General features: G+C 36.6%; 5 protein-coding genes and 1 long non-coding RNA gene across 7 annotated transcripts; 3 read left to right on the forward strand and 3 right to left on the reverse strand.

The window, feature by feature from the left end:
* Positions 1 to 5,314: 5,314 nt before the first annotated feature.
* On the forward strand, positions 5,315 to 7,774 carry LOC113342401 (F-box protein CPR1-like). Of its 2 annotated transcripts, XM_026586963.1 has the most exons (3): positions 5,315 to 6,645; positions 6,927 to 7,308; positions 7,446 to 7,774. In XM_026586963.1, exon 1 carries the CDS (start codon positions 5,425 to 5,427, stop codon positions 6,484 to 6,486), a length of 1,062 nt encoding a protein of 353 aa, XP_026442748.1. In that variant the 5' UTR covers positions 5,315 to 5,424; the 3' UTR covers positions 6,487 to 6,645; positions 6,927 to 7,308; positions 7,446 to 7,774. The 2 variants fall into 2 exon arrangements, with proteins under 2 accessions (XP_026442748.1, XP_026442747.1); XM_026586962.1 differs by lacking the exon at positions 6,927 to 7,308.
* Positions 7,775 to 10,627: 2,853 nt separating this feature from the next.
* Positions 10,628 to 11,958, reverse strand: LOC113342409. Its single transcript, XR_003356656.1, has 3 exons — positions 11,786 to 11,958; positions 11,615 to 11,697; positions 10,628 to 10,694 (listed from the first exon to the last, which is right to left on the reverse strand). It is a non-coding gene; the product is annotated as an uncharacterized LOC113342409 (long non-coding RNA).
* A 23,765-nt stretch (positions 11,959 to 35,723) lies between these two features.
* Positions 35,724 to 37,141, forward strand: LOC113342447 (F-box protein CPR1-like). The gene is made up of 2 exons (XM_026586998.1): positions 35,724 to 36,304; positions 36,440 to 37,141. Exons 1-2 carry the CDS (start codon positions 35,724 to 35,726, stop codon positions 36,864 to 36,866), a joined length of 1,008 nt encoding a protein of 335 aa, XP_026442783.1. The 3' UTR covers positions 36,867 to 37,141.
* Positions 37,142 to 38,094: 953 nt separating this feature from the next.
* On the reverse strand, positions 38,095 to 40,316 carry LOC113342392 (sec-independent protein translocase protein TATA, chloroplastic-like). The gene is made up of 2 exons (XM_026586954.1): positions 39,987 to 40,316; positions 38,095 to 38,480 (listed from the first exon to the last, which is right to left on the reverse strand). Exons 1-2 carry the CDS (start codon positions 40,284 to 40,286, stop codon positions 38,346 to 38,348), a joined length of 435 nt encoding a protein of 144 aa, XP_026442739.1. The 5' UTR covers positions 40,287 to 40,316; the 3' UTR covers positions 38,095 to 38,345.
* A 25,782-nt stretch (positions 40,317 to 66,098) lies between these two features.
* LOC113342470 (tryptophan synthase alpha chain-like) lies at positions 66,099 to 69,966 on the forward strand. Its single transcript, XM_026587016.1, has 8 exons — positions 66,099 to 66,447; positions 66,723 to 66,869; positions 66,959 to 67,024; positions 67,616 to 67,724; positions 68,078 to 68,154; positions 68,554 to 68,631; positions 68,802 to 68,879; positions 69,624 to 69,966. Exons 1-8 carry the CDS (start codon positions 66,262 to 66,264, stop codon positions 69,816 to 69,818), a joined length of 936 nt encoding a protein of 311 aa, XP_026442801.1. The 5' UTR covers positions 66,099 to 66,261; the 3' UTR covers positions 69,819 to 69,966.
* A 367-nt stretch (positions 69,967 to 70,333) lies between these two features.
* Positions 70,334 to 71,138, reverse strand: LOC113342482 (putative germin-like protein 2-1). Its single transcript, XM_026587026.1, has 2 exons — positions 71,021 to 71,138; positions 70,334 to 70,869 (listed from the first exon to the last, which is right to left on the reverse strand). Exons 1-2 carry the CDS (start codon positions 71,136 to 71,138, stop codon positions 70,334 to 70,336), a joined length of 654 nt encoding a protein of 217 aa, XP_026442811.1.
* Between the last annotated feature and the right edge of the window lie 951 nt (positions 71,139 to 72,089).

Below are 72,089 nucleotides of genomic sequence, written 5' to 3' on the forward strand. Positions count from 1 at the left end.
CACTTTCCAAGTGATAAATAAGTTCAAGTCTCCACATACCTTTTGTCGAAGAAGTTCCACAAGCTCCCCTTAGTAGTTCTTCGTCTTCAAGAGATGGACGTCGAGAGATATAAGCTCAACTACACTATCTATGTCCTAGTCCGGGACATCTATAAATAGGCTAGAAATCAAGACTTATAGTTTTGATCACTAACATTGACAAACATGCTTGAGATAGCAACGCATGCGAGTTCGACCGAGCAATGTTCTAACAGAGTCAAATCCCAGCCGTTCTAGTATCGGAAGTTGATGGAGAGAAGGTGGTGATGATTGTTGAATGAGATCCACATTATCAGGAGAAACTTCCTTTATCGGAGAAGGAATATAGTCGGGAATTAAGCAAATTTGATTCTTCAGTTAAGGAAATTCAAATTCAAAATCTGCACGAAGATCTGGGAGCGGGAAATGGGGAGGTATTAATGGAACGTGCGGTTAGTACTGAGATGGATAGGAGTTTGATTGTTGTACCCAAGTCAAATGATGCAGTTGACTCTAGTCAATGTAGATGGGTTTATATGGCTAAAGATAAATTAAGCCCATTACTGAGCAGGAACTTATCAAATCCTAATCCTTTGAATACGACCACTGGAGGCGATAAAATCAATACTGCTCTTGATATGCCAGAGATTGAAGATGTGCAAGATAAAAAATTAGAGGAGGGATAATTGATAGCAATGCATCCGGAGGTGGTTGAGATGAATATGCTCTCTGAAATTGATAACAAAATTGTTCTTAAGTTGGGGGATGTTCAACTCTCCCACACAGAGAGTATGAAGAAGGTGATGGAGGCTGCAGAGTTGATGATGATTCACTGTTGTAACTATGGAGGAGTTTGTGATTAAGAGAAGGAAGTGGTGAAATTGAATATTATGAAGCAAATTGTGAAGTATAAAGAGAGATTCAAAAAAGCTAGGGAGGCTAAATTGGCTTCTGAAGGAGATTTGAATTTAGCTATGGTGGAGTATACTGGAGGCAATCAATTGGTGGTGACTGAGAAAGCAGTAAATATATCTAATGGACTTTAAATTCATTTGTTGGAATATACGTGGGCTTAATTCTTATGAAAAATTTACCGCTCTTAAAGATTTAATTTCAAATCAAAGAAGCTCTATTTGTCTTATACAAGAAACAAAAATCATGAAGATGAACCAGTGGTTTGTCAGGCAGTTGTGGTATGATTCGGATTTTGATTGGGTGTATCATCCTTTTGTGGGTAGTAGTGGGGGATTACTCTCTATTTTGGATAAATCTAAATTCCAGAAAGATGATGAGAGAATTGGTTATAACACCATTACCACTGTTTTTACTCCTTTAGTTGATGGTTTTAAATGGGAAATATGTAATGGTTATTCTCCTTGTGGATATAATGAGAGGGCTCTGTTTTGGTATGACATGGTTGAAGTGAGAAATTGGTGGACTGGTCCTATTTGTTATGTAGGAGATTGGAATGTTGTTAGGTCAGTTGAAGAAAGAAATAGAGGAGAAGGTGATGCTAGGAACAACTCTTTCTTGAATGATTTTATTTATAATCATGAAATTGTAGATTTTCCTTTGATTGGGGGTTCTTATACATGGTCAGATATTCAACTAGTTCCTTTATTATGTAGGTTGGATAGATTTCTGTTTTCTGTGGATTTGGAGGAAAAATTTCATGAAGCTGTTCAAGTGTCCCTAACTAGAGTTACTTCTGACCATAAACCAATTATGATTGTGACTAAGCATATGGTGCAATGTAAACCATACTTCAAGTTTGAGAACAATTGGGTTTTTCACAAAGATTTTCTTAAGAAGATAGAAGAATGGTGGAATATGATGCAGTTTCAGGGGCAAGCTAGTTTTGTTTTCTTTAAGAAGCTCCAAACTGTGAAGCATTTTTTAAAGAATTAGAGTAGAGAGGAATTCAGTGGTGTTAAGAGAAAGAAAGTTGAACTTACTGAAAAAATTGACATTTTGGATTTGTTGGAGGGGGTGGCTCCTTTAACAGAAGCTCAATTTGAAGAGAAAGTGTATGCTTCTTTAAAATTTGAAGAATATAAAAGTTATGGAAGCTAGGAAGTGGTTCGATAGGGCTAAACAAAATCACTTTAAATGGGGAGATGATAATACTTCTTACTTTCATATAATTGCAAGTGGAAGGAGGAAGAAAAATACCATTGTGAAGATGGAAATTGGAGGAGATGATTGCTTTGATCTAGGAGAATAAAATTAGAATTGAGGAGTTATTATGAGGAATTGTTTACTGAACAAAATGACATTTCCTTTTCTCTTGATAATCTGCAGTTTCCAATAATTGATGAGGAAGAACGGAGCTGTATGGATAGGGAGTTTACTGAAGAGGAAGTTTTTAATTTCATCAAACATAGTGGAGCTAACAAATCTCCAGGCCCAGATGGGTTTTCCATGGAGTTTTACAAAGCTTGTTGGCATATTATTAAAGGTGATTTTCTGAAGATGGTGGATGAATTTTATAGATTTGGCTCATGGGATTGGAGACATAATTGTTCTTTCATGACATTAGTACCTGAGAAAGAAGATTCATGTACTGCAAGAGATTTCAGGCCTTTAAGTTTATTGGGAAGTGCTTACAAGATTTTATCCAAACTATTGGCTAACATACTGAAGACTGTTATGCCTAAATTGGTATCGGATTATCAAGGTGCTTTTGTTAAGGATAAACAAATATTAGATGGTGTGTTAGTGGCTAATGAATGCATTGACAGCAGATTGAAGGCCAAAATTCCTGGTATATTATGCAAAATAGACATGGAAAAGGCGTTTGATAATGTGAAATGGAAGTATTTATTGTGTATTTTGAAGAAGCATGGTTTTGGTGATAGGTGGATGTCTTGGATGAGGTGGTACATTTCTACTTCTAATATCTCAGTTCTTGTGAATGGCAGCTCCACTGATAAGTTCAAACCTACTAAGGGTTTGAGACAGGGAGATTCTCTCTCCCCTTTTCTGTTTTTATTGGTGGTTGAAGTTTTTTTTAAACTTATGAATGATTCTGTGTTGAGAATGGAATTGCAGTCTCTCATTTAATGTTTGCAGACGATACATTGATTTTTATCAATGCAGATGTGGTTGGAGTAAGGAAGTTGTTAATTATTCTAAATACTTTTGAGATGATTACGGGCATGAAGCTGAATTTGGAGAAAAGTAACATGTGCTGACAATGTTATTGAAGATTTGGCTTTAGAGTTGGGGTGCAAAATTGAGCATTTTCTTATTAAGTACTTAGGTTTGCCTCTTGGAGTCGTTCCTAGAAGTACTTCAGTTTGAGATGAAGTGATAAAAAGAATGGAGATGAAGCTTTCCCTATGGAAGAAGATGTTTCTATCTAAAGCAGGGAGGTTGGTTCTCATAAAAAGTTGTCTCTCTAGTCTTCCTATTTATTTTCTCTCTTTAATTCACATGCCTGCTGAAGTCGAGAAGAAGTTGACAAGACTTATGAGGAATTTTTTATGGAATTCTAGTGAAGACAAAAGAAAGATGTGTTGGGTTGCTTGGCCTAAGATCTGTATGCCAAAAAAGATGGGTGGTTTGGGGGTTAAGGATCTAAGGCTAACTAGCAAAGCTTTAAAGGCAAAATGGGTGTGGAGATATATAAAAGAAAAACATAGTTTGTGGAGGAGAATAGTGCAGCAGAAGTGCAAGAAAAAAAATGATATACTGATGCCTATAGACGACTCAAAGCCTTATGGCAGAGGTATGTGGAAAACTGTGTTGAATTCTACAACTTTTCTGCATGATCATGTGATTTTTCAGCTTAAAAATGGGAAGGGTATTAGGTTTTGGATAGATAAGTGGACAACTGATGGGCCTTTGATGATTAAATACCCTGCAATTTTTAAAGTTTGTTCTGATAAGACAGCTTCTATTGTGGATATGGTGGTGGAAGGAAGGCTTTCTTACAGGGCTAGAAGAAACTTATTGGTCCAAGAGCAGGTGGAATGGGATATGTTATGTAATGAATTAGGTCAAGTCCCAGATTTTGTTGAAGACGATGATACTATAACTATCTTTGGTTCTGATTTCTCAGTTAAAAGTTGTTATGAAGTGCTAATGCAAGGATGGAGGTGTTTGTGTTTTTGAGAAGTTCCCGTGGCAAAAAGGTATTCCTCCTAAGGTGAGTTTCATGCTATGGGCGAATTTTCACAATTTTCTTCCTACCTTGAGTATGTTAAAGCATAGAGGGATTGATATTCAAAGTGAAATATGTGGTTTGTGTAAGAAGGAAGTGGAGGCGCATAAGATTTGGAGTCATTTTATAAAGGAATTGAAAATGGAGTGGGTGCAATCTGCTACTGTGTTGCAACATTTTCAAACTTCGCATGGACTGGGTTTGAAGGGCATATGCAAGGAAGTGAGTAAGAAGCTGAAGTACGCAATCTTTTGAAACTTATAGAATGAAAGGAATAACATGACGTTTGGAGGAAGAAGCAGAATTGTGGATGAGATGTTTTTGTTGATTAAACAAACTCTCATACTTTGGTTTTTTGACAGAGATGTATTTAGAGAATTCAGTGTAACTCAAATACTGCTTCATTGGGAGACTATTCTGATTTGTAACATAGTCTCCTGACTTTGTACTTTTCTTTTTATTAATATAACCTTCTTTTTTCAAAAAAAAAATCAACCAAGAAAAAAAATGAATCATTTACGAACAGTAAGGGATTATGCATTGCATGTTGTGATGAGAATCTTTCTATTTGTATACGGTTTCATTTCATGTTTTACCTAAAAACAGTTTTTGAGAAGGGATTGGTACTGTCCCAGTTGCTATCGTCCACATTAAAGAGCAGCAGAAATTGCTTGTTCTTTGAAAAGAAGAGAGTGATCATCAGTAGGTTTCTTTGAAGATCCAGTTATATTCTATCGATTGAATCCGAACGTTGATTGATTGCGTGACTATTATCTTTATAGTTGTTATTTTATAAGAAGAAGAAAACACCATGTGTTTTGATTCTCCTGTCCTGGTTTGCAGCACTAGGGTTTTTGAGTTCTTTACCTTTTTTCTAAGCGAGAAGAATATGATCAAAGTTTTTGCAAGTGTGCCGGGAAAACATGTGGTACATGAGAATACTTTAATCTGAGTCAGGAAAATATACCGAGCTGGCCCTAGTTAGTGAGTCGACAATGATTTTGACGCTTTTCGGATCACATTTTGCTCACCCTTTAACAAAAATCTTTACGAGTGTAAAGAAGTCAAAGTCAACAAATAAAACAAAGACTTTAGCTTCAGATTTACGCGAGTCTTCTTCCTGACAAGAAAACCAGCTTTCAATCAATTTATGTTTTCATGTTTGAAACCCTCAAAATCGTTGAAATGAAACCCTAATTCTGTATAAGAATCATAATCTCTTTCTCATATTTTTTTTTACGATGGCAACCGGACTCCCAGAAGAGATGATGATCAATATACTCTTATGCTTACCGGTGAAATCTGTCTTAAGATTCAGGTGTGTATGCAAGACTTGGCGTGATTTATTCAAAAGTCCTGATTTCACTCGGATGCACCTTAATCGTTCTAAGGAAAACAATCAACTCAATTTCATGCTTAGTGATGGCAAAGAAATGTACTTCGTACATAACGATGAATCATCTTTGACAGAATCGTTTGATAAAGCTATACAGGTACATCACCCATTGAAATCTTCTGAAACAAGTGTTCAAATTTTGGCGTTTTGTGATGGTTTGTTTTGCTTAGATAAAGGATATTCGAAAACTTCGATTTGCCTTTGGAACCCATGTACCGGTGAATACAAGGAAATACCAGCACCACCACCACCAATCAAATTTCCGAATCATTTATTGGCTCAGACAACGGAGTTTAGGCAGATGAGAATCGGTGAACACAGAACCTCTTATGGATTTGGTTACGACTGCAACATCAAGGATTATAAGTTGGTGCGAATTGTGGACCTCATTAGCCATGGTTCCGAGGTCCAGGTCTATACATTAGGGTCGAATGCGTGGAGATCGATTGCCCATATTGCTTATAACATTGCATATCAAGAACCACATGGTATACTTGTTAATACAACTCTACATTGGAGTGCACGCAAATCTTCCACGCAGCTCCATTCAATTGTTTCTTTTCATATTGAAAGTGAGAGTTTCAAGGAAGTACCGTTACCACGAGCAGAAAATTTTGATGATAAGCACCAGATTAGTCTGTGTGTTTCTGGAAGATGTCTTTGCATACTTACTCATCATCATAAGGTTCGTACTGATGTATGGGTGATGAAGGAATACGGGGTGGGACATTCTTGGGCTAAGCTTGTCAGCATAACTCAACAGACGATTCTCGACTCATTTTACTTGATGCCTGTACTATTTATCAAGAATGATGTGGTTCTATTAGATCAAAATTACCATTCTGGTCTACTTTGTATGACCCAAAACATGAAGATGCTATCATTGATTTTGACCTGCAAATGCTAAGGATTACACCTTATGTTGGTTGCTTAGTGTCACTTAATTCAGGTATGTATGTGGGACAAGAAAAAAGAGAGGAAGTAATTGAACAAAAGCAGATGCTCAGGAGAATAAGCAAGAGGCAGCGTTTATGAGAAGCAAAGATATGGTCCATACGGAAAGGAGGTAAAGCATTTATAAATTCAAGTCACCTGCCATATTCAGTGTTTTGTATATCTAAGAACGAACTTCTGATTTTTTTCACAAACTTAATATGCAATGGAATGATGTTTTTGTGCTTTGCTGAGTATATACGACACCATGTTCTACTCGAAACTATGTCATGTATTATAATTGATTATATGCAGATAAGAATAAATGAACAATGACTTGTAAGTGAGGATTTATCTTAGCTGCCTTTGTTAGCAAGTAGAATGAATGAAGCGATATTTTGTTTTCTGAATCAGAAAATGCTTTTACAATGTGGGCGTCGGGAGTTAGGCTGTGTGTTAGTGCACTGCGTACATGGTTCCATTTTGAATGGTGGTGAAATTAATGCTTGACACTGCATCTGCAATTCGAGTTAGATTTACTAGCATTCATCATATGAGATGTTTCTTTTCCAGTTACTTTCCTCTGTATCAAATACTCCAATGAACCTTTAGTCTTCCTTTTTAAGTATTAAAGAATCTGATCAATTTTTGTTTTCACAAATCCTAACTGGAATGCAAACCCAAATCATCAAGCTTCTCCTGCACGTCATGCCATGAAAAAGTAGAAAATTGGAAAAGAGGTTACCTTATATTTGCACATCCTCTTGGCTGGCTTAAATTCTCCTATCGTCCTATGGTACATATTTTATACTGGCTGTTATCTTGGTGATGATGTGTTCTGGTGATCCTTTCTTAGGAGTTAGAAATTGGACTTGGACACGGTGATGATTTTAAAACTTGTAAACCTAATGAGATTGTCTTTCCATTCATCAGATAGATGCGAGGTTCAAGAAAGGTGGATGGTTGCCTTGTGGTATTCTGACGATTAATATATATATTTCAAGAAAGGTGGATGGTTGCCTTGTGGTATTCTGACGATTAATATCTATATTCAGGATGTTTATAACTTCGTTTTAGATAATTTGGCTGACAATGACGGAGCGAGGATTTTTCCATGAGGCGAAGCTAAAATAATTTAACACAAACATATACAATAATAGAAAGCTACTTAACTTGTACTAGTAATTTAGAAAATGTTACACGTTTATGTTCGAAATCGATAATCGATAATATTGAAAATTTCCTATCAATTTTTTTTTCCACAACCAAATAGTCTCTAAAGATTTATTTTTATTCATTTTGTTGCAAAGACTAGTTTTAATAATTGCTATCGTCTAAAACACTCCTCCGTGGCAAAAGAAATGTGTAGTACTTTGTGTACATCTTTTCCTTAACTTCAAAAATAGAAGTTCGATATTACGTTATTGATTAGCAAAGAAAATGAAAACAGGCAAGAACATGCGTATAGATTCTTACATTTCCATCCGAATCATCTCCATCCCATCCATCAATTTCCAGGTACATTTCCAACAATTTAATATTCTATTGTACCTAGAATAAGTTGGTTTACCATCCGGTACGCAACAATTTAATATTCTATTGTACCTAGAATAAGTTGGTTTAGTTAGTAGTACAATGTCAAGCAGTACTAAAACAAAAGCGAGATACCGAAAAGCGGAGGGGAACGAGTGAGGCCTTATTGGGATCACAAATCACAACCACCGACCACCGTTCAAAATCCAAATCCTTTAAGAGGATGAGGTACTTAAACTGTTAGCCAAGTCACGAATTAAGCATGTCATAGGAACTATAATTTTCAGACATCAATTAATCAATACAGAAATCAATTAATTATAAACCCTAGATCTTAAATATGAAAGAAAAACATATTTAACTCACAATGTGAAATCAAAATTCAATTGATTAACACTAAATTGATAACAACAATTAGAAAAAAAAATACCTTCAATACGATCGCTTTCATTATCTCGTCCGATGAAGATTTTAAAACCGCATGAATTATATGTTAATTTCTTGTTCTCTTAATCAATTTATTTCTCAACTCCTCACTGTGATACATATAGTTACCAAATTCTTAAAGCAGAGAAACTAAAAAAAGAACGTGTTTAATAACCATAACTCCAATACGTGTTTAGGTTAGAAAAGTGGTAACAAGATTTGAGCGATCAACTCTCCACGATAAATCATCGCTAAAATTTTGCTAACAAATTTGAAAAAAATATCTCTTTAATTTATTCACAACTATTTTAGGGGGTTGATATTAATTTTTCTTCCTAAACATAGAGAAATTAACTATACTTAATCAAGTTTTGCAAAAAATCAGGGGAGGCGGGAGTCACCCTATATTACTAAGGGTGCACACGGTACGGTTCGGCTCGGTTCTTGTCGAGACCGAGTACCTGTACCTTACACCCTTCGGTACCTAAAAAATGGACCGGTCCCGGTACCGAGTACCTCGGTTCCGGTTCCATTTCAGGGAAAAAAAAAACAGAAATCTACTGCCCTGTTTTTTACTTTTTTACCTGTTTTTTTACCTATTTTTCAATATCTCAAAGCAACAACTAATAAGTAGCAGTATTAATAGCAAACCAAACAAACAATGTCTTGAAAATCTTAAAAAAGAAGTAGCAGTAGTCACAGACACACACTAAGTCTTGAAAATGAGAAAATCTGATAAAAGAACAACTAGCAGTCTAGCAGTGCTGCAGTAGCCTTGAATATTGATCTTCTAATCCATGTCAGCAGCACTTGTGGTGTCATCATTGTTGATAGGACCAAGTAACGCTGCAAAAAAAATAATAATAGCAGTTAGTAACCATTAGACTATATCTATTACTGCCAAACACAAGTAATAATGTAATATATTACCTTCTTCAATTTCAACATCATCATCTGGTATGTAATCAGATAGAAGATCAAGTTGTATTGGCTTCCTTAGCCAGCTTTGTGTGCAAAGCAATGCCTCAACTGTCCTTGTGGATAAAGAGCTTCTACAAGGACTTAAGACTCGCTTTCCTGTGCTAAAAGCAGACTCAGAGGCAACAGAAGACACAGGAATGGCTAATATGTCCTTAGCCATATGTCCAAGTATCTTATACTTTGTACTGTTGGTCTTCCACCAACCCAATAAGTCAAACTCCTCCTCATCATCTTCTCCTTCACCTTGTTCATACTCGTCAATGAAATATTTATCCAACTCTGTTTTTCCCTCATCATCATTTGGGCTTTTCTTGAACCTCTTACTCCTTGACATCAACTCTTTCATACGACTTGGCCCTGTCACTGGTTTACTTACCACTGCTTTGGCTTGTCCCTGGATAGAACTACTTGACTCCTCATGAACTGAATAAACATCCTTATATTCTTCAAATAGAATCTTAAAATCCAACTTAACAAGCTTCATAACAGATTCAACCTTAGAAGAATTCTTCCCATACAAGAGATCAAGAGCAAATTGTAGTCCTTTTTCTTTCTCTCTAGGATCTAACAACATAGAAAAAAAGATTGTAGGGTTCATCTTTGCATAATCACCCCAATATTTGTTATACTTCTTAAACATTTTTCCAGCCATAGTAGCAATAAAAGGATCTTCATCTACATTATCTCTAAACTCAACTAGTTGCTCATATATGATAACTAATTGCAGAGCATGTGGAAGAAGAGGTGGCTTGTTTTTGAAGAAGAAATTTAACTATCTTCAATCCTTAAAGTGGACTAGTACATGAAATTTAACTATCTTAAATCCTTAAAGTGGACTAGTACATGAATAAGAAGAAGAAAACATGTAATCTAGTAAACAGTGGACAATCATTTATAGTGCTTCAATCATTTACTGTGAACTAGTACATGTGAACATTTAAAGTTTAGTAATTTGTGAAATCTGTTTAACATGTGTTTCTAGTACTTGTGTGACATGCAGTTAAGAAAGAACATAAAGTTCAGTAATCAGAAAGAGGCTATGTACAATGCGTTCCATAAAATTCTTTAGAAAATGATTCCCATTCTATAGAAGAAGATAAAAATATTCTACTATTATGAAATTGTAAAGTTAAGGATTTTTCTACCTTTTGCAATTGATGCAGTCCTGCGGCTCCTGCCTTTGATAATGTACCTTGATTTTACTTGTCAGGCAATTGCTCTCAATTGGTCTCAATCTTTGGCCTGTAGAGTGGGGTAATGTAGCTTATGATCAGCAAAATCTGGCAACTCATTGCTTATAAATTGCCACTCTTAACAATGACTGACCCAATCTTATACAGTCAATTAAAAACTCGTATAGGAACACTAAATTTGGTGGTTAAGCTCAAAATTATAAAAAGATGCATTGAAATTGTATGATAAAATGCCTGTTCTACTTCGATTTCCCAGAATTAAAATTAAAAGCTAATGAAACACAATTAGCCAGGAATTCAACAAACCCAAAATAGAGACACGGAAACAAAAAGCAAGAATACTTACAGAGGTAAGAGTGGGTATATATAAACACATAATCATTGCATGTATATTATGTGTTTATATATACTTGAGAAGATTTGATTTGATCAAAATGTTAAAGAAATTGACTAAAAATTTTGGCAACTCATTGCTTATAAATTCATGATAGTTCCAATTGAAAGATCAAAAAGCAAGATGTTTGAGGAAACTGGGCTACACAAGGTTCTGTGAACTGGTTATCTAATTACTTGTGAAAATCCATACAAATACCTCTGGAAGTGAACAATTTAGCTTTCTATTTCAAGTATGATTCATAATAATTGTTCAAAAACATTCATCAATAGCCTTTAAACTAACTCAATCAAAAGAATGGTAAACTAAATACTCAGAGTCAAATTCAACACCCATGTTAACATTTTATCAGCATTCACAAAACTAAAAAACAACTATTAGTCTATTACAGAAATTTTTAGGTAACCCTAGCTTTAGAATAGCATTTCCATCTTCACGGCTAAACTACTGCTCATGAATCAAAGATCTAAAAGCAAAAAAAATCATCCAAAAATGTGACAGAACACTAAAAGCCTAGATTTAGTTTCAGAAGTGTAAAAGAAACAACATCCATATGAAGAAGAAAAAGATCTTACGGTGATTGCAGTGAATCCTTTAAGCCGCTACTCGCTATGAAGGTTTGGTGGGAGATGAAGAAAATCCTTTAAGCCGCTACTCGCTAGAGAAAACAAAAATCCCTTAATCTCAATCACAGATTCACAGACATGCATACAAAAATTAAAATCAAAAAATTAAAAATTACTTACCACCGGAATTGTTCTTCTAATTTTCTTCACACCGGAATTAAAAACGAAGAGACAGACGAAGTAATACGGTTTGAACTTTTAATCGTTTGATTGAAGGTTAACAGAGAAGATGAAGATCAGAAGAAGGGGAGAATTTCTTCTCCTTCTCAGAGAGAAGTACTGAGAAGAGGCGAGAAAAAACTAAGGGAACTGAAACCCTAATCTAATAATGTGAGCTTATATACCCCCTATTAATCCAATGGCTGAGACAGATCCCTTATCCCCTAAATCTAACGGTCAGAATTATTCGGGACTTCGGTCCGGTACGAGACGGTTCATGTGTTGGACCGTGTACCTGTACCCCCAGAGCTCGGTTCCTATTTTTGGGACCGGTACTTGTACCTTGTACCTCGGTTCGGTCCAAAATCAGGTACGGTTCCATCGGTTCCGGTTCGGTCCGTCGGTCCGGCTCGGTTCCTGTGTACCCTTATATATTACACATAGCTCCGTCCCTGACAATGAGAATCTGGCAATTTTTGAAAGTGCAGTTTTGCTTCAGGAGGCCTTCGATGTAAAATTATTTATATGGGCTTGGGCCTTGATATACTACTCCAAGATTCACTGCCGGGGAAATTATTAAAAATCGCTACATAACTCGATAATGATATGTATTCTATTTTCTCGGGGGTATAATTGGTAAGAAAACTTAAATATAACATCGCGTCTTGGAGTTTTACAAATTTTATCTCGTTAGAAAGATTTTAAAGAGATCTGCATAGCGAGTACAAATAACAATATCAAATTTTTATTTTCCACGAAAAAATCGGAGGTGATCATCATTTTAGGCAAAAGTTTAGAAAACTGACTACATATTCGTTATGCAGCCTCCAAAAAAGATGCGTAACACAATATGCATACACCACAAAAGATCCATAACACGTTATGCAACCATATTTTTGTTCATGCATCTATTATTTTGGTTATGCGGCCACTAAAACGATGTATATGCCTGAGTCCAACAGAAAAAACTGACGCATAAAGAATTATAAAACCATTTTCTCGACTGCATAACAAGTTATACATCTATAGCAAGCTATGTAGCCATTAGTTTTGTTGATTTTAGTGCGTACAGAAAAAAAATTGATGCATAATGCATTATACAGCCATATTTTTGGATGCATATAAGGTTATGCATCCATTTTCTCGATGCATAAAAGATTATGCAACAATTTTAATTTCACATCTGATAAAAAAGATGGCGGATAATGTGTTATGATTTTCTCGACTGCATGACAGATTATGCAGTCATAACAACATCATCTTCTTCTTCTTCTCCGTTCTTCTTCATTTTCTTCTCCTTGAACTCCTCTTGGCCATAACAACATCATCTTCTAGTTACTTACCATCTTCCCTGTAACTCAAATCACAAATTCAAGACATACGTCCATACACCCACTAAGACCATTACCTTTCTTCAAATCTAGCCTTAATTTCTCATAAATCCTAGTTCTCCACATCATAATTACAGTATCAAACAAATAGGATTTATTCTCAATAACCTCAGGAAAACCAAATCGAAACACAACGAAATCATAATAACTTCACGCAAAAAAGATGGAATTAGACCTAGAAAACCATTAAATCAGCTCTACTCACTGGAAATTGAAATAAGATCACAAATTTAAAAACTAAAAGTGGAATCACTTTGAATCTTCTTCCAAAAATCTTATCAATTAACGGCAACAACATGATTATCCTCGATTAATTTCACCATGTTCTCTCGTAAAAAAAAGGTAATCATAAGAAAGAGAAGACGAAGGAAAAACGAAGTCGCAAAGAAAAAAAAAACGAGGAAGAAGAAGCGAAGAAATAATTTTATAAAATATGGGTATGGGGAAATTTTAACCCATAAAATGGGTCCGCGCGTGAAATTTTCCTCCCATGGGTTTCACGGTGAAAAAAATCCAAGAAATAGGTCTAGTAGTAGTTTTCACTTCACTGACATTCAAGGTCTCAGTCCAAGCCCGAGACGAATCTCTCAATGTTGAGAAACTTACCGAGACGGTTGAGATTTTGTCCAGATGAGGTAGTGCGTCAAAGGGAAGTACCAGAATCCCATAATTTTTAAAGACTTGATTTTCTTTGGTTGTGTGAGATTGATAATCGTAATATCATAGGGGAATTCAAGTTAGTCTAATATACCGTGTCATTATCAACTACTTGGGTTAATTGGTATAAAATTTGGAAACAAGGTGTTGATGATTTTCTAGCATACGAGAATTATAGAAAAAGTCGAGTAACTCAAGCTTGCCTTGCTTAACTTCACTAGAGCGCGACTCATGCTCGACTTTACAAAGTAAAACTAGGGTTTCAAGCCCGACCATAATTTAGGGCATAAGATTCCAAAATTTTTACTCACACAAGCTCCACGGTTGGCTCTTGGCTACGTCCAGTTCGGGATGCACTAGTTACTTCAACATGCTCTTTAATCCCGTTTAACATGAGACACCAATTTTAGGAGCACTCATAAGCCTCAGCCTCTGAGCATGTCCACAACTGACTCCATAAATCCGATCCTCATGAGCACGTCCACGGATGATTCCATGCCATCAAAACTACACGAATTCAAGCTATGTACACTCCCTAAAGCTCTCCCACTTATCTAATAAGACCCACAAAAGAGATTTCGACCTCTTTCCAAGATGTTAGGACATGCTAGGTCAAGATTTACCCCGATTAATGTGTTCCTGCATGTAGTTGCATCACTAACTCGTGCTCTTGTGTGACGTATATATTGACAGATTCATACGAAGACTAACAGTCATATGTGGGGTGGTAAATTTATGATTTTAGTCTGGTAATCTACAATAATTACCCAGCCGTGTTTTTACCGCTAAAGAGAACAGTCGGTCATGCAGGTTATAGGAATCAAGGGTAATGTGTACATCACTCCTGAAGAAAGTTTTATCTCATCGACCTATCCTTAGTTATCCATGAGATCATGGAAGAGGTGCTTATCGTATTCCTCACTCTTATCCTGCCGACTTAAGATCAGGTAATTGAGTATCCATAAATAGGTCATCAATCGACTCTATTAAACACTTATTTAAGAGCATTCGTTGTGAAAAAGAATTACTCTGGTGTTTTTTTTTCTCTGCTTCCCTCCCTGATGATACCAAGCATGTTTTCTCTTTTATGACTGAAGTCGTCTTCAAATGACTGTTGTCTTGGTTTAGGCAAGGTTTATTCATAACCAACCTTCTACAACTCATCATAAACCTTAAAAAATCATCTTCTTTACTTTGTCAGTTTTACATATAAACATAAGGATACCGAAATTTCACCGAGATAAAGATGCTAAGGGGTACCGGCACCGGTCGAGATGACTCCTACATAGAAATTCACCACATTGATCTAAAGTCCAAATATACCTGTGGGAAAATGAATTCCCTAGGAACCCTGATTTGCGCAACACTGAAACGCTAGAGTAGTTCGTATATGAATACTCATTGTAAATTACAATATCCTTTGACATGGTTATTTTTAATACAATAAAGAAAATTACATTGATGTTTTGTTTTCTTCTTCTTTCTAAAACTTCAAACTATTTTTTTTTAACTCAGCTGGATGATGGTTAACCTTTTTATTTGTTTATTTTTGAAAATCCAAGGAATACCAAATGCACCCAACTTTTTCTTTAGAAACCTGTATAGACAAAACTTAATATAATAACAAGTAGACCAACTGAATGATCCTTGACAATATGTATATAGAGTTTAAATCTCAACCTTTACTCAATCAGTATGGTATAGACACAAGGTCCATGAACCTGATTGTTAAGCAGAGTACTTGGACGATCTCAATAATCAATATCCAAGATCAATCTAGTCGTATCCAGATAATCCAATCGAAATTCTGCCAAGTGGTTAAACTTGTTATCTATCTTTCAAGATACGAATTCTATAAGAAACAAGTCTCATGATCGATCGCAACTAAGCGGACGTATCTACATAGATTGAATACATACAAACTTGTGCAAATCCAATTATAAAGATAAACAATATAATGCGGAAAAGAGAAACAACACAAGACACAAGAAATTTTGTTAACTAAGAAACCGAAATAGCATAAAAACCCATGGATCTCATCCAGATTTGAACACCACACTGTGTTAAGCCGCTATATACACTAGCATACTATCAGAATTTGGACTGGAATGTGGTTGATACCGAATCCACCGTCCAAGCGATTCAGTTACAGTCGCGCTCCTTACATCTCTTGAACCTCGCAAGGCTCTACGCATTTGATTCCCTTAGCTGACGTCCTTTACAACCTAAGAGTTGCTTCCGCCGAAGTGAAGACTTTTGATACCAATCTGTCTCTAATAGAGAAACCTATTTGATTTCTGTTTGGATCAAAGATCAAGGTGTGGAAATCTGTTTGCAATAGACAAACCTAGCAAACCTCACAAATCCGGAACTTACGACTCCTGAATAGCAGCCTAGATTCTTAACCACCTCTCAAAAACAATCTTCAAAAGATCAATTAAGATCAGTTTTCGATCTTGAGGAATCACAAAGTCTGAGACAAATATAACTTTGCGATTTATATCTATCTTTCCTGAAAGAGATAACGAGAACCTCAATAACAGAAAAGTAAGATCAAGATTCACAAACTATGAAGGTAAAAATAGTCGTACCTGGCTTCAGAATCCCCAAAACGATGTTTTTTAGTCGTAGACCTAATTATGTTTCTCAGAGGAAACCTAGGTCAACAAAGGACGACTCTAGAATCAACCAGGACACAAAGTTTCAGGGATTAATTTTTCCAGTTGAAAGAGCATCTCTATTTATAGTTTTTCCAAGACCAGGGGTTTCTTAGAATTCAAGCTAAGATAACTTGAGAACAGGAAAACTCTATTATTGAATAATATAATAGAATAATATACACTTGGGTCCGGTTACATAACCGTGCATAATGACCATTCGGTTTGGTAAGTTAGCCAAAGAACTAAAAGCAATCCGATATTCATTTAAACACTCAAGAGTTTAATCATGATGCACACACACAAGTAGATCAATTAAGTGTTAGAAGTGTTTAAAAGAGTTATAGTAAAGCTAAACATATTATGAAAATAAGTTTTTAAGCATATACTAAAATATAAACTGGGAAAGTTGGTACAACGGTTTTCCAACCGTATGGATTTTTCACGAGTCGGGGTGCTATTATTCGTGAACCGGGTTCATCAACTGCAAGCTTATTAATCCAACTTTAAAAATTCAATTCAGCAAGGTTTTCCAACCGGGTTCGTGAACTGTTCCCGACTGAATTTACGGTTTGCGAACTGGTTCGCTAACCTTCCTGTATTTCTGAAACTCAGATATCTATGGTTTGCAAACTGCTTCCAACCTACCCTGAGTAGAAATATCAATAAGTTCAATATTTCTCTCTTATGATATTTGAAACATTCCCAAATGATAAAACACGGGCAATTTTAATTGATCCAAAAATTAATTCATAAAACTAATATTGTAAAGGACCTTTCAACATCTTTGCTTCGAACATATTTCGAGATTCTTCACAAGACAAGCTTGACTCGAAATTTCTTGTTTTTAATTTACTAAAAGTCATACGACATAATCTCATAAGAAAGAATAGTAAAATAATGAGTAAAATAGAATGGTTCAGTCTTCAATACCTGATACAAATGTTTTCCAAATGTCTTCGTCGATCTTCAATCTTCAAAGGTGATGTATGATACTCAACTACAAATTCTAACCTAGTCCGAGACTTGACTTAGTAGACTAGAAATCAATATATAGTTTTGATCACCTAACATTGAAAACAAGATTGAGATACCAAAACTTGTGGGTACAACCGATCAACGCTCTAACAATCTCCCCATTTCTCAATTTTAGTGACAAAACTATTCAATACATATGGATACAAAAATAAATAAACTTTTCAGATCAATCCACTATGCTTGATTTCCTTGGTTTTTCAACACACGTCTTGAAATCTTCGTAATTCAAGTTCTTCTAATGTTCTGTATATGTTCGTTTAGCACTTTGTTGTTAAAGATCCGTAGCGATAACAACTTATGAGAACACTCAAAAAGAGCTTTGATAGAATGAGTTAATCACTTTACTCATTGGTTGTTATACAAAAACATAGTATTGTTACCTTCCTCAAAATTCAAGTGCACCACAATTTTGAAGCAATACTACGGGTGAAATATTCTCCCCTTAGTCAATACATACTACTTTTACAAGATAGAATGAGATAATCACTTTACTCATTGGTTGTTATACAAAAACATAATATTGTTACCTTCCTCAAAATTCAAGTGCACCATAATTTTGAAGCAATACTACGGATGATATGTTCTCCCCTTAGTCAATACATACTACTTTTGCAAAATAGGTAAAACCTATAGATGATAGTTTACTCCTCCTTACATGATGCTCCGTAAAGCCATCTGTAGTGTAGTAAGATACTACTTAATAATTCTCCCCTTTTTGTCAACAAAACTGGCAAAGGCGAAAAATCAATATAATAACGAATTAAGCAAAAGAGTTTCAAGACTAGAAAACACATACCAACCTTTAGTTTAGACGATTTCAACCAAGAAATCTCAGTTTGTGTCAAGGAGACATAAGGCACAAGCATCTCCTACAATTCCATATCCACACTCCCCACAAAGATATTACCATTAAGAACAAGTTCAAAAGAACACTCCCCCCATTAAATGTCATTCTCAGAAGAACAACACGAGCGACCTTACTCTAGCTAGTCACAAGGGAAGGATTTTGTGACGCCCCAATCTAATCTTCTGCTTAGCTAATAGGATTATAACCAAATAAAAGCATCAAACATATATTACAGATCTTGAGAAACTCAGTTACATAAGCTAAATCCAAAGACAAACCGATACACTCTTAAATTGTATAAATGAAGAACTCTCTTGTGATATGAATATATTAATGTGTTGTTTTACAGAGTAAATAAAGAAGAAAGATATATAAAAGATTCATAAACGTTCTTAATCTGCTAAATCTTCGAACTACGAAACGAATATCTTCATGCGCGCCATCTCTTCTGAAAACTGAAAACTGAAGTGGGAACGAGTGAGCACATCATCCCAAAGGGATGCTCAATGGAAACATATAACTCTCATGTAATCACCAACATGCATCACAGTTCTACTAAAGTAAATACTGTAAACATATTCACACACAACATAGAGCAGAAGATTGCTTCAACTCACCTCCCCAGATATTACGTCCATAGTGGCAACATCCGTGAAAGATCCACCACCGGATGGATCTACGAGAAACGAGTTTAACAACCTAAACATATGTTATCCCAACCTCGTCTCACTCAATGGAGAAGATGATGCTAGGAATAACTCCAGTCTCAAATGATAACATGAATCCAGGTACCATAAGATATTATCGTGGAATGCGTACACCTCATAAATCCCAATGCCACCATCTAAGTCTAGAATATAATATGGTTTTGATTACTATGATCTGACCCCGCACAACAGGTTCAAAAAAGGCCCAATCATTATTCGTAGGCCGAAGTCTCTAAATAATGACCATATCCAGTCATGAACCTTGAATTTCATCCTAAGTCAAGGTCATAGTAACCCAGTCATACTACTAAGACTTCACAAAAAAGTATAATATGTACATGAGTGACTTCCCCAAATAAAATAATATATATAATAATCAACCGGGGTAAAGCCGGACTACTAGGTAATAATCAACCGGGGTAAAGCCGGACTACTATCTTAAGACAATAAAATGTAATAATAAGCAACCGGGGTAAAGCCAGACTACTAGGTAATATTCGAACAACGTAGCATTGCCGTACTAAAACTTAGCCAAGAGCTATGGGGAATCACAGATACTCTTCACAGGGAAACCACACATTGCATATTATACAACATACCCATTGAATTACAAACAATATGCTTACATAAATTAAAGACTCATCATGCTCGCAGATAAAGTAAACTTAATGATTACAAGAAGGTTACATATTTCCCACCTGATTTGATGACAGGCCATGCCTACCTCGAGATCCACGATCCACTGGTTCATCTGTTGAATCGATCGTTGTTAATATAGACTAATTGTTAATTACACAAGCATTCTAAGAAATTAGCCAAAAGGCTCATACAAGGCTCATAACACATTTCCATACAATTCTCTAGTTATAGGCTAAGTGAACTATCTAATGGTTCTAAGCCCATTTATGATTCTACACATATTCATTATGTATCTTTATCATACAAAGGTTTACTAATCCAATTAGGCTGAATCTATAGTCCATTTGATAAGTCTAATGAGTATCTACAACCTTGTAGAAGGAACCAAAGGTCAATTCGGACCACAAGTGGTCCAACTCAACAAAATAAGGAAACCTAAGCCTAATCCCAAGTCCACTAATTCGACATTAAACAAGGCCTGACCCAACTGGGTCAACTGACAGTCACTAACGGTCCAAGAAGTCAACTAACAGTCAACGTCTAGGGTTAAGTCAAGTCCATAGTCTAAGATCAAGTCAAAGGGTCAAACCCTAGTCAAGGTCAAATGGTCAACGCTTTGTTCACACGAGTCAACTCAACGAGTTGAATCCGATTTAGACTGAGTTAACTCAGTCAGAAATATTAAGTCAGCTAAACAGATTGAGTCAGCTAGACTGACTGGGATGACAAACAGGTTTAAAAATCAAGATACAAGAGTTCTTACAATTATCACTACTAAAATCAATTCCAACAGTACGACTCTAACAACAACTTTTAACTAAAAAGCACACTAACCCTAACTGAAATCTAATCCCCCTTAACTCAGACTGACACTACATCTCCAACCCAACAACACAACACAACAATACTCTGTTACAACTTTAACATACTACAAGTCCATATCTTCTCACTGAATTTCTATCTTCTCATTCACCCCACCAACTGCAGCCAAATCATGAGTTATTTCAAAATAGTTCAACTCAATACCACCAGTTCTATAAATTACAACTCTAGCTAGCTACAATACTTAAACCAACAATCCACATAGCACCAGCAATTCTAAATCATCAATTTAGCTATAGTTGCATCTCATCTCAACCATTACGTCCACTCCTAAGAACTGCAATATCAATATAATCATTCCATCACTTCCACAGCTAAACTCAACTCAACAATTTCATTATCAACACAACAACAACTTCAATTCCAATTCCGGACAGCTACCATTTCACATCCACCAGACTACTAAGCAAGTTATGCAAGCAATTCCAAACTACTATAACCACCAACACCACTAGTCCAACATCCTTCAATTCCTCATTCCTTAACAGCTCCACAACCTCAGTTAAAACCACCACCATCACCAAAACTCCTTCATTGATTCTTTCTTACAAATACCTAATATTCATCTAAGATACCACCAGAAACTCAACTCCACCATCATTATAATACTTGTAGATCAAACCTACACAGCACAACCATTTCAGTACCATTATAATCATCACCTCCACATGTATCTCATTCACAATTCAATCTCTGCAGTTCATTAACCAAATGAACACTCCATAGCAGTAACTATCTTCACTAGCCTAATCACTCACAACCAACTTCATTCAAAGCTTATGTCAAAAACATAATCATCTCAGCCTGAACAACACCCAGCCATCCTCAATCACAACAGGATTAAACTCTAATATTTCTCAAACTCCTCATAGATTCAATTGTATCACTATTCTTTTCTTAATCTAACCACCAACATCATATAATTATTCCCCTTGTTAACTAACATGAAACCTAATTTCACATAAACCCTTCACCTGATTCCAATTCTTCCATCACAGACCCAAAACCCATTAATCAAACCCAATTTACAATTCTTCCTCATTTGTAATTCTCATCTCAGAAAAACCTAATCTTCATCTTCAATTCACTGAAATCCTAACCCGAAATTAAATTCCTAAAGAAATAAGATTAAACTCTAAGAAATCTTTCCTACCCTAATTAACAACAAACCCAGGAAATATAACACCAAAACAATCTCAATTTCATAAAGGAAATCAATCAAAACCGGAACCTTAAATACAATCTTCGAATTACCTTTCTCTGTGACTTATGAGTACAATAATCAATTCAATATCGACATCCTCAAATATGCCTTGATCTCCACTCAATCTTCACGATCTCATAATTTAATTTCATCTCTCAAAACTTCCAGAATCGCCAGAGAGAAAACGAAGAATAATAGAAGAAGAAGAAGAAGAAGAAGAAGAAAGAGAGAAGAAGAAATAAAAAAAATAACAGAAATGGTTTCTCTTCGACACGTGGGGTGGTGATAAGTCCATCAGAAATGATTAAGACACCCAGGTAAAATATAAGGGCAGCCGAGCGGTTTTGATGAGAAATGACAATTTTTCCCTTCATGCATATCTGAAGATATCCTCTTTGTCCAGTATCCGAATGACATGTTCGAGTAGTCCATTCCGCGAAACTTTTTGAGATTTATTCGATGCTACTAATTTCGTATCTAGGTCATTATTAGATTAATTTCTATCAGTTAAGGTTTATCTCTAATTAATCGAGTAATTAGCGGCTTAATCGTCTCTTGACTATCGTTGGACCAGTCAAATAGCGTTGACGAGCTTGAGGGTCCTTACATTCACCCCACCTTATACATTTTCGTCCTCGAAAATCGAACTGCTCTTCTGGTCTTCAAAAACTCCCCACCTTATAGAAAAACTATCTCTTAACTAAATGCAAGTACTGCTCATACTTACAAACGCGCGAAAACTCAACTCATTTTTAAATGAGTCCAAAACAACAAGAAATGAAACACTAGCCTATTTGGTTTTCTACAACTAAAATCTATAACTTGTAGCTCTAAGTTCAATAAACTAATTTTCTATTTCATAATATGATTGTCTCTAAGCTCACTATGGTGAATTTGATTCTAACAGATAAGTATGTCTAAGTTCTCCACGCTAAAAATTATACCTTAATTTAATAATTTCTTAACTTGGTGTAGAATTCTAGCTATATGTAAAAATATATGGTGAATTTGAACTAACGGTTTTAAATATATGTAAAGCTACTCAATAAGTTTCTAGAAGAATTCAACATCTAACAAATTACTAACCTCACTATTTCTCTAATGTTGGATTCCACTACATGTACATAATTCCAAACTAATGGTTGTCTAACTTCAATGAGCTTCTGAACCATAATAATAAAATTGGTTTGACCTACAATTTTTACTTCATAGCATACACACACCACAAAGAAAACGTGCAATCAATCAATAAAATATTTTAGTTGTTGATGGATTTTAGTGATTAAGATTTATCTCACAACCTATCTCAGTTCTAAACTAAACTAATACACTAACTGACACTAGCTATTACATATTGTTCCCATATAAGATCTAATAGTGAGCTCTGATACCAACTTGTGACGCCCCAATCTAATCTCCTGCTTAGCTAATAGGATTGTAACCAAATAAAAGCATCAAACCTATATTACCGATCTTAATAAACTAAGTTACATAAGCTAAATCCAAAGACAAACCGATACACTCTTAAATTGTATAAATGAAGAACTCTCTTGTGATATGAATATATTAATGTGTTGTTTTACATAGTAAATAGAGAAGAAAGATATATAAAAGATTCATAAACGTTCTTAATCTGCTAAATCTTCGAACTACGAAACGAATACCTTCATGCACGCCATCTCTTCTGAAAACCGAAAACTGAAGTGGGAACGAGTGAGCACATCATCCCAAAGGGGTGCTCAATAGAAACATATAACTCTCATGTAATCACCAACATGCATCACAGTTCTACTAAAGTAAATACTGTAAACATATTGACAGACAACATATAACAAAAGATTGCTTCAACTCACCTCCCCAGATATTACGTCCATAGTGGCAATATCCGTGAAAGATCCACCACCGGATGGATCTACGAGAAACGAGTTTAACAACCTAAACATATATTATCCCAACCTCGTCTCACTCAATGGAGAAGATGATGCTAGGAATAACTCCAGTCTCAAATGATAGCATGAATCCAGGTACCGTAAGATATTATCGTGGAATGCGTACACCTCATAAATCCCAATGCCACCATCTAAATCTAGAATATGATATGATTTTGATTACTATGATCTGACCCCGCACAACAGGTTCACAAAAGGCCCAATCATTATTCGTAGGTCGAATTCTCCAAATAATGACCATATCCAGCCATGAACCTAGAATTTCTTCTTAAGTCAAGGTCATAGTAACCCAGTCATACTATTAAGACTGCACAAACAAGTATAATATGTACATGAGTGACTTCCCCAAATAAAATAGTATATATAATAATCAACCGGGATAAAGCCGTACTACTAGGCAATAATCAACCGGGGTAAAGCCGGACTACTATCTTAAGACAATAAAATGTAATAATAATCAACCGGGGTAAAGCCGGACTACTAGGTAATATTCGAACAACATAGCATTGCCCTACTAAAACTTAGCCAAGAGCTATGGGGAATCACAAACACTCTTCGCGGGGAACCACACATCGCATATTACACAACATACCCATTGAATTACAAACAATATGCTTACAGAAATTAAAGACTCATCATGCTCGCAGATAAAGTAAACTTAATGATTACAAGAAGGTTACAGAGTTCCCACCTGATTTGATGACAGGCCATGCCTACCTCGAGATCCACGATCCACCGGTTCATCCGTCGAATCGATCTTTGTTACTATAGACTAACTGTTAATTACACAAGCATTTTAAGAAATTAGCCAAAAGGCTCATAACTCATTTCCATACAATTCTCATTCTCTTGTTATAGGCTAAGTGAACTATCTAATGGTTCTAAGCCCATTTATGATTCTACACATTTTCATTATCTATCTTTATCATACAAAGGTTTACTAATCCAATTAGGCTGAATCTATAGTCCATTTGATAAGTCTAATGAGTATAGGAACCAAAGGTCAATTAGTACCACAAGTGGTCCAACTCAACAAAATAAGGAAACCTAGGCCTAAGCCCAAGTCCACTAATTCGGCATTCAATAAGGCCTGGTCCAACTGGGTCAACTGACAGTCACTAACGGTCCAAGAAGTCAACCAACAGTCAACGTCTAGGGTAAAGTCAAGTCCATAGTCAAAGATCAAGTCAAAGGGTCAAACCCTGGTCAAGGTCAAATAGTCAACGCTTTGGTCACACGAGTCAACTCAACGAGTTGAATCCGTTTTTGACTGAGTTAACTCAGTCAGAAATACTAAGTCAGCTAAACAGATTGAGTCAGCTAGGCTGACTGGGATGATAAACGGGTTTGAAAATCAAGATACAAGAGTTCTTACAATTATCACTACTAAAATCAATTCCAACAGTACGACTCTAACAACAACTTCTAACTGAAAAGCACACTAACCGTAACTGAAATCTAATCCCCCTCAACTCAGACCGACACTACATCTCCAACCCAACAACACAGCACAAAAATAATCTGTTACAACTTTAACGTCCTACAAGTCCATATCTTCTCACTGAATTTCTACCTTCTCATTCACCCCACCAACTGCAGCCAAATCATGAGCTATTTCAAAATAGTTCAACTCAATACTACCAGTTCTATAAATTACAACTCTAGCTACAATAGTTACACCAACAATCGACATAGCACCAGCAACTCTAAATCGGCAATTTAGCTATAGATGCATCTCATCTCAACCAGTACGTCCACTCCTAAGAACTGCAATATCAATATAATCCTTACATCACTTCCACATCTAAACTCAACTCAACAATTTTATTATCAACACAGCAACAACTTCAATTCCAATTCCGGACAGCTACCATTTCACATCCACCAGACAACTAAGCAAGTTATGCAAGCAATTCCAGACTACTATAACCCAACACCACTAGTCCAACATTCTTCAATTACCCATTCCTTAACAGCTCCACAACCTCAGTTAAAACCATCACCAAAACTCCTTCATTGATTCTTTCTTACAAATACCTAACATTCATCTAAGATACCACCAGAAACTCAACTCCACCATCATTACAATACTTGTAATTCAAACCTACACAGCACAACCATTTCAGTACCACTATAATCATCACCTCCACATGTATCTCATTCACAATTCAATCTCTGCAGTTCATTAACCAAATGAACACTCCATAGCAGTAAATATCTTCACTAGCCTAATCACTCACAACCAACTTCATTCAAAGCTTCTGTCAAAAACATAATCATCTCAGCCTGAACAACACCCAACCATCCTCAATCACAACAGGATTAAACTCTAATCTTTCTCAAACTCCTCATAGATTCAATTGTATCACTGTTCTTTTCTTAATCTAACCACCAACATCATATAATTCTTCCCCTTGTTAACTAACAGGAAACCTAACTTCACATAAACCCTTCACCTGATTCTAATTCTTTCATCACAGACCCAAAACCCATTAATCAAACCCAATTTGCAATTCTTTTTCATCTGTAATTCTCATCTCAGAAAAACCTAATCTCCATCTTCGATTCACTGAAACCCTAACCCGAAATTAAATTCCTAAAGAAATCATAATAAACTCTAAGCAATCTTTCCTACCCTAATTAACAACAAACCCAGGAAATATAACACCAAAACAATCTCAATTTCATAAAGGAAATCAATCAAAACCGAAACCTTAAATACAATCTTCGAATTACCTTTCTCTGTGAATTCCGAGTACAATAATCAATTCAACATCGACATCCTCAAATATGCCTTGATCTCCACTCAATCTTCAAGATCTCATAATTTAATTTCATCTCTCAAAACTTCCAGAATCGCCAGAGAGAAAACGAAGAAGAATAGAAGAAGAAGAAGAAGAAGAAGAAGAAGAATAAGAAGAAGAAGAAGAAGAAGAAGAAGAAGAAAAAGAAATAAAAAGAATAAGAGAAATGATTTTTTCTTCGACACGTGGGGTGGTGATAAGGCCAACAGAAATGATTAAGACACCCAGGTAATAGATAAGGACAGCCAAGCGGTTTTGATGGAAAATGATAATTTTGCCCTTCGTACATATCTGAAGATATCTTCTTTCTCCGGTATCCGAATGACACTTTCGAGTAGTCCATTCCGCGTAACTTTTTTGAGATCTATTCGATGCTACTAATTTCGTATCTAGGTCGTTGTTAGATTAATTTCTATAAGTTAAGGTTCATCTCTAATTAATCGAGTCATCCTAATTCAAGGTCATAGTAACCCAGTCATACTACTAAGACTGCACAAACAAGTATAATATGTACATGAGTGACTTCCCCAAATAAAATAATATATATAATAATCAACCGGGGTAAAGCCGGACTACTAGGTAATAATCAACCGGGGTAAAGCCGGACTACTATCTTAAGACAATAAAATGTAATAATAAGCAACCGGGGTAAAGCCAGACTACTAGGTAATATTCGAACAACGTAGCATTGCCGTACTAAAACTTAGCCAAGAGCTATGGGGAATCACAGATACTCTTCACAGGGAAACCACACATCGCATATTATACAACATACCCATTGAATTACAAAAATATGCTTACATAAATTAAAGACTCATCATGCTCGCAGATAAAGTAAACTTAATGATTACAAGAAGGTTACATAGTTCCCACCTGATTTGATGACAGGCCATGCCTACCTCGAGATCCACGATCCACTGGTTCATCTGTTGAATCGATCATTGTTAATATAGACTAATTGTTAATTACACAAGCATTCTAAGAAATTAGCCAAAAGGCTCATACAAGGCTCATAACACATTTCCATACAATTCTCTAGTTATAGGCTAAGTGAACTATCTAATGGTTCTAAGCCCATTTATGATTCTACACATATTCATTATGTATCTTTATCATACAAAGATTTACTAATCCAATTAGGCTGAATCTATAGTCCATTTGATAAGTCTAATGAGTATCTACAACCTTGTAGAAGGAACCAAAGGTCAATTCGGACCACAAGTGGTCCAACTCAACAAAATAAGGAAACCTAAGCCTAATCCCAAGTCCACTAATTCGACATTAAACAAGGCCTGACCCAACTGGGTCAACTGACAGTCACTAACGGTCCAAGAAGTCAACTAACAGTCAACGTCTAGGGTTAAGTCAAGTCCATAGTCAAAGATCAAGTCAAAGGGTCAAACCCTAGTCAAGGTCAAATGGTCAACGCTTTGTTCACACGAGTCAACTCAACGAGTTGAATCCGCTTTAGACTGAGTTAACTCAGTCAGAAATACTAAGTCAGCTAAACAGATTGAGTCACCTAGACTGACTGGGATGACAAACAGGTTTAAAAATCAAGATACAAGAGTTCTTACAATTATCACTACTAAAATCAATTCCAACAGTACGACTCTAACAACAACTTTTAACTAAAAAGCACACTAACCTTAACTGAAATCTAATCCCCCTTAACTCAGACTGACACTACATCTCCAACCCAACAACACAACACAACAATACTCTGTTACAACTTTAACATACTACAAGTCCATATCTTCTCACTGAATTTCTACCTTCTCATTCACCCCACCAACTGCAGCCAAATCATGAGTTATTTCAAAATAGTTCAACTCAATACCACCAGTTCTATAAATTACAACTCTAGCTAGCTACAATACTTAAACCAACAATCCACATAGCACCAGCAATTCTAAATCATCAATTTAGCTATAGTTGCATCTCATCTCAACCATTACGTCCACTCCTAAGAACTGCAATATCAATATAATCATTCCATCACTTCCACATCTAAACTCAACTCAACAATTTCATTATCAACACAACAACAACTTCAATTCCAATTCCGGACAGCTACCATTTCACATCCACCAGACTACTAAGCAAGTTATGCAAGCAATTCCAAACTACTATAACCACCAACACCACTAGTCCAACATCCTTCAATTCCTCATTCCTTAACAGCTCCACAACCTCAGTTAAAACCACCACCATCACCAAAACTCCTTCATTGATTCTTTCTTACAAATACCTAATATTCATCTAAGATACCACCAGAAACTCAACTCCACCATCATTATAATACTTGTAGATCAAACCTACACAGCACAACCATTTCAGTACCATTATAATCATCACCTCCACATGTATCTCATTCACAATTCAATCTCTGCAGTTCATTAACCAAATGAACACTCCATAGCAGTAACTATCTTCACTAGCCTAATCACTCACAACCAACTTCATTCAAAGCTTCTGTCAAAAACATAATCATCTCAGCCTGAACAACACCCAGCCATCCTCAATCACAACAGGATTAAACTCTAATATTTCTCAAACTCCTCATAGATTCAATTGTATCACTATTCTTTTCTTAATCTAACCACCAACATCTTATAATTATTCCCCTTGTTAACTAACATGAAACCTAATTTCACATAAACCCTTCACCTGATTCCAATTCTTCCATCACATACCCAAAACCCATTAATCAAACCCAATTTACAATTCTTCCTCATTTGTAATTCTCATCTCAGAAAAACCTAATCTTCATCTTCAATTCACTGAAATCCTAACCCGAAATTAAATTCCTAAAGAAATCAGATTAAACTCTAAGAAATCTTTCCTACCCTAATTAACAACAAACCCAGGAAATATAACACCAAAAGAATCTCAATTTCATAAAGGAAATCAATCAAAACCGAAACCTTAAATACAATCTTCGAATTACCTTTCTCTGTGACTTCTGAGTACAATAATCAATTCAATATCGACATCCTCAAATATGCCTTGATCTCCACTCAATCTTCACGATCTCATAATTTGATTTCATCTCTCAAAACTTCCAGAATCGCAAGAGAGAAAACGAAGAAGAATAGAAGAAGAAGAAGAAGAAGAAGAAGAAGAAATAAAAAGAATAAGAGAAATGATTTTTTCTTCGACACGTGGGGTGGTGATAAGGCCAACAGAAATGATTAAGACACCCAGGTAATAGATAAGGACAGCCAAGCGGTTTTGACGGGAAATGATAATTTTGCCCTTCGTACATATCTGAAGATATCTTCTTTGTCCGGTATCCGAATGACACTTTCGAGTAGTCCATTCCGCGTAACTTTTTTGAGATCTATTCGATGCTACTAATTTCGTATTTAGGTCGTTGTTAGATTAATTTCTATAAGTTAAGGTTCATCTCTAATTAATCGAGTCATTGGCGGCTTAATCGTCTCTTGACTATCGCTGGACCAGTCAAATAGCATTGACGAGCTTGAGGGTCCTTACAGATTTTCTTGGACTTTAAACTTATTCGTCAATTACGAACAAAATAAATTTGTATCCAAATTTTTGTCTCTTCTCGCCAGTTACGAACAAAGAAGTTAAAAATAACGATCTTAATGTTAGAGGCACTAAGATACAAGATTTTCGTGAGAAAATCATCAACAATAACTATTCTCTATGCCAGTTTTGAATAACAGAACACTTAGTGCGGTATGACTTAACATAAGAATTATAACTTCTCTAACCATGTATGAACGTAGACATTAAATTTGACCACTTATTCCCTGGAGGTGACGCAATCAAGGAAGTAAGTCGATCCCTAGAGAACATCTTACGGAATCTTGTAGCAGTTTATTCAAAAAAAAATGCAATCGTGGAGTGATCAAAACTGAAATTCTCAAAATAGTTTACTCCTCTTTTGCAATAGTGAAAGCGCTTAACCTATGAGAAAATATGAGATATATATTCTAATCAGCAAAGAATGATAACAAACGAAAAAATCTCACCAAAGAATGAAGATTAGGTTAAAATTTAATTAATAAACTTTAAACATGAAAGATGATGATATTTGCAATAACTAATGTAACACATAAAAACTACTCCAAAAACTAGTGTTCCTCCTTAAATAATAAGAAGAAAAAAAATCCTACAAGGAGTGAACTAGTGAAAAGAAAAACATGTAGATATAAAATCCTTCACCAGATATCTTAAAGAAGCAAGATCTTTTGAAGTCTTCACTAGGTATGATTTCAGAAGATCAATATTCTTCTTAGCTGCAACAAGCTGATCAAACACCACTTCAAAATCTCTCATCAGGTTCTCGACCAAGCCAACAGACATTTGAACAGGTTTTGAATCTCCATGTTCGTGAGCAGCATCTTTTCGGCTATCTTTTTCACATTCCTTAACACAATTCTTAATGCTAGAAGCATCCATGTCTTCTGAAGATCAAGAGACAAAAATTGTACAACTATACTTTGAAAATTTCAAGGTATAGATATAAATGACGGGATTCTAAATTGTGTACCGCAAGTGCACGACTATATATTGGATAATATGTAAATACGGGTCTTCCATTGTGTATATTATTCTATTGTACTTTCAAGACCTAAATTGTTTGCTTGATTCCAAGTTATCTTAGCTTGAACTCTAAGCAACCCTCAATCTTGAAAATCTATAAATAGAGATACTATTTCAACTGGGACATCCAATCCTTGATACTTCGTGTCCTAGTTGATCTAGAGTCGTCCTCTATGAGCCTAGGTTTCCTCTGAGAAACATGCATAATTGGTTTTATGACTAAAAGACTTCGCTAGCTTTGGGGATTCGCGAATCCAGGTCCGACTATCTTTTACCTTGATAGTTCGTGTATCCTGATCTTATTTTTCTGTTATCGAGGTTTTCGTAATCTCTTTCAGTCAAGATAGATTGAAATCGCAAAGTTCTCTTCGTCTCAGACTTTGTGATTCATCAAGATAGATATATGATAATTGATCTTAAGTGATCTTTTGAAATTGTTCTTGAGAGGTGGTTAAGAATCTAGGATGTTCTTCAGTAGTAGTAAGTTCCAGATTTGTGAGGTTTGCTAGATTGTTTATTGCAAATGTAAATCAAACAGGCTCATCTATTAGAGTAAGATTGGTATTAAAAGTTTTCAATATGGATGAAGCAACTCTTAGGATGTAAAGGACGTCAGCTAAGCGAATCAAGTGCATAGAGCCTTACGAGGTTCAAGAGACGTAAGGAGCGCAGTTATAACTGAATCGCTTGGAGGGTTAATTTCGTATCATCTACATTCCAGTATGAAGTAGGCTAGTGTATGTAGTTGGTTAATAAAGCTCGGTGCTCAAATCTGGACGAGGTCCGAGTTTTTTTTTTGCAGTTTCCTCGTAAACAAAATTCTTGTGCGTGTGTGCTTTTTATTTTTCCGCATCTTTTGATTGTTAAAAGTACTACACACGTTCATACTCCTTTCAAAACGAAAAAGCTGGTGGTGTAATTGGTACCCCTGCGTTTTCACGTTGGACAACCATCTGTCCAAGAAACAGTTTTCATTCCGTCTAAAACTGGTGCATAACCGACCATCTTCTATTTCCTTTGTCTTGATCGAGCCACACCTGTCTTTAGGTAATACGAACACTTTATTTGGGTTATAACTTGCTTTATAACCGCTTATTTATTGTCGCTTTACCATGGCTTTCGTGTAGCAATGGTAACCAGTTGATAATCGTCACTTTTGCCAATACAAGGCTATATATCATTGCGCTCCACCGCACCAATACGGCGCCATTATTTCTCTTCGCTGCACTATAACTTTGAGTCGTGCCTTCTTGGATGCTTAACCTACAACACCTGATGCCAAAACGCTTTCCAACTGATACCAACAATGCGCCATGCATTATTTGCTCGATATGGGATATGCTTCACTAATCCGAGTAATGGGCCATAGTGGCGCATTATTATACATCACTGTTACTATAATAAAGAAGAGAGGGAATTTTCGTACGACCCATAATTTGGCGAAGATACGTCAAATTACAAAGCTACCCTTAACTTAAAATCCAGATCCCAGATTTTATTCCCGTAAATTCGAAGAAAATAAATGGAAACGAGAAAATCCGTTCCACTTTTCTATTTTATTCCCACGATCAATTTCTTTTCCCTTTCTCCTCCTCCTATTGCCTTTCTCCCGCCGAGAATCTTAATTGAGGAGAATCAATTTAATTAAACACTCCACATCGAATTTATTTGAGACAGAGAAATTGCTACATTAATTTACGATAGGTCCATCCTGAATTGGAGATTTTTTTTTTCATGTGCACTGTCCAACCTTTGGCCGAGCGTAGGACTAATGCCTAGGCCAACTCTTGGCCAATTTCATATTCTCGCACCAATCTTGAGCTCGGCTAACTCTATTTCTCGAACATGCCTAACTGCAACATAGCATGTCACATTCGTCATTTTGCACTGTCTTACCTTTGGCTATGAAACTTAATTTTATCAACCCTTGCGCTTCATGTCCGGGCCACTGACTTTCAATGTAGCGCCATGATGACGCTTCACTGCCTAGGCCGGTCAGCTACCTGGCATGGGCCATTCCCTACATGAACCTGCCTACCAACCATTATGTAGCTGGTATAACACACAAAAGTGATTCACACAAGCGTTGAAGCACCCAAAGCAGATTGTTATTCAGCACCACCATTTGTCATCTTGAAGAAAAGATGATAAACTTTAGTTTGAAACCCTTGAAAGGTAAATCAGCTGATGGATCCCTAACCGTAGATCCAACACCAGGTACAAGACCCCGATTCTCTGTCATCTGAAAGTGTACCACAAGTGAGTTGGAGGGAGTTTAATGTATTTTGAATCTTGGGGATTTAGAGGGAGTGTAAAAGAGTATTGGGAGTTTGAGAGAGTTTGGTATGTTGAGTGTAGGGAGTTTGAGAGACTCTCCCAAAATCTCTACTTTTTTGAGAGATTTGGAGTGAGGCAAAAATACACTATAAACTCCCTAGAACTCCCCAAAAAAAACAAACTCCCTATCATTCTAATTTTTACCACTAACAGGGAGTTTAAGAGTTTCTTTCAAACTCCCCACGACTAACGGGGTTTTTTAGGGAGTTGGGGAGACTCTTCTAAACTCTCCCACGACTGGGGATTTTAAGAGACTCCCTCTAACTCCCTCACGACTAACGGGAAAAAACACAACTACATCCAACTCCCCCAACTCCCTTGAGGACTAACACCCTGGTAGCAGCTATGGCAGCCAACTAGCCAGAGAAGATAATCATCACTGCAATTCCATGGTCACGAGTAAAGACTATCTCAAGATTCAGGTGTGTATGCAAAACCCTAGCTCCTCAAAACCCTTAACTTTATTAGACTACACTTCGCTGTATCATCTCCAAATATTAGAATTTAGGCATTTTATGACAATTTGCTCTTCCTAGAAGTGAGCTCGTTTCAGTTTCCCGTGTATTTAGTCAAGAATGCAAGGAAATAGTCCAATCAATGAGATGAGAATTATCAGTATCATGAAACCTCATATATATGGATTCCTTCACGAGTTCGATATCAATGGTAACAAGTTAGTTAGAATTGTGGACCATCATTGCATATGGCTCTGAAGTTAACATTGATACAAAAACAAGTCAATTTTAGAGATCGATTCAGCATTGCCCTTAACACAGTTTTTTTTTTTTTACTGTAAACAACTCGGTATGCTCGTCAATGGAGCTCTACATTGGACTGCATGAGGTTGAAGATTATCCATCAACTCCATTTAATTGTTTCATTTCTGGGTACTGGAGATGAGATGTTCAAAGTAATGCTGGAACCAGAACATTTCCTTTTAAGTTCGGGGGTCTTAGGGGGTTGCCTGTGCAGAATTGCTTGGTTTTACGAGGTTAGAGATGTAGGGTGATGAGGGATTATGGAGTAAGGGAATCTTGGACCAACAAACATGGTCCTCCATATCCTCAGGGCGCCTGATACATTTGTTCCTTAACGGTCTGATTCGTTTGAATCCGAAAGTACTACTAGTTTGACCCAAAAGCTGAAGATGGTATAATGGAAGCTCCGAGTAGGGTTGAATGTAGAACCATATGTAAGGTATCCTTGTTTCACTAAACTTGGGTACTTAATACAGATGTAGAACTAACAGAGGCATCTAAAGAACAAAAGAAGAAAAGCACTAAAGACGTTTCTAAATACTAAAGTTGTTGACTGGAGGTAAATTTTAGATTCTGCATTTAATGATATATGATTCTGCATTTTTATGGTATATGATTTTGCATTATGGCATGCATCAATTCTGCATAATTACCTTACTAGGCAGAAGACACCTATTGGTTTCCCTTGAAATAATATGGCATGGAATTAATTGATGTTTCTATACCATTCTTAACCAATATAGCGTCATATTTTGATGACTATGTAATTTCTATCCAAGTGTATGTCTAAATTCATCTGTACAGGCAATCAGTGTGAGTTATATGCGTCCAGTTGTGTGGTTTGTTTGAAGCTACTTGTTCCTGTTTTTCGTTAAATCCTGCAGTTAACTTCGTTAGTAGTTGGTTATGAATTGAAAGAATCTAAGATTAAATCCCGAGCAGAACAATTATAAATACATGCCTTTAGAGTACCTGAAGACAAAATTTCGGCGAGAAGTCACTGAATTTCAAAGATCAAAATTTCCGACTCCACCGGGTAGACAATTAGTGTTATTTCAGCTTTAAAGAAAATAATGTTAGAGATTTACACGTTGAGAAGCCATCTACATTAGCCATAATAACTAGTGGACCCTAAGGATGGTTAAGCCGGACTAAACCCATCATTTTAGTTGGTGCATGGAGAACATATTCGCTGCGTCTAGGTTATGATATTTAGGACAGTTTCCATATACCAAAGCCATGCATCTGGTGCCACCCATACAAGTAATGAGGGAAAGATAGACATCAATTTATTTGCCAGTTTGTGCATTTATGAAATAGGTCTAGAGCATTCCCTGGATTCAAGGAATAGAAACCTTATATTCTCTACATTTCTTACCGGTTCTTATCTTTTTTCATGCCAAACCCTACTACAACTCTTTCTGTTTCTTATTCTAGAAAAAGTTGTAGCAGCCATGTCAAGCTTACCAGTAGACATCATGACCAACATTCTCTCAAGGTTAGAAGTGAAGTGCATCTTAAGGTACAGGTGTGTTTGCAAACCATGGGATAAGTTGCTCAGAACCCCTCAATTTGTTAAAATGCACCTTAGTCGTGCCATTGAAAATGAGGATGTCAGTTTCATTGTAAGATCAAATGCTGAACATATGTACTCTACGGATTATCAGAAAAAGTCTTTATTTACATTTTCAGATGATGATGTTGTAGAAATTGACTTTCCCTTTAAATCTATAAGTCATTTTCGTTATGCAGTTGTTGAGGATTCTTGTGATGGCTTGCTTTTCTTAGAGATTTGTTCTGGTGATTCTCTTTTCAATGGGCTTTGGAACCCATCGACTAGGGAATACAAGACACTGCCGATGGAGACAGTGGAGTTCTCATGTCCTTTATCATCTGAGATACCAATCCTCCATTCAATCACATATGGATTTGTTTATGATTCCAACATTGAGGATTATAAGGTGGTCAAAGTCATGGACCTTGGTCCTCATGGTTCTGAAATTAGTGTCTATACTCTGACATCAAATTCATGGAGGTGGGTTCAACACATGCCTTATGGGTTTTTTGTTGGACGACGACCTGGTGTGTTTGTTAATGGAGCTCTGCATTGGATAGCAACTCATGTTAATGAGTTACGGAGATCTGAATCTATTCTGTCTTTTAATATCAGGGATGAGGGAATCCAAGAAGTGTTAAAACCACAAGACGTAAATGTATCCAATGTCACATTGGGTTTGTTGGGGGAATACCTTTGCTTAGTTTCCCAACATCCTATGGCTCGTAGTGATGTATGGGTGCTGAAAGATCACGGGGTGACTAATTCTTGGACGAAACTTTTCAGCGTAAACCAACAGACAGCTATTGATGGATGCGGTATTTTGAATCCAATATTTGCTTTTAAGAGCGGTGAGATTCTTATCGAGAATATGAATGATTTTAATCTGTTTGTTTATGACCCAGAGCATGGAAGTGTCATAATTCCAAAGGTTCGTGGTACTCCAATGTGCTCATATTATACAACAATCAATGTGAGGAGCCTAGTTTCACTTGATTCAGGTACTTATGTGGGTCAAGAAGAACCAGGAGAAACAACATGACAGAAGAACGTTTTTCTGGATATGTTATAATTTTTTCTTTAAGGAGTATCTCATACCATATGGTGCTTACATTAGTTCTTGTTCTCTCTCAGGATTTTTTTTGTTGGTCTAGATTCTAATAGGATGCATTTTTGCAAAATTTTATCTGTCATTTTCATATTTCGGTCCAATCTTAATTTGAGAGCTGTTTTATTTGCTTTAGAAATAGTCTGCTGTGTTCCTTTCTGTGTGCGACTGTGCGTGCACTTTTTCATGTTCTGAATTAGGTACTTTAATAACTGGGTATATGATAACAATGCAGATTCATTAAGTTTTAATTGATGGGGATTTTTTCTTTCGCCTATTAGGTGTTGGATACTTGGATATGCTTTACAAGTTGAAACAGGCTGTTGTAATTCAAACCTATCTCATCTACCACATACTTATATAGATATTTATTTGTTTTTAGCGGCTAGTATGTGAATGGTGGCCGTACAGTTAATCCTTGCAGCAACTCTTTGTTATAATTTGACGAGCAAGATCCAACTTTAATGACACTTTGAGAATTCTGTTATGTTTGCAACATTGACAACACTTTTCTTCTGTTCATTGCTGCTATTGGTCTCACTATTTAACATGTAAGTTTTCAAATTTGGCTCAAATTTCTTCTGTTCATTTGAGTAAATGTAGTTAGTTTGTTGAATCGTGCACTATGATTCCCTGATAGGGAAACTCGTAATCAGGTATCGTACTTGATTTGCCTTTTGAGTCTATATCTGAAGATTATTAGCCCTACACAGCGGTCATATTGGTTCGTTGGGCCTTCCCTACCTGTGTCCAGAGAGGGAAACGATTGGAGAACCAGAAAGAAAAATTGCAAGCATCAGGTTGTAATCAGAAGTCTAGAATTCGTAAAGTAATTGTTGATCAGTGGCAAATGGGTCATGGGTTAGATGTCTATAATAAAAGATGTTATCTGCAGCTTTAATCAAATGACATAGGATAGTGAAAGGAAAAATTTGTCTTAATCGCTAAAAAACAAAAAAAAAAACTCTTAAATCTCTAAAAAGATTTCCAACTGGAACATGATTCCCAAGAAACAGAAATGTGGAACTATATAAGCAAATTCAGAATCAGAACTCATATTCAATAACAATTCATCCACACTTACTGGGTGAAAACTAAGGCAGCACTTTAGTTCGGGTTTCTTAGTTATTCATGGTCTGTAAATGTAGATGAGATTACACAGTGGAGAAAAATAAGGTAAACAGTGGAATTTCAACCTTCCATTACAAACTTATTAATATAAATTTTTTGATGTTTCGGGTGCCTAGTAGTTGAAGATAAACAAACGTGGAAGTGTAATTAAATAGTAATACATTGCTGATCTACTAAAACAAGAGTATACTACCGCTACTTCTAGTAACTTCTATAGAACAACAAAAAATCATCATGTATCGAAGAATACAGTAGGCGTCAGGAATGAAGAGTCCACTCTGATTAGTTCTCCATCGTGCTTGTGACCTTGACACCACTTTGTTCCTGCTCATCGCCCACTGATGCTGCTTTCTCCTCGATCGTCTGCATAACTGCCTCAGGTTCCTTTTTTAACTCTGTCTCAAACTCTTTTGCAGCCTAAAACAACAGTCGACATTCAAAAATATTAATAGACCAAATATCTTGCAGGTCAAATGGCCTGAGCTGTCAGCCTGTCACAAAATATTTCTATGATTTTTTATTACCAGTAGAAAGAGTACAGGAGCTATAACATGGATAAACATGTACAATTTCAATTTGGCGCAGGAAGAGGAATAAAACAAACAAGTTTCCTATGCATCTTGATTGGGCTTAAAAGACAACTTCGCCAGAACCTATACGGTAGAGTCAATTCTGGTATCTGACTCAAAATTATGAGATACGATGATCATACAAGATTCAAGAACCACAAACAAACATTTTTTGGAGGACCCAGTTGGTTAATGAATGCAGAACACTGAGGGAAACTACCATATCCAAGTAGAGCTGTGTACAGAAGCAACGCCTACTAAATAGTTGCCTACAAGATAACCAACCACATAACCCAACTCACAGAAGGTTGGGCCGATTACTGTATAAGAAAACATGTCTAGGAAAGAAGCCGGATATCCTAAATGCTCTTCATAGTAAAACTCAGATGACTTATTCAGGAACTGTTGTCAAACCAATAATACATCCCCCCTATGTGCTTCAAAAATCAACCACTTGTGGCACAGGCATTGTTCACGGAAAAGGCATAAGAAGTCACAAAAACTACAATAGGAGAATGTAACTATAACTCTAACAGTATAGTAGCACTTTTATAGCAGCAATACAGTATTCTTGTTTTAAATCATTCTTGAAGTAACTAACAAGCCAACCATCTTTTGAATGGGGTGTAACTGATGAGTGAAATGCATTCCCAGTAGAGTTCTAAGGATTCCACGGTACAATTTTGGTAGGAAAGCAAACGCTATGGCAGTGCTTGGGCCATGAAAATTTTAAGCAACAATGATGTAAAAAATGCCTTCAAATTGTGAGTCATGTTGGAATCTCGATAGTAATTTAAATTACACTATTAAATAGAAGGTTAGAAGGCAGTGAAATCTCACACTAATCAACAGCAACGTAACTTTTGCAGCTATCTGACCTTCTTACTACTGTATTAATATATTAAATTTGAAATCCAAGCATTCCTCATAAAGTTTTGGGGGACATCATATCCTAGTAATTTTCACGAATCTATTTGAGTTTGGCCATTTTCATGGTATATCCTGCCAAATAAATAACAATTACTATAGATATCAAGTAGACATTAATAACAGAATCTATCAATTCTACAAAAACATAAATGTGAGATACAAAACCATGGCCTTCACAATGCTGAAATGACTAACATCTGAGTTACAGCAAAAGTTAGTTGCCTAAAAGTGAACAGCCACACACTCCAACCTAAAGTCAAAGATAGTCAAAGGTCGAGAAACAGTATCTAGAACTTCCGCTGCTCAATTATCATGCAATACTACCAAAATCAAAATTTTCATTCATTCAACAGAACCAATCAAAACCCCTATACTGAATATATTGAAACTTAAAAATTCATAAAAATGGATGAAATTAACTAACCTGTTGAAAGCTCTTAAAAGTTTGTCCAAAACTCCTACCAATCTCAGGCAATTTCTTAGGCCCAAAGAGTAAAGTAGCAACACCAGCGATAACAACAATTTCTGGTACACCAAGACCAAACATAGATTTACAATTGAATCCTTTGCTACTTCTGTTTAGAATCAAGCAATAATTCTTCTTATTCATGAAATTACTTCTTCCACCATTATTGAAAACCAGTGATTTAGAAGATGATAGTATTGAAGAAGACGATGAAGTGACTGGAATTGATTTAAGTGAGAGAGTGGTTGAGATCTCCATTGCTGCTCAGCTTCTCTCTCAGAATTCTGAATGCAGGGATGAAGTGATGAGTTTTTCTTCCTATTTTATTATTATACTCAACCACTCCCTTATTTGTTGTGGATATTGTACATAGACCCCTATAGTGTTGACTTAAATCGAACATTGACCGTCAAGGGTAAACGATTTTTATACTTCCTTCATCATTTTTTTGTTTTGTAAGTGTAATTTCGTCTTTTGATATTCTACAATTCACAAGGATGGTGCTAATTTTGTTTTCGAAATTATCAGCCAGGGCTTGACTAACATGCGCCCATGTGTGCGGTCGGGCAGGTATGCAATTAAGTGGTCACGTGTTCGTTATAGAAGCGAACCGTCAACTCCTCTATCCGTGCAAAACGTGCGCGGAAACGAAACATTTTGTGGTTTTTTTTGTTTTTACTCATGTCAACAAAAAAAAATAGAATAAAAAAGCGAAATTGTACAGGGACTAGGCTATATTAGCCTAGTTTAATTGGGGGTTATAACTTCCAATTGGGGGCCATGGAATTTTGTTTGTCCCCCAAAATTTTCAGGGGTGTAAATATCGCAATATGAATATACTATTTTACCCTTCACTAATTGAAAATCAGTTTTATTAATTAACTATCCTAATTAAGGCCCCTAATCTATATACCCTAATTAAATCAAAGAGAAAATCAGTTTCTCTTTTATCTTCATCTTCCTCTCCTCCCTTTCTCTTCTCCACCTCCACCATTAACGACTCCACCTCCACCGAGGAAAATTCTTCGAACCGATTCATCGCATAATCGTCGATGATAAAACTTTAATCGACGATTAACTTCTTCTACAAATATGCCTAAAACAAAGCAAACCGCTCGCAAAGCACTTCAAATTCATAATCTTGTAGATACGGTGAATGCAAAGGTGTACGTGCGAAGAGCTCCTGAAGCAAGCAAATCGAAACCCAAAAAGGGAATGGCTCCAATTAGAGGGCACGTGAACTTAAACCCACCTCCTATTCGATGTTTTGGTTGTTTTTTGATTGTGTAATCGAGATTGGTAACTGAAAAATAGAAGTTACAGAGTGAGAGTCGTTGGCATCGAAGAAATAATACCCTAACGACTCTTACATTGCATGCTTTTTCTATGAAAAATCGTTAACATGTTAGTGTAAATATGACGACCCTTGTTCTGCTACTTCGACCTTTTGTGCCCTAGAATAGAGTCGTCGCCATATTAGGTTGAAGATGACGACTGTAGTTTGACGACCCCAAATTAGTGCGTAACGACTCTGGGTTGAACTTGAACTGCCTTCTGTTGGAGAAAACGATAGAGTCGTTGATAGATGCATTTATGTGTCTATATTAGTCTCAATTCTCTGTAATGTTAGTACTCGATTTTGCGCTTATTTTGGTGTTTTATGTCTTTGTAGGTGTTTTTTGAGAAATAAGATTTTGCGGCGAAATTGGCTCGAAAAATAGGTTTTGCTCTTTTGGGAGAAAACTACTAAAGGCACCCCTCATTTGGATAAGGGGCACCTCATTGCTAAGGGGCACCTCACTACTAAAGGGAGTCCAGCGCTGGATAGGGGCCATCCTCATCTTTATCGTTCAAAAGGGAAAATTGGCGGGAAAAATGGACGCTCGTCTGCGAACTTCCCTGGATCGAGTTTGGTGAGGTTTTAACGGTATTATCTTGCTATATTGGACTATATTGGCCTGTTAGAGCTAAACAAGCTTGGTAATGGGCTCGGATTAGAGAAAACAAAAGAGCTGTGTCCATGATCTTCTCGGCTCAGGTAAAAGAAAAAAAAGCGAACCTCCCTGGATTGAATTTGTTAGAGTTTTGGGCAGATCCGATTACTGCTTTGGATTGGTAACGACGTGTCAAGACTAAACAGAGATGGTAATAACTTCGGGTTCGATTAAAAAGGAAGTATTTTCGAGTGTTTGTGAAACAGGGAAGAGAATATCTCGAGTCTCTGTTTTGTTCTTCGGTTGTATATTTGGAAGTTCCGGTGAAAGAAATGGAGGATATCTTCTCTGATTCGATTCCTTCGTATCTTGGGACAGTTTTGAACAACTCACAGTGACCATAGAAGTGTATAAGAGATAAAACAGGAAATATTCCCGGACTTGGAAGAGAAGAAAAGGCAAAGATATTCTCGGGATTTTATGTCCCTGTTGTGTATATAAAGGAGGTCTGAGTCTCAGAAATGGGAGTCGAGACTTTTGGGGCAATCTTGAGGGTGAAGGTCGAAGCCACAGAACCGGAGCAGAGAAGTGCAGTCGAGGAAGAAGAAGACAAACCGTCGCCTTTTCTTTCAAAACTGTAACAATTTTCCAACAATTACTGTTTTGTCCGTAACAGTCAGCTCTGTAACAGCGGGTTCTGTAACAATTATATCTTTTACAAACTCGGTTTTTCTTCAATAAAACACATATTCAGCCATGCATTATTATTTTGAGCGTGTTTTTGATATGAGGAGCTAAACCCCAGCACTGGGACGACGGAGGAAACCCTATTTCACAATCACTTGGTAACTATAATTGATTCTTTATGACTTTTGCACTTGTTTTAATCGATTTATGATTTTTATTGATTAGTTGTGATTTTGTTTGATGTCGCATGCTGGGTCTTAGGTACTTTTGATGCGTCATGCTTGTGATTTACATCTAATGCTTTATAAAATCTACTTTAGGCAATTGATTAGAAAAGAGTCAACAAAAGAGCTATAATTGTTATGAATCATTATATGAACCAATTGAATGTGAAGTATGGTGGAATCCGAAGTCCTACTATCTCTCGATAGTGTGACAATCTTGTGAATATATTTTCATTATTTTTAGTGTTTTATATTGTTAAGTCTGAAACCAAATCTTATTAAGTCCGAGTTGAACGAATCTTTACTACCACTTTACAACAACATTAAAAAATCACATCAATATTTTGCGCCGCCGACGCGGACTTGTATTTAGATTTGTTTTAGGTTTCTTTTTATTTTTATTATTTTTTGTTCTTTTTTACGCGTTTTGGTATTTTTCGATTCTTTTCAGATTTGGAGCGAAGCTACAAGGGAAGAAAAAGTGTTATAAAAGGAAAGCATCGCCAAAGAAGGAAAGAAAAGAGGAATCCGAAAGGAATGCAGAAGAAGATTTTGTATATAGTTATTTTGTTTTATTTTTAGAAACTGTAAATAGGGTGTTATTTTTGTAATTTTTCTTTTCCTTTTTGGACATTTTTATTTTTGGACTTTTTGGACATTCTTGGACATTATTTTTAAACCCTAAGGAAGGGTCAAAATTAAATATCAACTGTTTGCAGGGAAGGACGACATTTACGATACTGTCTCGGCCCCTCGGGTTCGTACACTGACATCGTAGTCGGTGGCCTGAGTCGACTTCAACGGTTCATCGCCCGTCTAGTACGGCAGGTAAGACTCTATCCACCTAAGAATCCCCTGTCAGTGGGTTTTATTTTGTGTGACAACTCACACCCCTGCAATAGAATGTTGAACTGGTATTACAACAACCAATACAACGAATATCAGACTGAGTTTCAAAATGGACGTTACTACTTTGACCATAGTGTGAATAATGGTTGGGAACATCAGCCTTTTGAAGGTTATGGTCCATACCATGGTGAGCCCAATTACTATCCACACGCCAACCGGTCATACAAGCAAAATTCCTCTATACTAGAGTCAACACGTAAGTTAGCTGAGTCGACACCTAAGTTAGCAGAAATGAATAACTTAGTTATGGACGAAAGTAATGCAATGAGTGAACTTTCTTTCCTAGATTCAATCAGGAAGTCATGTGAGTCGGCTCAAAATATTTTGTTAGAGGCCCAGAACATAACTGCTCTCAATTTCCAATATAGTGTTTCCAATAGTACATTTGAAAATGAAGATAATTATTCACATAATCAAGATGACGAGGATAAAATTGGTAACACTACTTGTTTAGATGAGGTTCAACCATTTTCATGTTATTATAATGATGATTATGATGAGGATAGTGTTGATGAAGAATTTGAAATAAGTAGGCATAATGATCAGGAATTTGTTACTCCAATTGAGCTTAATGATGATTATGTTTCTAGTTCAAATCCAAATAATTTTAATAATTATTCACCTATTCAAAAGGACGAGGATTTGACTAGAGATACCCCCATTTTAGACGATGTAGTATTTCCTTTTGATTACGAAGCTAATAATGGTTTAGAGGAACGAGTTTTTTCTGAGAATATTGTTTTAGAGTCTAGCGATTTATAAACATTAGTCTTAGACAAAGAAAGTGAACTCGTAGAGATGAGTGAGGATGACCATACTTAGAAGAATCAATTGACCATTTTCAGGAATCTAATGACCTTGAAATTAGGGAAGTTGTGACTAGTCTTTCTAGAGACACTGAAAACTCTAAGTTTGGGGGTGATTATCATTCTCCATGTGCTTTAACTATTAGAAAGGTCCCTCACTTGGGACTTGACATATGTGCCTCAACCATTTTACAAGATTATCTTCATACACGTTTTCCTGAACCTAGTGATGTCCATAAGGAAGTTCAGTTGTTAGAAACCCATCCTCTGGTTGATGTGGTTTACCTAGGCTATGATATCCAGATTGACTTTGTTTTCCCACCAAATATTTTTCGACCAATTGTGGGAACGTATAAGTTTCATATGTGTCAATTATTAAGTTTTGAGACTAAACCTAATTACTTTAGGAGATTAGGGTCGACACATTTGTTTAAGGAAGACCACCACTCTCATTGTGGTCAGATGTGTGAGTCAAAACTGATTGACTTCAAGGATCCACAATTATTCAGGTTATTATTATGTGCTTCTAAGTTTTTACTTGAGTTTTTCCAGACTCTAATACCTGAACCGGACCTTAGCTTTGAGGAATTCCAGCGCATGAAAATATTTTATCTAGACCCTTTCATAGAGCCTGAACCTGAACCACAACTAGATGTAGTTGTCTTAAACAGGAAACTAGACAAGGGTGCGCTTTATTTGTTAATTTTCTTGGCATGTTACAAATTCCTTTTGCTTGTGATAGCTCTATTTGGTTTTGATGACCCACGGATATTTCGGCTATTACTTTATGATACGAGGTGATTAATCCTTTCTTATGTCTGGCTGAAAACGTTAAACCTAGCACTTCTTGGGAGGTATACCAAGAAAAGGCGGGAAAAAGAACCGGGTTAACAATATAAGAACCAGGTTACTTTATGATATTTCGTCCATCCTCATCTTCAACATTTCAAAAAATAAAAAAGGCGGGAAAAAGAAACAGGTTGCATCCCAGACCTTGGGTTTGATTTCTAGGGTGTTTTAGAGAGATTCAATCGCTGGAATTTGTTGGGCTGAACGTGATTGAGCATAACAGGCTTGGTATGTGCGCTGGAATCGATCAAATTGGGCTGGATAATCCGAAAAAAGGAAACAGAGGTTGAGTTGTATACGGAAACTGTGTGGAATTATTTTAGGAATTTCAGGGAGACTAAAGGCGTGATATTGTTTCCTAAGGTGAGATTCTATCTAAGGAAGAGTTTCGGATGATTTGGAAGTCTTAGAAACGCATAAGGAGGTTCAGTTGTTAGAAACCCATCCTCTGGTTGATGTGGTTTACCCAGGCTATGATATCCAGATTGACTTTGTTTTTCCACCAAATATCTTTCAACCGATTGTGGGAATGTGTAAGTTTCAGATGTGTCAGTTATTAAGTTTTGAGACTAAACCTAATTACTTTAGGAGATTAGGGTCGACACATTTATTTAAGGAAGACCACCACTCTTATTGTGGTCAGCTGTGTGAGTCAAAACTGATTGACTTTAAGGATCCACAATTATTCAGGTTATTATTATGTGCTTCTAAGTTTTTACTTGAGTTTTTCCAGACTCTAATACCTGAACCGGAGCTTAGCTTTGAGGAATTCCAGCGTATGAAAATATTTTATCTAGACCCTTTCATAGAGCCTGAACCTGAACCACAACTAGATGTAGTTGTCTTAAACAGGAAACTAGACAAGGGTGCGCTTTATTTGTTAATTTTCTTGGCATGTTGCAGATTCCTTTTACTTGTGATAGCTCTATTTGGTTTTGATGACCCATAGATATTTCGGCTATTACTTTATGATACGAGGTGATTAATCCTTTCTTATGTCTGGCTGAAGACGTTAAACTTAGCACTTCTTGGGAGGTAACCAATCTCATGCAACACGGTAATATCTTTCCTTATCTCTTTTGCTTCAAATGGTAATAATTTCTCCTTGTTCATGCTTTTAATTTTATCTTTTGAACATTGAGGACAATGTTAGATTTAAGTTTGGGGGTATGGGAGAAACTTTTTAGTTGCATTAATAAACTCCATAGCCTAGAAATTTATGCATTTTAAGGATCGCACTAACTAATCTAAGTGGATGGAAGCATTTTGGTTGTAGGAGTTGAGGAATCAATCTGATTAGATGGAAACATCTAAAGAGTCTATTCATAAAAGCACAAAGCTCAGGTGTTAGAAATAACATGGTAGTTTCGCCATATCTCGTTGAGTCCTTTTCACTTCTGTTTTTATTTTTCTTTTTAAATATGTTTCTCTAAGTGATAGGTGGGGCCCACGATTCAAGTTGTTACCAATGCTAGGGTGAATTAGAGTGATTGAGTTACAAAGAAAAAAAAAAAAGACCAGACCAATTAGACCAAACGGAACAGAAAAAAAAAATGAATGAAACGAAAAAGCTAAAAAAAAAAAAATTGAAAAAAAAAGAGATGAAAAAAAAAAGAAAAAGAAATTGAGACCAGACCATTTGACCAAAAGGAATAAATTCAATAAAGTCGACCACTGGTACCCTTGTATATGCCAGTTGTGTTGACCTAGAGTTAGGTTATCGACCACTGGTTCCCTTGTATATGCCAGTGTGTTGATATTAGTCAGACTAGTACCTCAATCCATTAGGATAGGTTCATTTTGGCGGAGGCCTTCAGACAGATATGGGAAACGCCGCTCACTTAGTAAACATCAAAACCATCTATGTGTTTCTCTATATCCATCTTCTTGATCTATCCATGTGATTAGTTTTGACTCAGGATATTGATGTCCATAGTGCGACTATCTGAGTAGAGCTCTGTCACTTTATATGAATTTTAGTATGCTTGAGTGCAAACTCGTGTACAACAATTGGAATTTCGCATCAGGGTACTTCCTCCTGTAGTCAATAAGTATGCCAACCAAGGAGATTCTTTAGTGCTTTCCAAGGTTCTGCGTAGATAGCTAGGATCTGGAGTATAAAGGTTTTGTGGGTATACCTCTGGTAAGCCCTCCCTAGACTATAACTCGGCCACTAGGGCCACCTAGGGGTTTAAAGGCTTATTGCATACGCTAAATGCAATCGACGATGCCTGCGACAGTGAGTTAGGATTTTTTATTTTAGATTTGCTCGGTACTAGCAAATAATAAGTTTGGGGTATTTGATAGATGCATTTATGTGTCTATATTAGTCTCAATTCTCTGTAATGTTAGTACTCGATTTTGCGCTTATTTTGGTGTTTTATGTCTTTGTAGGTGTTTTTTGAGAAATAAGATTTTGCGGCGAAATTGGATCGAAAAGTGGGTTTTGCTCTTTTGGGAGAAAACTACTAAAGGCACCCCTCATTTGGATAAGGGGCACCTCACTGCTAAGGGGCACCTCACTGCTAAGGGGCACCTCACTACTAAAGGGAGTCCAGGGCTGGATAGGGGCCATCCTCATCTTTATCGTTCAAAAGGGAAAGTTGGCGGGAAAAATGGATGCTCGTCTGCGAACTTCCCTGGATCGAGTTTGGTGAGGTTTTAACAGGATTATCTTGCTAGATTGGACTATATTGGCCTGTTAGAGCTAAACAAGCTTGGTAATGGGCTCGGATTAGAGAAAACAAAAGAGCTGTGTCCATGATCTTCTCGGCTCAGGTAAAAGAAAAAAAAGCGAACCTCCCTGGATTGAATTTGTTAGAGTTTTGGGCAGATCCGATTACTGCTTTGGATTGGTAACGACGTGTCAAGACTAAACAGAGATGGTAATAACTTCGGGTTCGATTAAAAAGGAAGTATTTTCGAGTGTTTGTGAAACAGGGAAGAGAATATCTCGAGTCTCTGTTTTGTTCTTCGGTTGTATATTTGGAAGTTCCGGTGAAAGAAATGGAGGATATCTTCTCTGATTCGATTCCTTCGTATCTTGGGACAGTTTTGAACAACTCACAGTGACCATAGAAGTGTATAAGAGATAAAACAGGAAATATTCCCGGACTTGGAAGAGAAGAAAAGGCAAAGATATTCTCGGGATTTTATGTCCCTGTTGTGTATATAAAGGAGGTCTGAGTCTCAGAAATGGGAGTCGAGACTTTTGGGGCAAGCTTGAGGGTGAAGGTCGAAGCCACAGAACCGGAGCAGAGAAGTGCAGTCGAGTTGGAGTCGAGGAAGAAGAAGACAAACCGTCACCTTTTCTTTCAAAACTAATAATTTTCCAACAATTACTGTTTTGTCCGTAACAGTCAGCTCTGTAACAGCGGGTTCTGTAACAATTATATCTGTTACAAATTCGATTTTTCTTCAATAAAACACATATTCAGCCATGCATTATTATTTTGAGCGTGTTTTTGATATGAGGAGCTAAACCCCAGCACTGGGACGACGGAGGAAACCCTATTTGACAATCACTTGGTAACTTTAATTGATTCTTTATGACTTTTGCACTTGTTTTAATCGATTTATGATTTTCTTGATTAGTTGTGATTTTGTTTGATGTCGCATGCTGGGTCTTAGGTACTTTTGATGCGTCATGCTTGTGATTTACATCTAATGCTTTATAAAATCTACTTTAGGAAATTTATTAGAAAAGAGTCAACAAAAGAGCTATAATTGTTATGAATCATTATATGAACCAATTGAATGTGAAGTATGGTTGAATCCGAAGTCCTAGCATCTCTCGATAGTGTGACAATCTTGTGAATATATTTTCATTATTTTTAGTGTTTTATATTGTTAAGTCTGAAACCAAATCTTATTAAGTCCGAGTTGAACGAACTTTTATTTACCACTTGAAAAACTACATCAGTCGTCAGTAGTATATAATCCCTAGACTAGAGTTGTTAGTAATCTATAATCCCTAGAGTCGTCATCTCTTTTAAAGGGTCGGCAGTTACTTGTTTGAGAAACATCATGACTCCATTCACTAATGAAGAGAGTTGTGCCATTACAAGAGCTTGGAAAACAGTCACTAACCACTTTGAAAGTCTAGACAAAGACATTGATGAAACATCGGATGCTTGGTGGAACCGCGTATTCATCGTTTTTGTGGCGTTGGACGGAAATTGCAACTCAAGGTCTTTGAAACAAGTCAAGGAACGCTTCTAGAAGATACAATTTGAGTGTGATGTTTTGAAAAGAGAACTTAAGGCTGTTAGGGAAGCCTTTCCGGATATGCTGAGTGTTGTAAGAGTAAGTATTTGAACAAGAGGTAAAACTTATAAAAACATTTGATCGATACTAACTAAGTATATTTTCATTTTCAGTTGGGGAAGGCGTATCGCTATTATGAGGAGCTTCGTGGGGAAAGTTTGAGCTCCACGATTGCTACTTTATCTTGGAAGGCACTAGATATAACTACGCCATATATGATTAAGTGTATAAGTCCACCTTTATTATCTATTGTATTTCTTTTCCTTCAATGCAACGCTATGCGAGATGTATGCCTTTTACGATTCAATGAAATGATTCTATGAAATCAAAAATTATGAGAATCTAGTGCAAGGGTCGTTATTTTATATAACTAATCAAACTAACGACTCTAAAAGAAATTAGTAATTGATAGCTAGGATCGTCATTTCATATGACTACATGTATGACGACCCTAAGTGTTACTTTTTACAGAGAGTTTTGGTTTTAGAGTCGTCAATGTGTAAACAAAACAACAAAATGACTCTAAGTGACCTAGTTAAAAAGGGTCGTCAATGTTTAGCACACTATCCTAACGATTTTTCATAACCTGGAAAAGTTGCAGGTTTGAGTCGTTATTGGTAGTGTCAATATACTGACGACCTCAGAGAGTCGTTTGGGTATACACCCCCCGACTATGACGACCCTTTCTCTGAGTTGTTCCATAGTGTGGATGATTCGACCACTTGGAGCACCATTCCGACAATTTGAAGAGTATAAGAGGTTTACCTGATTGTTTTGGCCTTGGGGTTCCTCATTTTGAGTGTTTGTTCCTTCATCTTGATCAATGGGATCTTCATTCCAACCATTGTTCATGCCTTCCTCTATCAACATCTCCTAATCAAACATCCAACCCATATCATTAGTTGAGACAATCTTACCATCAACACAATCATTGTTGTTATTTGAAGCTTCACCAATCTCATTCCCTCCACTTGAATCACCCATTTGTAAAAACCCTAGGTTTTCCTCTCAAAACTCCTCCTCTTCTTCTCAACACATAAAACACATTTTCCATAATTTTTTTCCTAAAATCAGATTTTAATCTAAATACACTTGCCACACTAATCAAACTAATTAATTTCTAATACTAATCATGGGAAGTTTTGCCATTTAGAAAATATTTTTTTAAGGGGTGACCCAAATTAGGATTGGGTGACCTTTTTTGTCCCGTAGTGCATGGCCCCCAATTGGAAGTTATGGCCCCCAATTAAGCTAGGTATATTAGCGCTAAGCCAAAAGGCTGCACGCCAATAAGACCTATTTGAAACGAAAATAAACCTCTCCATGCCATTCAACAGAATGAATAAAACCTGGCCTACCCTCATAAAACTCATAATTTTCCTCAGCCAACAAACATGCTTGTTTGGCCGAGGCATCAGCTGAAAAATTAGCCTCTCTGTAGCTATGAACATAACTAATATTGTTGTAAAAACTCTTCGCCATTCTCCACTTCTGCATTAGCTGCCACGGCAACTCCCCTTTCTGGAGAGATAAGATGCAACTCATCGAATCCGATCTGACGCATAGATTTCTGACATTCCACCTTTGAGCAACAACTGCGCCATAGATAACCGCACATACTTCAGCATAGTAATTGGTCTGCCAGCCCAGTCCAACGCATAAAACTCCCAAAACTGCCGAGTTAGAATCACGAAAAACTACACCAGAACCAGCTTGGCCCGGGTTGCCAAGTGATGCACTATCACAACAGATCATAAGCTCACCTAGATTAGGCGGCGTCCAAGTAACTTCAATTGGAACAGAGTGCTTGCAAGATCTATGCTTCACTCTAAAGAAATTCAAAATTCGCAAATCATCTAAGGTGTTATACATGTGGCCCTTCATTCTAATTGAGTTATCACGAATTACCTGATGAACCCGTCCCTTAAATTCAAGCCATCGAACTCACATGTTCTCATAATAAGCCTTATTGCGCAACTTCCATAATTCCGTAACTATTGCAAGATTTGCAACAAGCCACAGATCCTTTATCATCCTAATACGCCCTTTTGCAACCTTGTAAGAGGCCACAAGATCTTCATTCGGTTTCAGTTTAAAAATATTAGCCGCCCAATTCCAAATCTTCTTAGCAATTTTGGAATGCCAAGTAATATGGATGACATCTTCGCAATCCTCCCTGCACAAGCGGCACATAGAAGGCATCTCCCTACCTGTCTTCTTCATGATGTTATCATCAATAGCACAACATTGTTTATTAAATAACTTCCAGTACTGAACACTTAAGGTAGGATGCACAACACTTCTTGAGAGAGCTGCAGTTGGCGAAATTCTGCAGGTGCCCTGATGGCAGCCTTAGCCGACTTGACAGAGAACACGCCCTTGCTTGTCCAAGTCCCAAATTTTGTAATCATCTCCACCACCAATAAGAGGCAAATTATCAACATCAATATTGCATCGTAACATCAATTCCTTAGTCTTTGGAGGAATAACCCAAGAGCCATCAACAATAATATCACTAACTTTGGCCTTAAAATCATTAGGACCCTTTTTAGTGATGCCAAGTCTTTGCGCAATTGAAAAATCAGCACACCAATTATCAAAAAAAAGGAAGTATTAGCACCATTACCTATAATTGAGCGCGTATGCCTTTGCACAAAATTATGCACCAATCTGATTCCTGGAAAAACCGAAGAACCCAACTTATAATCGATCAAGTTGCCATTTATCTTGAAATACTTCGCCTTCAAAATCTGGCCCAAGTCTTATCAGAGTCACGATCGAAACCCACAACTTCATAAGCATGGCCCTATTAACATCAATCAATTTCTTAAGTCCAAGCCACCTTCACGCCTAGAACGGCATAAATCATCATAAAGAACCGTAAAGTATTTACGCTTCTCAGCATCTCCAGACCACAAGAAATTTCGAATGGCCTCAACTGATTGATAGCCGTGCATGGCCATTTATACACAGCCATGGAATGAAGCAAATAACTAGAAATCACTGATTTAATCAAAACTAGCCGAGCCTGAAAAGACAAGAGCTTACCCTTCCAACCTGCCAGTTTATCCATAATCTTCTCCATTACTTGCGAACATGAATATGACGCACAATACCAGGTTTTAATTGGATTCCCAAATATTTATCTGGGAATAGCGCCCTTTCCATGCCCATAAAGTTTGCAATAGCAACAACACGAGAATGCTGTCACCACCATAATAGAACTTGCTTTTGGCATAACTAACGTATTGACCAGAAGCAAGTTGATACATACCAAGCATCTCCTTCAAATGCTGCAAACTGTGAAGATTACCTTACAAAATAAGAATATCATCCGCAAAGAGTAAATGAGTTGGCGCACACCTTTCTTGCTCACCATATGGTGCATACTTTTGCTGCAAACAACTTAGAGAGATTGCGGCTCAAACATCTTCAATAAGAACAAAAATCAAAGGTGAAAGAGGATCACCTTGACGCAGACCTCTAGTGATACTGAAAAAACCTTCAGGGCTACCATTAATCATAATAGAAATCCGAGCAGAGTTAAAATAAGCAGCCACGAACACCATGCATCAGAAAAACCATATTGACGAAAAACCTCAACAACAAATTCCCAACTAACCGTGTCAAAAGCTTGGGCTATATCCAGTTTGAGGCCAACATTACCATGCTTCCTTTCCACACTAATCTCATTGATCAGTTCCGACGCCAAAGCTATGTTTTCATGAATGTTTCTTCCCTTCATAAACGCCACTTGCTCCTCAGAAATCAATTTATTCAGCACTGTACCAAGTCTGGTAGCCATAATCTTTGTAATGATTTTGAAGAAAAGTTGCTTAAACCAATTGGCCTATAGTCCTTAATAGCATCAGATTTGTATTTTTTGGGATTAGAACAATAAAACTAGAGTTAATGCCATTAGGAATTTTCCGCATCGCCCAACAGTTTGCAATAGCATTAAAAAGATCTCTAGAAATAATGTTCCAACAGACTCTAAAGAAAGAACCTGTAAATCCATCAGGGCCAGGTGTCAGCGCCCAATCAAAACAGCTTCCTTAACTTCATCCAAAGACGGAATAGCATCCATAAAAGCACTTTCAGCAGCTGAGATGCTTTCATGCTCATATTCAAACAACTTTGGATCAATATGCACACTCCACCATTGAATTTTGCACGGTAGTGATCAACAATGTAATCTTTTATTTCATCCTGCAAAAACAAAGTAGAGTTAGTAGAAATCTTCAATTCAGAGATTGTGTTTTGGCTTCTCCTCATCGAATGGTGTTGTGGAAAAATCGAGTATTTTGATCACCATCTAACCAACTAGTTCTCGATTTTTGCTTAAGCATAACTGCCAATTCAGTTCGCACCTCATCAACAGCTTTCCTAGCATCGGCAACCTTCAAAAATTGCAGCTCACACCTAACATTTTGATCCAGAATATCATTCTCCTTATCAAGATTCAATTCCGCTTGTTTTAAGCGAAACTGAACATCCCCAAACACAGTTCTATTCCAAATCTTCAATGCATCCTTCAGTCTCTTCAACTTAGACGTGAAAACAAAAGGAGGCGCACCATCCAGCCTACACTCCAATTTTCCTTTACAAAATCCAAAAAGATGGGTGAGAAAGCCACATTTTCTGAATTCTAAAAGGAGCCCTATTTGGCCTTGGACTATCAAAAGCAAAACCAAAAAGAGGGGAATGATCAGAGCAAATTCTTGGCATAGCTTTGCACCTCCAATTAGCATACTTATCATGCCAAGCATCATTAATAACAGCCCTATCATGTTTAGAAACGATTCTATGATGCCACTCCGACAATTAGACCAAGTATATTTCTTCCCAATAGCATCTGCTTCCACCAAACCATTGTCAGAGATCCAACTTCGAAATTCATTCATATAATTTCTTTGATCGGCCTTCCACCCTTCTTTTCATCTAAATGCAAAACACAATTAAAATCACCCAACACCAACCACGGAATAGAAATAAATCCCAACCCCAGTTGACGCCAAAGAGACTCCTTGCCACCGCATCAGAAGAAGCATGCACAGCCGTGATATAATTACCAGAAAAATCCAAAGTGATAGCTTGTTTTGAAGAAGAGAACATTCGGCCTTGCCAGAGAATTCCTCCAAAAGACCCAAATGTTACCTCTCTCACCATTCACCTCATTAGTGATAACATCTTCACAAAAATCAAGCAAATTTAAATTCCTAACAAAACGTGTAGTGCAACGAACCTGCGGCTCCGCAATACATTACATCAGGATTGTGCAAGCGGTAAAGCTCACTCAACTTGGCCCTTGCACCATCTTTAGCCAAGCCTTGAGCATTCCAATAAAAGACACGCATTAATTAACTCTGTTCTTCGAAGGGCTTGCCGAACCCTGTCTGGAAGATTACCTACCGCCGTGTTTGAACTTGACTAACATTTGCCACAGTAATAGTCTTCTTTTTAGTAACTTTTGGTTTTTTTTTTTTGTCAACCAATTCCTTCTCTCACGCTCATCCAGTTCTTTTTAGCAAGTAACTCCAAATTTCTTGCATCCTCTTCAACTACCTTGGAAGTATTTGTTGCTACCTTATCCACCGCATCTGCAACTTCATCATCAGTTTCAATAACTACCTCATCAATTTCTTCGGTCCCAGTTTCAAATCTATTAGAAAGCGTTAAGTTCTCTAAAGATTTAGCCGGAGTAGATCTTCTTGAAGTTTTAGTGGCTCACTAAAACTAGCTCATCATGATCATCCATAGGAGTTGGACTAGCAGCTGGGAACAAGCTGCTACCATAGTATCATCAGTTCATTTCAATAATTAACCAAACTGGTTTGCGGCATGTTGCAAATCTAAAACCTTCTTCCTCAAATTCTCTAGCCTTGTCTTAGCCACTCTTGTTGAATTCTAGCAACTTCAGCATCAACCTCACGTTGCCGTGCTGCCTTTCATGGCCTCATAAATCTTATAAGCTTCCATCTCTTGCATCTCCAGATTAGTATCATCCTCCTTGCGCAAATTATCTTGCACAGTTTCCGCAAGTTCTGCACCATCATTGCGCAAAACTGATTCAGCACCATCATTGCGCAAAACTGATTCCCACATCATGTGCATCCAGGCTGGGCCACCATCCTCGTTGGCACATCATCATTGCGTGCACGGAATGAACAACACCATCATTGTGCTGCACAGAGGGACAACACCTTCATTGCGAACCCCAGATAATGACGCACCATCATTGTGCGGCACGGACAATGCCACCATCATTGTGCATCTCTGATTCATTACCATCTTCACCCAATTTTTCACCACTAGCACTATGCTCGGGGAAAATTGTATGTTTTCCAGTAGCCATCTCAAGATTGAATTCTTCATTGTTTTGGATCATCTCCAGGTTGTTTGTTATCTTTCCATGATTGGATCTTCTGGCATGTTCTTCTTACCTTTAGGAATTCTTTCTTTTTGCCAGAAATTCTTAAGATCATCCATATCAGCTTCAATTGATTTTTTGATCACAGGATCAGTTTCTTCATCAGCCTTGTCTTTCAAATCATCATACTTTTTTGTTCTACAATCAGATTTTTATGGCCAATAGATTTGCAATAATCACAAAAACTTGGCCTTTAAAATTTCATAATCTTGAACAAAAATTTCTTCATTCTCTTCACCATCAATCAAAATCCTTCCTAAAGGTTGAGAGAAATCTATGTCATCAAAGCAGCAGCAAAGTAACCATATTCATGACGCAGAGTACGTGGATCAACAGAAACCGGCTTTCCAAGCCCTCTTGCCATTCGAAAAATCGTCTCTTCATCCCAAAACTCCATTGGCAAAGCCGTGAAACGAACCCAAACTGCAGCTCTAGTAATCTTATCCTTCCCAGGATCAAACATAGGCGTCCATGGATGAATTTTAAGCTGTTGGAACCCTGTTTCAGATTTAATCTCCACGGACCATCATAGCTTACTCGTTTTCGATCATCTTCATTGTCTAGCTTAATAACAAAATATCCTTTCTTCCATGGAATAAATTGAACCGAACCTGATAGCTTCCATTGATTCAATAATTCTCTTTTAACATCCTCGAATTTTAGGGTTTTGAAAAATATCAAACGCCCAACCAAACTAAACCTCCACACAACCTTAATTCTAGCATGAGTCTCCCGCGGAATTTTAATCAAAACATCATTGTTCGTTGTAGAAAGAAATGGAGGATGAGAGAGCGTTTCAGCATCAATCATTGATAAAACATGTGTTCTCTTCTTTAATATAGCCGCATAAGAGCCTTCCTTATGCGCACCTTGGTTGCCCACTTCATGCGGATTCCTAAACGCGTTAGTATTGCCATCTTCGAGTTGTTTCCCAAACTCGGGCGAATTAGGGTTCACAACATTAGGATTTGCAGCGTTGTTCCTTGGAACATAGATGCTTCTTGTTCGAGATTGATTCCAAATCCTTCTAGGTTGATTATCATGTTGATTTCCTAAAACAGGCGGATTATTGCCTTGATTTTGCGCCATTGAAGTGCAAAATAAAAAGGAAATTAAGAACGCAAAGAAAACAGAAAGCCTATTTGGTTTGGCTACATTTTTTTTTAATAGGAAGGACAGATCTGGCCACAAGATGAAAGATGCAGGACAGGAGTTAGGATCACTCTTTAGTTGAATTCAGTGAATGAATATTGACCAAAAAAGTAAGAAAATGTGAAAAAGAAAAGTTGGGTTTGATATTTAAATCAGTGATTCTACACGGATCGCAAAAAAAAAAAAAACTATACAAAAACCATTGTCTCACATCACGAATGAGCCTCGTAGACATGGGATTAGCAGGGACACTTTTGGACCCACCGCATGAAAAATTATGATTGCTCGATTTTCATGTGGTTTTTTCAGCGGTCCGTAAAGAACTTTTGTATTTAAATTTACAGCACAATAGGTAGGATAAAATTGTATACATTGTATAGTTTGACACGGTTTAACATTAAACTAGAATCGAAATTATGAGAAATGGTTTCTTAGGCCGGTTTATATGGTCTATGGCAAAAAAACAAAATACATTTGTCATACCATCTAGGATGGTAAATCAGTTGCACCACTATAAGAATCGTATTGTCGGTGATAGAGTCTTTATCATTGGCTATTAAATTTTTATCACTCGATAGTGTTAATATTTAATATTGCTAACGACCGACTATATCCGGTCTATAAGTACCCACATTTCCCCTCATTCCTCTTCACACCTTCTTTCTCTGATTTTTCCTAAACCAAAATCTTTGATCCCTATTTATTTTCTTCCAGATATGAGTGAGAAACCAAAGAAATAAAAGAAACAGAAAAGTCAAAGTATCTACTAGTAACCCAGCTAGCGGATTAAATTATATGCAGGATAAAGAATACGAGTTTCAACATGTAAGACAACTAGTTGGTGATAATGTACTCCCGATGCACATATTTATCCATCCTGAGCGAGTTAATTCAGTCACTCTAAGAGGTGGGTGGTCTGAGTTCCACAAGGTGTTCAGTTAGCTTCCCTCTTTTGTTCAAGGAAGAGTTTGTAGATATCCTTGGTGGTGTTTATATAATGTACAACCTAAACCACATGACTCAAATAGTTTAAGTTATATTGGAACGATGGTGGAAGACTACAAATACGTTTTTTTTCAAAGATTTTGAATAAGTTTAAGGCTGCACAAGAACCGGTCTAGAGTCCCTGTACCGGCCTGGAACCGTACCGGAACCGGAGTAAACAGTACAGGGACCGGTTCTCAAATTTCAGTCCCGGTCAACACCAGGTACAGTGACCGGTTCTGGAGAAGTACCGGTATGTACCAGCTTGAAAGTCCCGGTGAATAATAGACGTTAGATATTTTAATTGGAAGTAATTGTGGCCATAGATCCTAGGTATATATCGACTATCACTCTTATCTCTCACTCATTCTTCGTCTTTTTTTCTCAGAACTGCAGAACAATCCTTCAAGTTTTCTTCTTCTTCTTCACCATCTCTGACTCTGAGTCTCTATCAGATTCACCACCACCACCACCACCATCATCAATTACCAACAACAATTCCACATCAGGTAATTTATTAATCTGATTTTGGATAATTTTTAATTTGTTTGATTAACTTAGGGTTCTTAAAAATTGATTTCATGTTTAATTAATCTGTTTTAATTGCATGTTTGAATCTGATCTAGGGTTTTCTTTGAGATCGATTTGTTTGATTGTGCCTAAATTCTTGTTTGATTATTCGTAATCAATTTGTTTGATGCTTACTGTGACAAATTCGTGTATGAGATAATTGCAGAGATTGGGTATTATTTCGATGGTCGATATGGTATTGGTTTTCTTCAATTATTGGATGAATGTTTGTTGCTGCAACTGATTATGTTGATGGAAGATGGTGGAAAACAATCCAAGGAAGGGGTACGTGGAGATTAATAGTTGCAGGTAGTGATTGTTTCAGTACTTGCATGTTTGAATCAAGGAAGAAGATTAATTTGTTGCTGGAACTGATCAAGTCAGCCTTGAAGAAATTGGATCTGCTTCTGTTTTTGGTTATTCCCATCAATTCATGTTGCTTTGATTTGTAATACTAAACCTGACCCTAATGATATTCACGTCAATTTATTTCATACTGGGAACATGTGGTTGTTTATGGAAATTATTTTGGAAACTCAATAGGGGAAAATTCGGTTTGTTTCTGCTGATTTTGGTGTTGTAATCGTTGATTTTGTTAACTGTGTTGCTATTGTAATAGATAAAAATCCGGTATCGGTCTTCTACCGGACCGGTACCGGAGGTACAGGTACAACGCCAGGTACAAGTACAGATCCTCAAAATAAGGTACCGGTCAACACCAAGCACATGGACCGGTTCCATAAGAGAACCGGGCCGTACCGGACCATGTGCAACCTTAGGTAAGTTTGTTTTCTCTTGTAATTAAGTTTTTAGATTTTGTTTTTAGTTTCATAAAATTCAACCAACTTTAATTATGAATACATTGTTCAATAGAAGTTAGACTATTAGATTTATACACTTCCATTTAACAAATTAAAGCAGGAGTCGAAAGAAAGATGGAAAGACCAATTTCCATTATACTCAAATGGTCTAGAAGAAAATCATGAACATTGAAGATTAAAAGCATATGGATGAAAGGTGGCTGGGTTGAAAATCTTTTACAATGTTATGCTAGGAAAATGAATGTAAACAGGTTAAAAAATATACAACATTTATATCCTGAACATTATGAGGAGGTCGAATGTATGTTTGTGTTGCGGAAAATAGGCTAATATCTGTTCTTAAATGCTAGTTCAGTGACATTAATTGGTTTTCACTAATCATTAGAATATTTAGAGAGAGCACCAAGAAATAACTCGGGGTCTCAAATTTTATTAGAACTTTACGTAACCCTTGGTATGTGCTCGACGGGTACCAAAGAAAGCCTTAATGGTTTTTCGGGAGTGTTGGAGGTAAGAACCAATATTTTTCACACTATTTATTAATTATATTGACATGGTAAATGTATTATAACCCTACAGTTTTATTATTCTCAATGTGGGTGGTATACATACTTATGTATTTGTGAACCTTAACTTCACAGTCACACTAATGTTTTTCCAGTCGTACAAAAGTACAATGATGATAATTGGATAGAAGATCAGATTGAAGATGGACAACATGCTTCCGTTATTCAGAGGACTCAACAGTTGTGTATAATAATTAATAACATTGTTTCCATGTTATATGCAACAATCCCTGAGTTCGAAGATGTGGAAGCTCAGAGAGTGCTAGAGCTAAGCCTTAAGAGGATTATGTTATACAACCCTGTTTCTGAAAAGGGTATTTGGTATTATAACGAAAGACTACTTTATCAGTTGCAAAGAAGAATGGTGAAAGCCATCAACCCCTATCGAAGCGGAGAGATTTCTCCAGATGACTGGGAAAAATTGATAAGGGATGGTGCTCACTGGGAAGAAGTTGAAAATTTGATCCATGAGCCGAATTCTAAAAGTAATTACATTTATTGGTTTTACATTATGTACAAGGCCAATATTGCTATGCAACCGCAAAATTTGGGTCGAGTGGATTTCCCAGCTTTTGGTAGGATAAAAATTGTAAAATTCTCTTCGTCTTAAACTTTGCGATTCCCAAGATAGATATTCAAAACTCTTCTTAATTGTTCGGTTTACGGTTATTCTTGAGAGGTGGTTAATAATCCAGGCTTCTCAGCTAACTGAGTATAAGTGTTCCAGACTCATAAGGTTTGTTAGTTATTACAAACAAATTTTCAAGCCTTGTTCTAAAAGGAAATCAAATAGGCTTATCTGTTAGAGGCAAATTGATATCAAAAGTCTTCACTTAGGTTGAAGAAACTCTAAGGATATAAAGGACATCAACTAAGGGAATCAATTGCGTAGAGCCTTGCGAGGTTCAAGAGATGTAAGGAGTGTGACTGTAACTAAATCGCTTGGAAGGTAGATTCGGTCTCAACTACATTCCATTCCGAAGTCTGATAGCAGGTCAGTGTCTGTAGAGTTCGGTGTTCAAATCTGGACAAGGTCCCATGTTTTTCTGCAATTGCAGTTTTCCTCGTGATCAAAACTTCTAGTGTCTTGCGTTTTCCCCGTTCCATATTATATTGTTTATGTTTATAACAAGAATAGTAGAACGATGTACGTAACCAATTCTAGAAGATAAGTCCATCTTAATTGTATCGATTACGAGGCTCGTTCTTATAGAATTTGTATCTTGAAAAATAAATAACATGTTTCATACTTGGCAGAATTCAGATTCAATTGATTGAGTACGAGTAAATTGATCTTGGATATTGATTTCTTAGATCGTCCAAGTACTCTTCTACACAATCAGGTTCACGAACTTTGTTGTGTTGACTTTCTGACTGTGAAGAAGTAGAGATATAAACTATATAAGTTGATCTACTTGCAATTGTATTAGGTTTTGTCCATATAGGTTCCCCAACAAAAAATTTGGTGGTGTACTTGGTACCCTCTCCTTTTCAGACGGTGCCTGGGACAGTGACCCAAGGAGAAGACATATTGTTTCAGAAACTATAAGGTATTACTTTTTCCATTGAACAAGTACTCTATACAATGGAAATGGGAAAATGATGGTATCTCCACCGTTCGTTCTTGTTATGACACCATAAAGAATTTAAACGACAGCCTAGCTTTTAAAGCAACAAGATCTGGATTCTTTTAATCCCGCGAAAGGTATCTTTTTTTGGGTGGTTATTGCATCTTAATTCACTTATGACTCAAGATGATCTTGTACATAGAGGTGTAATCTTAGAAAACAAGTTTGTCTTGTACAAAAAAAAAAAAAGTTTTACCTATTTCTCATCCCTACTTTCCCTAAATCCCATCCACACCACTTCAATTATTTTTTGTTTAACCCTTTTACGTTGGTGAAAAAAACTCACCTTATTAAACCTAAATATGATCATCCACCGCCGTCCTCCTTCCCGTCTCTTCCCATCTCTCTCGGAAAATATAAACCTAAATCTGATGATTTACCTATACTAAGCTCTGTAACTTGTGCAAGTATCATCGGCGAAACTTATATATTATCATCAGTACTAGTGTATACATGATTTACCGTCCCAATGATCTAATAAGTTCCAAGAAAGAAACAAACGAGAGATCTGTAGTAGAATCGGTAATCGTATTTAATCTTTTCTCTCTTTATTGAAGTTTCACATAATGCAACGGGACACGGTTTCTCAAGTCCAGGAACTAATTCAGGATCTTTATCATCCAACATCAATACTAATAATCAAGCAAACTCCTCGAAGATCTCAATTGAAGACTCAAACAAATTAATTGCTAATGATTCATCCCCATCTCGTGAATTAGTCCAAACTAATTCATAGAATCCCTTGTCCGAACCTGATATGCCACTAATAGATCTTCAGCCAATTGGAGACAATAATGAGCCGGCCATCTCCATCTCGTGAATTAATCCAAAAAAAAAGTCAGAGATTCCATTATCTGAACCTGTCGCACCATGAATGACAATCCTCATCAATTTCCTGGTGGTGGTGTGGGTCAGGTTAACTATGGAAATTAATAGAGTGAGTTTTGCTTACCCAATTTAAAAGGGGTTATACAAAATATGATTTGCATAATTGAGATGGGAATTAAGAAAAGTAAGGATAGGAAATAGGTAAAACCAAAAAAAAAATAGAGTTGATAAATCACTTTTCCTGGATTGTATTTATACTCGTAAAATTTGGATGACTTTTATGCTGGATTACGGGAGAGATTGGGTTATGTGTAAGGATACAAAACAAATGTTTCAAGGAGATGACTGAAAGGGGTCGTGTGCTTTGGGAACTTCTACCTTTTGTTGTTTGTTATGTCATTTGGAAAGAAATGAAGGATCTTCGAGCAACGAGAAAAGTTGGAAAAAAAGATATCGATGGAGTGAAAAAAACTCTTTTATATTGGACTGGTCCAAACGTAGATTTCATAGGCATGCATTATCAAGGATTCCAGATCTTTTTAGGCAGTGGGAAAATATAGTTAATAGGCAATAAATTTTTCTGTAGGACTTTTGGGTGGGTTTATATTCTAGTCAAGCTATTCATACCTTTGTATATGCTCTGTTGTTCTTAACCTTCGGAGAAAAAAAACAAATTCCCCCTCATATCCTGGACCTGATCCCTCGGTGCGTTTCTGAGGAAGAAAATTCTAGCTCTGTCCCTTGAAGAGAAGATTAAGTTTGTTCTGTTTAGTATGCAGCCAAATAAGGCCCCAGGTCCAAATAGGTTCCCTACCATCTTCTTTCAAAAAAAATTTTGGAATCTGGTAAAGAATGATCAGGCATTTGGCCGATTCATTGATAAGAACATGTTTTGTCATTCCAAAAAATATTACCAGGTAAATGGGTGTCCTCAAAAGGGCTTTGGGGACATAAGGAAGGGAAAGTTAAGGGTTTGTGCCCTAAAAAGTGGTCGGCCATTTGTCTGCCCAAAAAATTGTGGGGGGTGGGGGCTTGGCTTCAAAGAATATTCTTAGTTCAGTTGGCCATGATCATCAAGGTGGTATAACGTCTCATTCATAATCATGATTGTCTTTGAGGGAAAATTATGAAATCAAAATATTTCAAACTTTGCTCTCCTCTTCTCTTAAAAAATAGCAAACCTAATCTTAATAGTTCTTGGTTATGGAAATGCTTATGGAAAGGTCTAAGGATTATCCAAGAAAATGCTAGCTGGAGAGTGGGGAATGGGGAGTCCATCCATATCTGGAATCATAATTGAGTACCAATGAACTATTCAAACTCCATAACTAAGGAAGAAATAACACCCAAGATCCAAAACACTCTGACCCATGTCAATCAGTTGTTCATCAACAACTCTGGGGAGTGGAATGTCGATTTCTTAGATCAAAATTTTCATCCTAGAGTTGCTAAAAATGTAAAAAAAAATCCATATTGTTAGAGAGGAAGATGAAAGCGACCACTTAGTCCGGGTTGCAATTAGAAAGGGAGACATCTCTGTGAGAAAATTTGAAATTTTTTGTTAAAAACAATCTTAAAACAGGGAGAGGCGCCAACAATCCTCGCATCTGAAGTAGAATTTGGGGGGTAAAAACAGTCTGCAAATTCATATTTTCATGTGAAAGGTGTTGCATGGTATTTTTCCAGTAAACAAAAATCTAAATTACAAAATTAAGGATATCTCCCAAATCTGCATGACATGTAAGGGAGGTGATGAAACCATGATGCACGTATTATTGGAATGCAACTTTAGCATAACTGTGTGGTTTGGAATGGGCATCAACCAGCTTGCTAGTCAGAGGACACATACTAGGATAGTTCTTTGGTTTCATTCGTGGTATGATCATCGCTTACCAGGATCCCAAATAAGTTTAGATTTTACAAAATGGTGTGCTACTATATGTTGGTGTATTTGGAAATCTCGGTGTCTTAATTGCTTTCAAGGTCAACGACCAAATCCTAAATCCACTATTGCCATGATAAAGTCCCAAATATGGGCCCAACAAAAATTACTAAAACATTTCATCCCATAAGAAATCCTACTTTGACTCAGAGAAATAAACTGAAAATACAATATCTAAAACAGGAGTGCATCATCAATATCCACTCTATACTCAACAAAGAATAAGAGACAACGAATATAGTTTTGAGTGTTACGAATGAATATAATGTCATCACAGGGAAAACAAGAGTTCTTTGCCGAGCAAGATGTTTCAAAGAAGCTCAACAAGGTGTATTAACAGGTCTCTTAATAGCCAGAAGAAGGAAATTGAAGGGACCCTTGAAATAGAAGACATCAAAGTTAGAAGACAAATTAATAGGCAGGAGTAAAAAAGAGAGGGAATCTCAGGAAATGTTCTTTTAAACTCCGTCAAAAAACTTGTTAATTACTTTACTTTGTTGAAATGTAACCTTTCTAATCGGTCTCTCAGGCCTGACATATCTGACAGTGCAAAAATCTTTCTCAACTCACCTTGGAGTAAACTGGGAAGATATGATGCCCGAAAACAATCTGTTATTGGTGTGTGATGCTAAGTGGGAGTATATTTGCTTTTCGAGGAGAAGAAGAAGAAAAAATAAAAAATAAAACAATCTTTGGCTCTGTCTTAGCTTATGAGATGAAGGTTTTTTTTTTTTTGTAAACATTCATTTAAAAAAACTAATTTAGGGAGTTAGTAACTCTTACATCAAAATGAGTAGAGCCATCTAATGTTAAGGTACGAGGGGCTTCCTTGTTATAAGATTTATCTACTTCCAGAGCTTGCATAATGCAAGGAGGAGGGACACTCCTCCAAATGGAAATAGTTCGATAAGATTTAGCTTCTTTCGCTAATAAGTCAGCCACATTGTTTGCTGATCTAGGTACAAAAAAAAACCTAAAAAGTTTTGACAAAGATTAAATTCCTGTTTAACTTCCTTCATTATAGATTGGTTTTGTCAAGTAATCTCAGATGGAATACCATTTAGATAATCGAAAAGGTTTTTGCAATCACTCTCCACACTGAAATCTGATAGGTTTTCCTCTACTGCCCATTTTGCTGTTTGGAACAGTCCTAGAACTTCTGTTTCTTCAGGGGATGTTGCTGAGACTGGAAATGGAGTATCTCTGTTGTAATTCCGCTTTTCTATATTTGATAAAGAAAAAAAAAGAGATAAACTTCAGAGACCATCGTGTAATTGACAATTATAAACGCTTCAAAGGCAAATGAACCAAAAGTGATATTTAAGAGCCCATATCAAGGTTGAAATCTCAAGTTTTAAATATCTTCCTTATCGATCCAGTAAATCCTCATCGAACATACCTGTTTAAGAAATATCACCTACCCCAGATGATTAATTGGAGCCGTCCATTTCTGAAATCCTACTTTCCGTTCCTGTCCTCGACCAAATCTCATCATTTTTTAGCTATCAAGATTCACTATGCACATTACAACAGTCCCGTAGTATTTTAACAGGATAAACCAAACAATATTTAATCATTCAAAAATCATCAGTATATGTTTCTACATTCAAACCTCTTCTCCGTGCGATATAAAAAAAATGGCAACTGCTCTGAAAACAACATTGTTTCTACAACCTAAGAAATCTCACAACCAGTTTGTTTCACACTCAACTCAAAGACCTAATGTCTCTTTTGAATCATTCACAGTACCAATGGCTTCTATTAGTATTACCCCAACTGTTGGACTTTCTGAAACTTTCTCAAAATTGAAAAAACAAGGCAAAGTAAGCATTTTTATGCCCTTTACTTGTTTGTAAAATTTTCCGCCTTATTTTAATTTAGTTTTTCATTTTTTTATATTTAACTTTAAATTCTTCGTCTGGGTTTATATTGTTTTAGCATTTCAAGTTCTTTTTTTGTTGGTACAATTGGCTCATTTTGATTATCTTTTTCTTCTTTACTAAACCAGTCTTATTTACAGTGGACTTGGTTTTGCTTGATTAGTACAGCATGTTGAATTCATAATCACCTTTCTGAATACTGTCTTGTTTGTTTGAAGGTTGCATTTATCCCTTATATAACTGCTGGTGACCCAGATTTGTCAACAACAGCGGAAGCACTGAAAGTGTTGGATTCATGTGGATCAGATATTATTGAGTTGGGTATACCATATTCTGATCCCTTGGCAGATGGTCCGGTTATACAGGTTTGAATTCATTGTCCGTTGCTCTGTATTGATTTGTAAAATCTGGTTTCCAGTGTGTTTGTGCTAGTGATTTTATTTTATTGTTGTAGGCTGCAACTACTCGCGCTTTAGCAAGAGGTACCAATTTCAATGCAATTATTGACATGTTAAAAGAGGTATAGTACTTATTAATCTGCCTTTCTTTGTTTTATATAAGGATTCTAAATGTCGCAATCGGTTTTATTGTTTAAGAGGAAGTACTATAAACTTTTAGTTATGGGGTGTATATAAATTACAATGATAGATGCGTTAGAGATACATGAGATTGTATCTTGTCTGCATTTGGTGAACTGAATGGGGATAATGATGGTTTGGGGGAGTTCTATTCTGACTCTGACTATGATGAGCAAATTGATGCTGTTAAATGCTCGTTTTGGGATGAAAATGGGGATTTTTGAAGGTACATCTGGGTTTTCTTGAGTGTAAGGTTTTTAGGTAGTTCCTGTTAGAGCTGGAGTTTGGAACCTTTTATTTGAAGGTTCTAAGTTACTCCTATGTAAGCTTGCTATATTTTTCTTTTCTTTTCTTTTCTTTTTTTTTTTTTTTTTTTTTTTGTGGATTGGTATCACTCTTAGTGACATCTTTATTTTTTTGATGAAATTTCCCCTTTTCATGTTAACAAAAGAAAAAAAAGACATTTGGTTCACTGAATTAAGATTGCTTCTTATAGACTGCTAATTCACGGTGTTTATTTGCTGAATAACCAGGTGATCCCGCAACTATCGTGTCCAGTTGCGTTGTTTACATACTACAACCCGATACTTAAGCGTGGTGTCGAAAACTTCATGGTTACTATAAAAGATGTTGGAATACATGGTAGTCTAATCTCCTATTTATATGAAAACTATTTTTAATTATGAAAATGTTTCCTTATCCTACTAGCTAGTTTAGCGAGTCTACCTAATTGGTTTTATCACATTATGATGCTTTCAATTTCATGAGCTTCTGCACCTATGTCTCATCACCACATGGTATCTTTCGCTATGTCTTTTACTTGTCAGACAACGTTCGGAAACAATGTTGTCCCCGTGAAGCAACTTATCTAGCAAGGCTCTTAACATAATGAAGAAAAAGGAAAATTTTTATCCATGTGACACGATTTCAAAACTTATACGGAGTATATATATATGTTTTCTGTTGAGCTTTCTCATATTCAGTCTTCATTCCAGGAATTGTGGTTCCAGATGTCCCTCTTGAAGAGACTGAGATTTTGAGGAAAGAAGCTAGGAAGAATAACATTGAGTTAGTAAGTTTACACTTTTCATCCCATTTTTCTTCTGTATGGACGCTGGTATACCTTTTTTAGATACTACATATCTTATTAAATTTGTTAATTGTCGACATTTCTCTTACTGGAAAAGAGAGCATGCGATTTTTATCTGAATCTGATGCCATGCTTTGTATATACGCTTTCTGTGCATCATAACTCGAATAAACAACTGGCATCATAACTGGAATAAACAACTGGCCTCTTTTTTGCTCGACAATTACGAATAAAACAGGAAAATTTACTTCCCCCCTTTACTGTATCAGGACAATTGTGTAGTTGCATTGTAGAGTTTTTGAATTCTTTGTTCTCATTTAGGATATAATGCGCTCATTAGCTGATACTCATATGCTTAAATTTCCTTCTTTGTGATTGAAGGTACTGCTAACAACGCCCACAACTCCAACAGAAAGAATGAAGCCAATTGTTGAAGCAGCAGAAGGATTTGTGTATCTTGTAAGTTCTGTTTTACTGCAGACTTCCTTTCTACTTTGTGCATTAGTAAATCAACTGCATTTACATACTGGTGTAGTTTTGAATTTTTTTTTGAGTATCTCTAGCAATCATTTATATACGTAATGTCTGGTTAGTTCTGGAATCAGTACTGACGTCATATCTCTTTTTAGGTGAGCTCGATTGGCGTCACTGGTGCACGTACATCTGTTAGTGATCGAGTTCAATCTCTTCTTCAGGACATTAAGAAGGTTTGTTTCGTGTATTGCTGTGAAAATCCAGTTCCTAGTCTCTTAAGTTCTGGCAAACTGGTTTCAACCATATTTTCTTTAGGGAAGCGCTTTATAGGTTTTTTCCATTATTTTAGAGGTTTCAACTTTCAAAGAAGAATTTACCAATAAACAGTTTAATATCTACGAGAAAATGGTAGGACATAGCTATTACCTACGAAGCTGGTAGGCTAAGATGGCTCATCGATTGAAGGTTCAGGTTAAGCCTGTGTAAACACTGACTGCTTCTTTTAGAAGTCCCATCATTTTAGAGGTTCCAAAGAAGAATTTACCAATAAAGAGTTTAACATCTACGAGAAATTGATATCATATAGCTATTACCTATGAAGCTGTTAGGCTTAGATGGCTCATCGATTGAAGGTTCAGGTTAAGCCTGTGTAAAAACTGACTGTTTTTTTTTTCTCTTTCACCGATCTTTGATTTTTTACTTTATTCACATGTCTTCATTACCCGTTGGCCCATTTTTTGGGGAAAATCCTAAAACTGAGACCATAAACTGAAAAATGTGGTTCTTATCAGGACAAACTGAAGTTGAGAGTTTGAGTTCTAGACCATTTAGATTGTGGTTCTGTTTGGTAAAAACTAATGAGAGATCAGTTTTTCTAATATCAGGGCTATTTTGCAAAATGTTTTTTTGGAACTGGTAGTTGCATGTATAACCATTTCTCCCTAAATGCCTTTTATCTTCTCTAAATTCTTCAACAGGCAACAGATAAACCAGTGGCCGTTGGATTTGGCATATCCAAACCAGAGCAGGTTCAACAGGTTGCAGGATGGGGAGCAGATGGTGTGATTGTCGGTAGTGCCATGGTAAAGTTGCTAGGTGAAGCAAAATCTCCCGAGGAAGGTTTGAAGGAACTAGAAGCCTACACGAAGACACTGAAAGCTGCACTGGCTTGATAATTTTATTTGATCATTGCAAAACATGCATCTCTTCTTTGTATGCTTCTCAACATTTGTTGTATGGTAAAGAACCAAGCGGTAATAAGTCACACAGCATACTGCAGAAAACAATGTTTGGTTTTATATGGTATAGCAAATTTGTTCAGTTCTCATTTCCAGTCATTGGATCTCTATTCAAATTGTACCATTTCAGAAAGAATTGGTAATTTCCAAGACGAACCAAAGAACATATCAACTTTCGCACGTAATAAATATCAAAGCAACGTTTCAAACGCACTTCATCAGGAAACAAATTTAGAACTCTTTCACACATCAATCACAATTAACAAACAAGTAGTTACCACCGCCTGGATTGAATTTCTAGGCGCGGGAATTATTGTTTGTTCAGCATACAAACTAGAAGATAAACAAATCAATTGAATCTCAAACGAAAACATACAAATTAATCAAACGTACACCGTAGAAAAATATGAAAATTCACTTCTGTAGTTTCATCACTTTCAGTTTATCATTCAGAATTTTACTTGAATGAGAGCAACAGTGCTCTTGTCCAATTGGAATGCCTTTGTAAGCACTTCGCTGCTAATGGCCGGATTTGATCCAAAAACAGCATTGGCTATAGTTATTGCACCAGGGTTTTGGCTGCTCAAGGCTGCAATTGCAACTGCATTGACATATCCGATATTGCGTTGATAGTGAATGAGCCCTATAGGGAATACAAACACGTCTCCCTTTTGAAGGACCTTTTTGATTAGAATGTTGTCAGGATTGGATGTGACAAAGCCAACTTCAAGAGTGCCTTCTAAGACTGTCAATATCTCAGTAGCTCTTGGATGAGTATGTGGAGGGTTCATACCCCATGGAGCGTAGTCAATGCGTACCAAGGAAATCCCCAAAGTGTTTAGTCCTGGAATCTGAGCTACATTGACTGGAGTAACCTTCGATCCTTGAGTGTTTGACGTATTTCCTGGTACATGGAGTCCGGTGAAGAAGAAATCACTGGCTTCAGCAAGCTTTGGGTCTTTACAGACCATACCATTCACGAGTGCTGTTAATCATGCATGAAAACGTCTTTTTAGAATAAGCAAGCAAGTTAATCATGCATGAAAACATGTTTTTAGAATAAGCAAGAAAGAAATGAATGATATCAAGAATTAATATTAGCTCCACAAGTGTACGTCTAGTAGTACACTACATACCTGATGAGGATTTATCAGCGATGCAGAAATCCTGTAAAGGGCTAGGTTCAAAAGCTAATGCAATGGAGCATGAAAGAACTAAGACACAAAGTATACGAATATTGCTGTGGGTTGCCATAATGTTTTGATAAGGATAGAAAAGGAGAAAGATGTTTAAAGTTTAAAGGATAAAGTACTCAAAACCAAGTTAAGTAAGCTTGGCATGAACACTCTATTTATAAAATGGCAGGAGGAAGAGAAGTACTATTACTGCATGTTATGAAGTTAAATTTATTATGTTATGTTTTGCTGATTGAATGATAAAACTTGCCGTCCTGTCTCATACAATTAAGATACTAATTCATGTGACCCCATGCACTAATTTGTGGTAGTTAAAGGTAAACACTATCAGATAATTTTATTATCTGTCCCTTCCCTATGGTGTTGATGTGATAGTGTGACTGCATGTGGAGGATGACTTTTAATTAAGTCTTAATGAGTTCTATAGTTTCAATTTAAGATTGAAGTGGGGTGTAGCAGTAAGCACTCTTAATGGAACTCACCTATCTGAATGAGGAAGTGGGTCGCTTCCTATGAGAATGGAGCCAATTCTTTAGAGCATTCTGAGAAACAGGATATGTCCAGGGCCAAAATGGACAAAACGGCACGAACTTAGCAACACTTGGAGGATATCATGCGTGGATATTATTTGAACTACACCAAACGCTAGCAGTTCAAGACATCGCGTTCACTGTTTAGCTAGTAGTTCCGGTAACTTCTCACTAAGCAAGGTTCAAGACCTCATGGACACCTTTGCCTAAATGGTATTTTCCTTACTCTGATTTTTTCGTTTTCCGATATTTCATTCATGTGGGGGATTGTTGGAGAAAATGAGTTTTAATTAAAAAGATTTTATGGTCTTGGTATGGTTTGATCTAATGACCTAAGGGTCTAAGGATACTCACTCATTTTTGGGTGAATGAAGTGGAACCTTTAGTCCCACATTGTGGAAAACTAAAGAGGAGCTCCACTATATAATCATACACTTATGTATGAATTGTAAAACGTGGGTGGAGCGGGTGGGAAAAAA

This window comes from Papaver somniferum, unplaced genomic scaffold, assembly GCF_003573695.1.
Source record: "Papaver somniferum cultivar HN1 unplaced genomic scaffold, ASM357369v1 unplaced-scaffold_41, whole genome shotgun sequence".
NCBI lineage: Eukaryota > Viridiplantae > Streptophyta > Magnoliopsida > Ranunculales > Papaveraceae > Papaver > Papaver somniferum.

Coding starts and splice junctions, on each gene's coding strand:
- LOC113342392 (XM_026586954.1), bottom strand. CDS start 40,286: ATGGAGATCTCAACCACTCTCTCACTTAAATCAATTCCAGTCACTTCA. Junction 38,481..39,986: donor CTTTTAAGAGCTTTCAACAG/GTTAGTTAATTT, acceptor CTGTTGTTTTAG/GCTGCAAAAGAGTTTGAGAC.
- LOC113342401 (XM_026586963.1), top strand. CDS start 5,425: ATGGCAACCGGACTCCCAGAAGAGATGATGATCAATATACTCTTATGC.
- LOC113342447 (XM_026586998.1), top strand. CDS start 35,724: ATGTCAAGCTTACCAGTAGACATCATGACCAACATTCTCTCAAGGTTA. Junction 36,305..36,439: donor CTGACATCAAATTCATGGAG/GTGGGTTCAACA, acceptor TTTTAATATCAG/GGATGAGGGAATCCAAGAAG.
- LOC113342482 (XM_026587026.1), bottom strand. CDS start 71,138: ATGGCAACCCACAGCAATATTCGTATACTTTGTGTCTTAGTTCTTTCA. Junction 70,870..71,020: donor CGCTGATAAATCCTCATCAG/GTATGTAGTGTA, acceptor CATGATTAACAG/CACTCGTGAATGGTATGGTC.
- LOC113342470 (XM_026587016.1), top strand. CDS start 66,262: ATGGCAACTGCTCTGAAAACAACATTGTTTCTACAACCTAAGAAATCT. Junction 66,870..66,958: donor CAGATGGTCCGGTTATACAG/GTTTGAATTCAT, acceptor TTATTGTTGTAG/GCTGCAACTACTCGCGCTTT. Junction 68,880..69,623: donor TTCTTCAGGACATTAAGAAG/GTTTGTTTCGTG, acceptor ATTCTTCAACAG/GCAACAGATAAACCAGTGGC.